This window comes from Staurois parvus, unplaced genomic scaffold, assembly GCF_062004578.1.
Source record: "Staurois parvus isolate SC_StPar_1 unplaced genomic scaffold, SC_StPar_1.0 ptg000104l, whole genome shotgun sequence".
In the NCBI taxonomy this organism is placed as follows: Eukaryota; Metazoa; Chordata; class Amphibia; order Anura; family Ranidae; genus Staurois; species Staurois parvus.
In genome coordinates, this window is record NW_028317900.1 from 7048698 (window position 1) to 7120786 (window position 72089).

A 72089-nucleotide genomic window follows, 5' to 3' on the forward strand; every position below is an offset into this window, starting at 1 on the left:
TATACTTTTCCTTTATTATTAGTGGAGTTGTGCTGATTGCGTTGGATTTCCCTTTATTCATACCTCATTGAGTTTTTTCATCATAGATTTACTTCTGGAATATGAATATTGCTGGTGCACATGTCTATGCAGGATTGCAAAGCTATAGGAGGTTCATTTTAGAGGTTGAAGTTTTGGTAAAGGTAAATGCAAAGATCTGGACTTACAACATATCATAAAGTTTTTCATATAGAAGGTATTTAGAACTTTTATTCAGAGAAATCTCTTTAAGATGGAATGTGCAATACCAATGAATAGTTGAGCCAAGAAGAGGAACAAGTCAAAGTTTAGAGATTGGAATAACATTTATCCGTTAACACAGTACAATAAGACATTTTAATTCACCTCAACTATTACGGGACTTGTTCTGGTCTTTTAGACTTTAAGCACTTTATAAGATGTAATGATATGTAACATATTGGGAAATGCATTCTATGAGTGCCTTTTCCTGTGGCCAACAAGGAGTTAAGAAGGATCTATAGAATAAAGTGAATATGGCTCATGGAAGACTTCAGCATTTGTCATCATGTAAACTTAACACCTAGAGAGAGCTTTGTCAGTTACAAAGAAGAGGAAATGAAGCGAGAGTAAGTCTCATCTTCTTCTCCTTGTTTTATGCTTGGTTGGTGAGACATCATTTACAAGCTGAGAATAATTACTTGCAAAGCAACGCACCACGTTCTGAACCAAATTCATTTTCTATTCTCATCACTTTTTATTCCCTTATTTGTTTGATGGTGCACAAACTAGGTCCTTGCAGTTTTCTAGCCTGTTAAAATCCTGTGCCACTTTGCCACACTTGGAAAACAAGCTCTAGTCTCATGGAATAAAGATTGTTTTGCTCTAAGATTAGAATGTAGAAATATAATTACAAAAGTGTTGGAAGATTCTCCAGGGTGTTAGTTGGTAAACATAGGTTGTGAAAGATATAGAGAACTATGTACTGAAGGGGTTCTTCAGCATAAATAATTTTATGGCTTTTTACCTATCTCTGTAGCAACTTGTAAGCATACCCCCTCCTGTAGCTCCTTATAGGTATCAGTGGAGACCATTTCCCATTGCCAATTAGCATTGAAGTTCTAGTTTCAAATTCAGCCATGTTAGTTTTCCTAGGAATTCATATTATTCATATGTTTCCATGAACTTTTCAGGACAACTAAACACTAGCAAATTAATTGATTTCTGTCCACATAGGTCCAAGGATGTCTATTTATTAAGGATTCATTGTGCAATTCACACAACAAACGTTTGCAATACATTTATCAGTCTGTATTTTATAGAATTCATCCATCATTTTCAGAAGATTCACCCATCATTTTAAAAGAGCATTAACCCTATTTGCCCATCATTTTCAAACAGTGCTCACCCATCACATTTAACAAGATTTTCCATCAGCAATGGAAAAGAACATAATAGAGGGATTCCAAAAGCAAACAAGACCGGCTTATTACTTTTTTATTCAACAAGTTTTCCCACTTAGCAGCCACATACAACATAATATGAAGTTTCCAATAACAAACAGGATTTAACTCAGCTGTCTCAATTTACATGAATCCTCTGGAAATACAGCATGTAGTAGCCAAAATGGGCAAATGTCTCTATTATATTGTAAGAAATGGCTGATAGGTAAACCTTTTTTACATATGCTGGATGAATCTTGTTAAATAAGATGGGTCAAGCTTGTTTAAATATAATGGGCAAATCCCGTAAAATACTGATGGAGAAATGTCCATCACACATTTTCTGTGTAAATTACATTCACTATATCTGGTCTCCCACAGTACACAGAACATGGAAATGCAATTATTTTAGTAAAAATACTTTCTAGCAATACACACCAAATTGAGCATGTGCAGCTTGCCCCCATGGCTCTGTTCTATCAGGAGATGGATTGGGGACAGTAAAAGAAGGGAAGTATCAGAGAAGACAGGATCAAACATCCCTTTTAAACAATGCAGAGGATCAACCCCTTAGGTTCCATAGTGAGTATAACAAGCATGCTTTACTACATACACAGACCTACACAGTTGTAGGTTTAGTCAGGGCAAGCGATACCACTAGGCAAACTAGGCAGCTGCCTAGGGTGCCTTGCCTCCTAGGGCACACCCACAGGTGAAGTTGTCTGTACTGTGCCATGGCCGAATCTAGAGGGGGTGCTAGAGTGGGATAAGCCCGCCAAGATTTCAGTTGTGCTCCCCTCAGGCCAGTTTTTCCATGGACACTGTGCCTGGCTGCTGTGTGCTAAAAGGGAAGGGCGTATTTGGGTAGGGTGGAAGGATTTAATGCCAGGAAGGGTCATTTGGAGGGGTGTTAGCTAGAGGAGGGATTTGGGGGAATTTGTCCTAGGTGGGGTATTGAAGGAAGATGATTGGTGCTCGGAGGGGGGAGTGTGAGGATTTGTGTTAGAAGAGGGGATTTTGGGAATGGGGGAATTTGTTTTAGAAGGGGGGATTTGGGGGGGGATTTGTACTAGGCGGCTGTATTGGGGGGGATTTGTACTAAGAGAGGGGATAGGGAGGGATTTGTGCTAGGAGGGAGGATTGGCGTGGGGGGATTTGTGCTAGGAGGAGGGATTGGAGGGTTGTACTAGGAGGGGGGATTTGGGGGGGGTGTACTAGGAGAGGGGATCGGGGGAATTTGTGCTAGGAGAGGGGATTGGGGGGAATTTGTGCTAGGAGATAGGGATTTGGGGGGGATCTGTGTTGGGGGGGAGGTAATTGTGCTAGGGAGGGAGGCTGGGTGGGGAGGAAGGATTTATGCTGGGAAGGGTAATTTGGAGGGGGTTGTGCTAGTAGAAGGGATTGTGGGGGATTTGTGCTAGGAGGTGGGATTAGGGGGATTTATGCTAGAAGAGGGATTTGGGGGAGAGGATTGGTGCTAGATAGAGCTGTCAGTCAGTATTTCCCTTCTTTGCTCCCCCAAACAGCTACATAAAAGGTTAGGTAGGGAGGTGAGGGGACAGGTTAGGGAGCTGAGCCAGCACAGAGTAATTATACAATCCCAGAAGAGGAGAGAGCTATGATGTGCAGAGAGAGGGGGGCATTGTTAGAGAATTGACTCTTCCTGGAGTAGTCAAATATTTTAAGCAACTTCAAATGCACATTGAATGTGAACAAAGGCAGAGACAATGTTGAAAAAAAAATTGTGGGCACGTTTTCCCACAATCCATATCAGGCCCTTCAGGTCTGGAATGAATTTTAAGGGGGACATACGACCAAAGAAAAAAACAAAAGAAATGGCATAAGGTCCCCCTCCAAATTCCACACCAGACTCTTATACAAACATGCAGCCTGGCAGGCCAGGAAAGATGGGGGTGAGCATGCCCCCCTTCCTCAACCATACCAAGCCACAGGTCCTCAACTTAGTGTGGTACCTTGCCAGGGGGGCATGCCAGGCTGCATGCTCAGATAACGGCCTGGTATGGAATATGAGGGAACTTCTACCCATTTTTCTTATTTTTTTTTGGCATTGTGTCCCCCTTAAAAATCATATTAGACCCAAAGGGGTTTATTTACTAAAGCTGGAGAGTGCAAAATCAGACTCCCTTCTGCATAGAAACCAATCAGCTTCCAGGTTTCATTGCCAAAGCTTCATTGAACAAGCTGAGGTTAGAAGCTGATTGGTTTCTATGCAGAAGGGAGTCTGATTTTGGACTCTCCAGCTTTAGTAAATAAACCCCAAAGGGTCTATTATGGATTGTCAAGGAACCCCTGTGCCTTTTTTTTTACCACTGTCCCAGCGCCTTTGTTTACATTCACCTGTCAGCCGGGAATCTCAAGATGACAGCTGAATGAGCAAGGCAGGGATGAGCCTTTGGCTGCTAGGATGCCAGCACAAGCCGACTCACTGACAACCGCCACCTCTGAGCTGGAATTTAGTAGGAATACAACTCCTAAATGTTTTATTTCCCAGTGCAACTGGAGGACCAGTTTGAGGTAAAATAAAGTGTTAACAAAATGCATTAAATACCACAAAATAAAAACAAATTAATGCATGTGGTACTTAATGCATTATTTAGTTTAGTTTAATTCAAAACGTCATGTGGTATTTATCTCTTGTGTGAATTGACCACAAAGACACCTACTATAAAGTCAGCCATAGATGGTTCAAATCTCAGCCGGTTCAGCAGGGACCATCCGAGATTCAAACCATCTTTGGGCAGATGGATTGTACCCAAGTTGATTGTTGTATGCCTTGGGTACAACCAATATGTCGGATTGTTTATGCAATTATTGCCAGTGGCCCAGTGTGGTTCAGGAGGGCCTGTCAGTCTTCGTGCTCAGATAAGGATTTGGTGTGGATTTTTGGGGGCACCTCACTTATTATTGCTTTATTTTTGTGTGAGATTTCTCCTTAAAAGCTATACCAGCCCAAAAGGATCTGGTATGAAATTAGGGGGTGGGGTCCATGCTGCTTTTTTTTTTAACTATCCTGACCATTTGATTACATGGTCAGGGATTTCTGGAAGAAGGAAGCAGTCAAGAACATCTAATAACCTTTCATCTCTCTGGTTGCTGTCAGCAACAGCATAAATGTTGCTTAAGATTTCTGTGCTTCATTTATTGTAATTCAGCCCCTGTCACCTCTACATCTGTAAAGTAAAAAGCTAAATAATAATCATGTTATATTCTATGTTAAGATTGTCACATGAGCAATAATCCTTATAAACATTAAAACTGAGCAAAATATGAAGTGAATTGTTTATATTTGTTGAACATAGTGGATCTTTTTCTACCACATTTGCAAGTTTTTGCAGTGGGTGTAACATTTTCTTTGTTTTTCTGCTGCATAATTTAAACTTTTTTGTTGTGTTACTGGTTAAGAAAAGAAGAAAATCTTATGATGCAAAAGAAGATCAAAAATGTATTATATATACTGTTAATTGCACAAGAAGCACTCACAATTTGTAAAACTCTCATTCTGGTCCTTATAATATAAAGGGAAATGGTAATGGTTTTGTATCCATTTTCATTTTAATTTAAAAAAAAGTAAGGGATTACCAAAAAAATTTAAACTCTCCTAGTTGGACGCAGCATCCATCCACTGCTGCATCTGTCCCCGATTGATTTTAAGACTGAGAACTGAGGGAACAAAGACCGCTGATTGCTCAGGTTTTCACTCTTCAGTGAGCAGAGATCAGTGAATGTCAGTCACTGGCTCTCCGCTTTACCCATCCAGCATTCAGTGGAGTGCCAGGCCGTTGAGGGGGTGGGATCGGCTGGCTCATACTTTCAGCAGCTAGCTGAGAGACTGAGCCAGCTGCTTGTCCCAGCATCTTGGTGGATCCCGACCATATGGTTAGGATCTTTTCAGAGCCAGGACTGGCACTTGATGTTAGAGGGAACTGCATTTCTGTGATCGGTAGGAGAAGACTAGCCAAAATAAATTAGGCCATTCTTCTGTTTTAAGTTCATATGTTTTTAAATGGATGCTTATTTTTTCAGGAACCAACTTTGGGAGAAAAGGCATCCTTTTGGCTCAGGACCCTTGAAGCTGCTTAAACCAGGAATTCTGCACGTATTCTACCTTCTTAAACTTCTTTCTTTATATCTTTGTTGAGGTATTGCTCTCTGTATTTATATATATATATTGGCTACATTTTTTTTCTGTAAATACTTTTATTGCACCATTTTGACCTTTTTAGTAATAAATCTTATTTTCTGAAAAGTGTTGAACTGTTTCTAAAGCTCTTTAATGCAAACTAAGAATCCCTGTCTCTGAAGAGTGCTACTGTGTGTTTTAAAACCTCTGAATACATCTACCTGCAGTGACAGTGTGTATACAGACGCTGATTCAAACATCATAGTGTTACTGCTAAGATTGGTGAGTTTCCTCTTTCTCTGTAAAAAAGGAGGTGGTGGCAGTGTGAAGGGTTAATTGCGTTATTAACCTGACCCAGTAACAATCACTCTCAGGCTGCGGTACATAGATTGTGGTCCATTTGTGTAGGGTGCAACTGAGCGTGGTATTGTTACGCATTTGACAGCGCGGTTTTAGATTGGCTAGTCCTACGGTCACGAGTTGGTGAGAAGGGCTGGGGTTCTGACGCCACGACCATCACACCATCTCCTGAAGACAAAATGATTTTCAAAAGAAGTTAATCAAATTTATTAAATTAATAAAACCAGTTTTAAAAAGTATGCCCTCTCCCTCTTAATTCTCAGGTCCAAAACAATACATTAGATGTTCTGGATGACATTTGCTTTTACTGTGTGCATGGCAACGTGCAAGAATATTAACAATCTTAAACTCGTGTAAAGTCATACTAATGTTTGACAACACACACGCAGACTGAACTTATTTCATGGTTACCCTAACAATCTGTACAAAAATATACACTATATTGCCAAAATTATTGGGACACCTGCCTTTATACGCACAGGAACTTTAATGGCATCCCAGTCTTAGTCTGTAGGGTTCAATATTGAATTGGCCCACCCTTTGCAGCTATAACAGCTTCAACTCTTCTGGGAAGGCTGTCCACAAGGTTTAGGAGTGTGTCTATAGGAATGTTTGGCCATTCTTGCAGAAACGCATTTGTGAGGTCAGGCACTGATGTCGGACGAGAAGGCCAGGCTCACAGTCTTCACTCTAATTCATTCCAAAGATGTTCTATCAGGTTGAGGTCAGGACTCTCTGCAGGCCAGTCAAGTTCCTCCACCCCAAACTCACTCATCCATGTTTTTATGGACTTTGCTTTGTGCACTGGTGTGCAGTCATGTTGGAACAGGAAGGGGCCATTCTCCAACTGTTCCCACAAAGTTGGGAGCAAGAAATTGCCCAAAAAGCCCTTCCACCAAACTTTACACTTGGCACAATGCAGTCAGGCAATACCGTTCTCCTGGCAACCGACAAACCCAGACATATCCATCAGATTGCCAGAGTATGATTCGTCACTCCAGAGGACACGTCTCCACCGCTCTAGAGTCCAGTGGCAGTGTGCTTTACACCACTGCATACTATGTTTTGCATTGCACTTGGTGATGTAAGGCTTGGATGCAGCTGCTCAGCCATGGAAACCTATTTCATGAAGCTCTCTCTGCAGAGTTGTTATGCTAATCTGAAGGCCACATGAAGTTTGGAGGTCTTTAACTATTGACTGCAGACAGTTGGCGACTTCTGCATGCTGTGAGCTTCAGCATGCGCTGACCCCGCTCTGTCTTTTTTTACGTAGTCTGCCACTTCATGGCTGAGTTGCTGTTGTTCCCAGTTGCTTCCACTTTGTTATAATACCACTAACAGTTGACCTTGGAACATTTAGTAGCAAGGAAATTTCATGGATGGACTTATTGTACAGGGGTAACCTATCACGGTACCACACTTGAATTCACTGAGCTCCTGAGAGCGACCCATTCTTTCACAAATGTTTGTAGAAGCAGTCTGCATGCCTAGTGTAAGGGAATTCCTGTACGGCAACTGGCTAATAGAAATTACCATAGGTCCGCGCATGCGCTCAAAAATGCACGCACATGGGTGCACACATGTGGGAGCGTGTCCACTGTTTCTGGCGCCAGACAGACTATATAAAGGAGGCTCTTACCCTCTATCAGTGCTGACTGGTCTTCAGCTAACTTCCTGTTTCCTGCTGTATCCTGTGTGTATCAGTTACTGACCCAGCTTGCCATTGACCTGCTCTTGGATCCTGTTTATGCTTCTGCTTATCGGTTTCTGATCCTGGCTTCCTCCTGACCTTGTCCCTGTCTGATGTTTCGGTACCTCATCGCCTGCCCGTTGCTTACCCTGGCTATTACTCTGACCTCGCTTCCAGCTCCAGTTTGGCTCTACAGTCCTGCCGAGTGTCTGTCCTGGCTGTCATTTCATCGGCTCCGGTTGTCACTGTGTCTTCCGGTCTCGCGCTGATCAGAAGTTCCGGAAAGCCACATACCCAGATCTTGCAGTTCCAGTGGAGTGCTACTTAACCTCAGCTGGCCGTTCCAACATCTCCTCTGTTCCCCCTGTCTGATTTACTGAGGTTACATCACCAGCCGCAAGTTCCACAATCAATATCCACAGGTACTCGTGTTCCTCCTGTCTCTAGGCACCATCTGTTTCACCTACAGTGGGGCCTAAGTTGGAGATACAAGAGAGGCTGACCTCATCAATTCCGACTTCTATCAGGTATGTTACACCTAGGTTCTTGATTTTATACACCTGTGGCCATGGAGGTGATTGGAACACATGAATCTAATGGTTTGGAGTGGTGTACAAATACTTTTGGCAATATAGTGTGTATTTTTTTGCTGGGGACATCATGATGTAACATTGCAAGGAAAAAAGCTCATATTTTTTTTTTCCCAGAGCACTATGATTTTATTAAAGAATAATCACAGAAGTCACATACATCCCTACTTTAGATTATTCGCTGTGTATGTAAATTTCAGCTTGAGCTATTAAACTTTTTACAACAAAGGAGACAGAGGAAAACACGTGAAAATGAACCTAACACTCCATCTGCTGGCTTAAAAATAGAATACAAAATATTTATATTCAATAGTATTTTTTTATTGCTATTATTAGCTCATGATCATGAATGATAATTAAAGAAAAGATGTACAAAGCCAGCACATATTCTCCGTAGAGAAAAAGACAAACAGTAAAAGCTTTGCTGATTACTGAGGGACACATCTCTTTCTCTGTAGTTTTTTTGCTAGTATTTAAACGTGTGTGATGCAAATATGCAATATGAAATTAAAATTTCCCTTTTGTCGCATAACCAATCAGGGAATAAACTGGAGGAGAGAAATGCAACCTTCTAGAAATGTGTCAGTTTGTTCAAAATAAAGCTGGAATAATTGAAAATTAATATATTATTATTACCATTCTATTAATACTGGCACATTAATAAAAATATGCTATTATGAGGTCCTCTGTACCACCACTGCTCTAAAGGGTGAGCTCACCAAAAAATGCTATTTCAGTCAGATGGGATGTAGAGAGTGGTCAGTACCATGTCTCGAGGGCTGAGTTACCCACTCTTTTTTATGTCTCTTGGAAGACTCTGAGAGTGGGATCAACCCACCATGGTTCCCAGGTTTATTTCTGCTCATCTTAAGAAACTGAGCTGTTTCCACTAACTTTCCGCCGTTCCCAGTTCTCCTGTTGGGTTTTTCAACATCTACCCAAAGCAGAAATATTAGCGCTAGTCTAAATTTATGTGATAATACTTTATCTAGAATTATTATTATTTAAGATGAGGGTGGAGTTGGAACTGCAAGGGGCAAAATATGGAGAACACTTCTACAGATTCAGTGTAATAGTCTCCATACAAGCCTTTGTACAATTCATCATTCAATGGCATCTCATTTCCCATGTATTTCCTATTGTATACTTGAAACTTTCTATAACTTTATCTTCCAAGGATTAATTCTCAGAATCACCTCTCTCCTCTGTCAGTGTTTCTGACACTTTTCAAAGTGATATTTTACTGGTAATTGCACACCTCCGCTTCACATTATCTTTTCTCTCTTCCACTCTCAATTTCCCTGACAAAGGCTAGAGATACTGCCATTCAAATGCGGCCTGCTACACATGGAATAGTGCCATGTCTCAACCAAGGGGCAATAGTACGCACCCAGCATGAAACAACGATTCTGCTAGATTTTAGCCACAAGCTATTTTAACCGTAAGCTATACATATTAGATCCAAGCATTTGTAAATATTTAAAGAAAGCTAGTGAAACTCGAGAGACCAAAAATCATATATACTGGATATATGTAAATCTGTGTATACAAATATAGGAGGAGGGGTGAGAAGAAGAGGAATCTTCAGGACTTAACATTTGCTTCATTCATTTTGGTTATCTGTATATTTTTCTGGCCTTAGAAAAAAAGAGAAGCTAAAATATATGTTTGATGTGTATACATTTTGTTTGGTTCAAAGCCCTACTCCAAAGAATCCATTGGGGGTTATTTACTAAAACAGAAGAGTGCAAAATCTGGTGCAACTCTGCATAGAAACCAATCAGCTTTCAGGTTTTATTGCCAAAGCTTAATTGAAGAAGCTGAAGTTAGATTCTGAAATTTGAAGCTGATTGGCTATCATGCACAACTGCACCAGATTCTGAGTGCTCCAGTTTCAGTAAATCAACCCCATGGGTTCCATACATTGCACTGATGACAGTCAAATATCCTGAAACTATTGTATGCAGTTTTGAATTTACTATATAATGTTAAGTTATATTTGCACCTTGCACCAGTGGTATAGGACGTGCATCTGGCCAGGGGCAAAAAAAAAAGCAATGATTTGCATGGCTCCGCCCACTGTTCTAAAATGAAGACTAATCCTTTACTTTTTTTGATATGTGATAAAATGAGAAATCTTTTTGTTTAAGAAGGCTTCACAGCGCAAATTCATTATGTGAAGCATAATTGGATGCTTGATGCTTGGAATAGTGTAAAATGCTGATAACACCATTGGTTATTAGTTTTCTGTTTTGAAACTTCTTTCCTTTATTTTCACCTGTATGTATAAAGAAAATACTGCTGGGGGGGCAGCATATGTGAAAGGTGTGTTTAAACTAATATTGGGCTCTAAGCAGTAGTTGTAACCAATATAAAAAAAACAGATAAATCAACACATGGGACATATCTTACAGTCAGGATGAGTCCCTTGTACTGATGCCTCTCCTTTTAGGTGAAATGCTCCTCAATCCTTGCACCCCCATCTGTGCCACCATATTCTTCAAGTGTGCCAGTGGTTAATAGAACTAAAGGGCTGTCACAGGCTCTCATCAAGAGAGTCTGACTATGCACAGCCCTTCCACTGAGTTGCTCCAGTCATAAAAGCTGTATTACAGCTTTTAGGAATGTAACAAGATCTATGAATAGAAGGTGGGTGGATGACTGAAAGCTCCACCCTCTCCATTCATTAGGGTGACACTTCTGGAGCCTTGCTATGTGCAGATTTTGGCTCAAATATGCGGCACACATGTTTGGTATTTTCATTAGAAGACTGTTTCTGTATGCCTTAGAAGTTTAAACAGCTTGGAGAAACTGAGCACTCTAATGCACCCATCATGTTCCAAAGTTCAAAGCACTTGGCTCTCTACCTGCTAGCAAGATGTACAAAAATTAGGCAATGTTACTTTAATTAAAGGAGACCCATCAGGGAGTGTAATAACCTGGGAACCCCAATGCAATGATCACAACCAGAGGTTGGAGCTGGGAACTATGGAGAGAGCTTTCCATTGAGAAATAAAGGTGAAATAGAAGTATAATATTGTTAATGTTGCTTTTTTATTGTTTATATTAATAGGTTTGTTTTGAAAATGTACATAAAGTAGAACTTTAGGCTAGGAATAAGAATGGGCAGGCAGGATTTTTGATGCAGAAGAGACTTGCTTTGTCTCTTCTGCACTAAAGCTACTCACCCTCCTGTCCATCCCTGTACAGTAAGCTGTGCAAGCACAACTCACTGTACACATTTGGTGATGCAGAATGTGACGGTTCTCCAGAGCATGCACGGGAGTGACATCATCTCTGCCTGGCCAATGACAGCGGCTGACAGTCGAGACCTGGAAGCTAGCCATCCGAAGATGTTAGCGGCCAGTGAGGAGTTCCGGAGATGGTGCATTGCTGAATTCAAGGTGAGTATAGCTTCGCTTTAAGAATACGAACCATAGGCTGACTACATTTTTATTTATGCTTTAAACTTTTTTAATCATAGTGTAAAAAAATATTATGGGAATTAGAATGATCCCTTTGCAGAATATAGGCCAGGGCTTTAAAGTAAAAAGTCAGCTTTATCGACAGATACCTGTCATTTCCATTTTATACTGTGATTTATTATGTATAATGTTTACTATTTAAAACATTGATGTTAATCATTTTAGATTTGTTTCCAAATTCTAACCTTCTGGTCCTGTATGTATAATACATGTTTGTCTTTTTTAATCTGCAGAACCAGCAATAAGCTTCCAAAACATCTATGAACTTGATATGTTAGTCTGGGCACCTAATCAGGAACTTTCAGAGTACGTTTCAAAATTATCCAAAAGTTTAGTGACAATACAGCAACAAACAGTATCTAACATTTATTTGTGTAGTGCTACCCCCAGTGGAGTCGCTGAATTGTTTTGTGGTGATGACATACCTTCCTGAACCAGCACTTACTGACACACCTTGAGGTATTTCAAAGAATTTATTAGGCCAAGCATAGCCTAGAAGTAGAGAGGATTAGCAAGTGTACTAATACAAACAATCAATAAGACAGTTTACTATGCCTCAGTTATGAATGAACAGAGTCAGTATGGATCACTGACTCTATTCATTAGGACAAGAAGAGGCCGGTAAATGACACACTTACTGGCCCCTTCCCCACTCTCCATCCTGAAAGCATCCCCCACAGTGCTGCAGGGATGAGGGGGGGCTCATGGAGTACACATGAGTCTGACTACAGAAGGTGGATAGGAGAGGTGGTGGGGCAGCATGTAGAGGAACTGATCACTTCCATTTTACTCCTGCAGTGGCTGAAAGGCTGCAGGAGGAAAATGGAGGGGATCGGTTGCTCTATATGCTGCCCTGCCATGTCTCCTATCCAGGTGTACAAGGGGTTGCATGGGCCCCTGGAGCCAGGCCTCAATTGTGACCTGTGCAACCCTTGTACACATACCCCTGCTTTAAATGTACTGTATGTAAACCTTAACAATGGACTTTTCTCTTTGTGCACCCTTTTGATCTGTCAAGTTAGGCATTCTGTTACATCTTTTTCATAAGTTGAAAAAAAAAACCTGTTCACCTTGAAAGAAGTCTTGTGAGCTTTCTGTGCTCTCTACTGCACTGTTATCAGTTAATATTGTTCTCAGCTGTCTGTGGAATACAGTACACCCCTCCTCCCATGTTATAGATATGGATTGGATTTTGGGTAATAACACTACTCTTCCATATACAGCAGCGGTTCTCAACCTGGGGGTCGCGACCCCTTTCGGGGTCGAACGACCATTTCACAGGGGTCGCCTAAGACCATCGGAAAACACATATTTCCGATGGTCTTAGGAACCGAGACACCGCTCCTGTCTCAGGCGATCTGTGGGCGGGATGATATGCTGCCCCTGTAACCTGGCCACACCTCCGGGATCACTCAACAGCTCCGCCTCCTCGCCGCTGATTGGCCACCGGAACTGTAGCTCAGGAGAGGCACACAGGCGGCCAATCACCGGCGAGGAGGTGGAGCTTGGAGAGGAGGAGCCGAGCGGCAGCGCGCGGAGATCGAAGAAGATCGAGGGAGCTGCAGGAGTGAATGAAGAGAGAGGCCAGAGAAGGAAGACAGCTGACAGGTAAGTGCAAATTTTGCTGCTGCAGCCAGGTATGCAGGCTGTAGATGGGAGAGGGAGAGAGTGAGCCCAGGCTGGAGCAAGAGTCATCAAGGTAAGTATCATTGGTGTCAGTGGAAGGGATAGTGCCCCATCATTTGTGTCACTAATACCAACGATGGGGCACTATTCCTCCCCCCACTGACACCAACGATGGGGCACTATTCCTCCCCCCACTGACACCAACGATGGGGCACTATTCCTCCCCCCACTGACACCAACGATGGGGCACTATTCCTCCCCCCACTGACACCAACGATGGGGCACTATTCCTCCCCCCACTGACACCAATGATGGGGCACTATTCCTCCCCCCACTGACACCAATGATGGGGCACTATTCCTCCCACTGATACCAATGATGGGGCACTATTCCTCCCACTGACACCAATGATGGGGCACTATTCCTCCCACTGACACCAATGATGGGGCACTATTCCTCCCACTGACACCAATGATGGGGCACTATTCCTCCCACTGACACCAATGATGAGGCACTATTCCTCCCAATGACACCCACAATGGGGCACTATTCCTCCCACTGACACCCACAATGGGGCACTATTCCTCCCACTGACACCCACAATGGGGCACTATTCCTCCCACTGACACCCACAATGGGGCACTATTCCTCCCACTGATACCAATGATGGGGCACTATTCCTCCCACTGACACCAATGATGGGGCACTATTCCTCCCACTGACACCAATGATGAGGCACTATTCCTCCCAATGACACCCACAATGGGGCACTATTCCTCCCACTGACACCCACAATGGGGCACTATTCCTCCCACTGACACCCACAATGGGGCACTATTCCTCCCACTGACACCCACAATGGGGCACTATTCCTCCCAATGACACCCACAATGGGGCACTTTTCCTCCCACGGACACCCACAATGGGGCACTATTCCTCCCACTGACACCCACAATGGGGCACTATTCCTCCAACTGACACCCACGATGGGGCACTATTCCTCCCACTGACACCCACGATGGGGCACTATTCCTCCCACTGACACCCACGATGGGGCACTATTCCTCCCACTGACACCCACGATGGGGCACTATTCCTCCCACTGACACCCACGATGGGGCACTATTCCTCCCCCTGACACCCACGATGGGGCACTATTCCTCCCACTGACACCCACGATGGGGCACTATTCCTCCCACTGACACCAATGATTGGGCACTATTCCTCCCACTGATGCCAATGATTGTACACTATTCCTCCCACTGACACCAATGATGGGGCACTATTCCTCCCACTGACACCAATGATGGGGCACTATTCCTCCCACTGACGCCAATGATTGTACACTATTCCTCCCACTGATACCAATGATTGTACACTATTCCTCCCACTGACACCAATGATGGGGCACTATTCCTCCCACTGACACCAATGATTGTACACTATTCCTCCCACTGATACCAATGATTGTACACTATTCCTCCCACTGACACCAATGATGGGGCACTATTCCTCCCACTGATACCAATGATGGGGCACTATTCCTCCCACTGATACCAACGATGGGGCACTATTCCTCCCACTGATACCAACGATGGGGCACTATTCCTCCCACTGACACCAACGATGGGACACTATTCCTCCCACTGACACCAACGATGTGACACTATTCCTCCCACTGACACCAATGATGGGACACTATTCATCCCACTGACATCAGTGATGGGGCGCTAGTCCTCCCACTGCAAAATTACAGTTATGAAGTAGCAACGAAAATAATTTTATGGTTGGGGGTCACCACAACATGAGGAACTGTATTAAGGGGTCGCGGCATTAGAAAGGTTGAGAACCACTGATATACAATATACAGTACAGTGAGTGAATGCTTCTGTTCTGCTAGGACAGCAGCTGAAAAATAAAAAGCAATGCAGCCTCCACATCTAAGGACTGGTAAGCTGCAATATATTATCTTTTTGTTCTAGCTTTATGATACACTTTATGCATGTAGCAATATTCCTAAATGTTGCGCTGTTGTTTGGGTTTCCCTATTGTGAGTGCCAATGACCCTCTAGGCAGCACCACATTCTCTGAGACACCAAAGTTGAAAGAAAGGTTGTTTATTTGGGCAACATGCCCACCCGAGCAAATAACAATAATATCAACAAAAAGAGGCAAATTTCACTTGTACCTGTGATACAGCTTGGAAATAAGATATGGTCAAAACCACTTAGAACAGCTACCTGAAACTTGGTTCAAGAGGGGCAACGTCTATTCCTTTTGGCCCTGACTAAAGGGGTGCCCTGGATAATACAGATATAAACACAGGGGGCTATAGAACACATCCCCCACTAATCCTGCCTCTTATTGACTAGTGATATGTCTGTTGGTGGCCAGCATTGAAGTCCAAGACTAAGTTTGAATGCTCTGAACAGAGCTTTTGTAATTCCAACAAGAAAATGAACACTCTTCAGAACAAATCTCTGGGGGTCCCAAAATAGGAATAGAGGCTCTCTCTTATTCCTCTCTTCCCTGGCCCACCACCACCTAGTCCCACTGTGGCTGGGGAGAGATGAGAATGGTCCCTGCATGGGTATAGACCGAGTGTAACGGACCGCCTGACAGCACCTCTATCAGTCCCCCGGTAGAGCCTCCCCAGAGTGCGGAGTCTAAGCACCGGAGCACTTGTTCACCAGGGCCCCTGATGGTGGGGATGGACTTGGAGCGCTCCGGTACCAGGTCGCAACTACCAGGTATCTCCAACAGGGGTAGAGGAGTCTGACAGGGGCTCCAGAGAGCTAGGAGTCTGATGTAAGGGAGCCTAGTGATCCCTGCATGGTGGGTGGATGGATGAGCTAAATCAGAGTCATGCAGGCCGGGTTGGTAACTAGCGGATCGGTAAGGTACAAAACGGTAGGCAAAGGATAGTCGGGTCACACGCAGGGTCAATACCAGGAGGTCAGATCTAAACGGGAACATCCAGGAGCAGAGTCAGGCAAGCCAAGGGGTCAGGACGGGAGAAGGCAACAAGGTCAAAACAATCCAGATCAGAAGTACTCACACACAGGTAACAGGATACAAAGACCATTCGGCAACAAGTGTCTGTGCAGGGCTAGTTTAAATAGCCCGCCCTGCACCTGACAGGCGTAGCCTGGGTCCCAGTGCCTGCCTAGTACTGTCCAGATGACGGGTGCGCCTGGGTCCTAGTGCCCTGCCACCTATACGTCTCGGCAGACACCTACGCATGTGTAGACCCATGCTTCGTGATGGTTCCTGACACCGAGCCTGTGTGGCTACATGCAGTTCAGTTTTGGGCACTAGCTCACAAAAGGATATCAGAGAACTGAAGAAAGTGCAGAGAAGTGCAACCAAACTGATAAGAGGCATAGAGGAGCTCAGCTGTGTGGAAGGATTAGCTGAATTGAATGTATTCTCTCTTGAGAAGAGGAGGATATGGTCACAATTAGACATTATTTAAGATTCGTTCATTGAAGAATTTTTTTTTGTCATATTTTTTATGTTGAACCAATTTGTTTTCGGAATTCATTCAGTTTCTTTGGCATTTGTTTTGTATATCATTGGTCAGGTTGGATTTGAAAAATTTGGCAGTTTTTTTTTTGGAAGATCGCTATATATTTTGGGTGAATGCAATATTTATATATCAAAACTATTTGATATATAAACTATTTTTCTGGTGCAGTGAAATAAATAAACAATTTTTGGAGGAAACAAAAAAAATAATGCACAATTCAGCTGCCCCAAATTTTTCAAATCTAAGAATTGCATTCGACTGTGGAATCCAAATGATCAAACTAATTTAAAAAATGAATTAATTTTCCAATGCGCCTGAACTACTATTGCATTATGTGAAATCATCCAAATGAAACATGTTAAACAAATGCATTTGCTAATTTCGTTATAACTTTTTTCAGATTCGTCGACATTTGTTACTATGTCCATTCAGAGATTTGTATACATCTGAATCTCTGAAAATCAATTCATAATGAAATCAAAGGCAAATGTCTAGTCATCATGCATAAATACATATGTAGCCATGTGCTGGCTAGTCCACCAGCATGTCCGTAGCACTATTTTAACAAAGACTGCTTTGTTGCTTGTTTTTAACCACCTTTGGTTGAAAGGTCCATCCGCTCTGGATATTTACAGCACGCTGCGCAGCCTAGACAGCGTGGAGAGTCTCGAGCGGGTGAGCTACTTACCTGCAGGCAGACCGTTTGTTTCTAGTCCCCCATGCTGATCAAGGGACTGTCCAAGTTCACTCTCATCCCAGCGGAACCTCAGCGTCGCATGCACAGTTCTGGCACTTCTCACTGGACGTGGATTCTCCAGGAGCCTGTTCCAGGACTTCTCCATCCCTTGAGCTTTAGTATCTTCAGGATTGGTGTGCGGGCAGAAGCCCACACCAAGTAAACTCTTCCCAAAGACACTGAATGTGGACACCTTTACTTATTTCTCTTAGACCACAAAGCTTCTAACAGAAAAAAGTTGTACATGCTATTCATTAATGTTGGTCGTCATTTCATAACAATCCCTTTGGACCTTGATTGAGCTAGCTGAAGATTTTGGACACATTGGGGTTTATTTACTAAACCTGGTTGACTCAGAATCTTGGGCACCTGTGCATGGTAGCCAATCAGCTTCTAACCTTAGCATGTTCAGTTAAGCTTCAGCAATAAAACCTGGAAGCTGATTGGTTTTTATGCAGAAGTGGACAAGATTGTGAGTCAACCAGGTTTAGTAAATAAACCCCATTCTGTTGCCGCGACTTTCCTCTCTTGTCTTCACGCTTTCACTTAAAGGATTCTGTGCTTTGCCTCTGTGATTATTAGGGGGGCAATCCAGGCTCAGAAATAGTTTACTGCAATATTCACCTATTGATTTGTTACAAACTGAGTTGATAGTTCTTGGCACATGGCATCAGGACTTTATGGGAGAGGATTGGCACAGGAAAGTATTCCTTCTTCCTTTATACCTGGGGTCATAGGTTCTTTAACCATTTGCCCTCCAGAAGATTTACCCCCCTTCATGACCAGGCCATTTTTTGCTATTCCCTGTTCACACCCAAAAATAGGAATTATTATTTATATTACTTTTATATACTTTTATCAGAAAAGTACAATGTTACCATAGTAACATTGTACTACTGTGGGGCTGTGGGGGGGGGGGGGGGTGATCAGGGACTTTTTTTTTTTTTTTACACTTTGCTTTGCAGGAGAAATAGAGATAATTTTGCCTGCAGTGCAAAGCTTGCTGTCATGAACCAAACTCATTCATGAACTGTCATGAATGAGTTAGGTTTTTGACAGCTCAAGATAGTGATCTGTGATTGGCTGGAACTGGTCACATGGTACAGGGTGCTGTGATTGGCCCCATGTATCATGTGACAGGTGTGGACTAATCACAGCTCACTAGGAAGAGAAGCAGAGCTGTTATGAATCAGATTGATTCATAGCAGCTTTGCTAACATTGTGATCATGTGGTCGCATAGCGATCCATTACTGGGTCCTGTTAACCGGGATCTTCATTCCGCTGCGTCTGCTGAACACAGCAGTCTTGGTTGGGGAGCACTGCATGCCCCTGGGGCACACAACGCCCCCCTGTGTTAGTACAGCCAGAGCGACGTATCCGTACTTTTTTATAACACCGCTAACAGTTGACCATGGAATATTTAGTAGCAAGGAAATTTCACGGATGGATTTATTGCACAGGTGGCAACCTATCACAGTACCACGCTTTAATCCACTGAGCTGAGAGCGACCCATTCTTTCACAAATGTTTGTAGAAGCAGTCTGCATGCCTAGGTGCTTGATTTTCTACATCTGTGGCCATGGAGGTGATTGGAACACCTGAATCCAATGATTTGGAGGGTGGCCCAATACTTTTGGAAATATAGTGTATATGATTTTTTGGCAGAAAAAAGTGAAAGTATAATATTAGAAAAAATGTGGGGAGTAGGCAGGTATTTTGAGATTTACAGTATATATATAATTTTATATAATTTGTTGATAATAACACTATCATTCAATGAGTTTCATGAACACTACTCCATATTATAAATTTGTTAAAGGAGGGAGACTGTTCCAGTGCATGTAAATTTTGGTTGCCTATTTTTGTGAAGTGTCATTCAAGTTCCTGCTCTGTCTAACATGATTATATGCTTCCCTTGCAGGCTCTTGCCTTGCTTTTCTGGCACAAGCACAACGTACATCAAGCCATGGATAAGCTACAGTACTTTGCCCCATTTCCATCTGAATGAGATAATGCAGAGAAGGCCCAATTTGAAGAGGCCTTCTATTTCTATGGCAAGAATTTTAATAAAATTCCAAAGAAGGTGAGCACTGCACACTACTTGAGAGAATTGGTGCATGTATTGGAATACATAATCAGGGCCATAATATGTTGTTCAAGAACTGATGTAGTTTGTAGCCACCTTTAAATCTGACCTCCAGGCAGATATGAAAGACACAAATGATTGCAGCTCTACAGTATATTCTTTAATAAATCATTAGGTGCAACAAGGGTAAGTACCTGAATAAAACTTGATTTAGGGTTCTTGTAATCCCCTGTATAGCAGCAGATGAGAAAAATAGAGACCGCACTGGGAGCCAATCAGGTTTACTGCATGCAAATGTGCTACAAGAAACATGACAACAGGTTGATAACACAGAGGGATCAGACAGATAACCTTTTCAGTGTGCTGCTGCTTTTTCATTGTCCAGTCAGCAGGCTGGGGTGGGGAGAAGACACCATTATATTATTTAGCTGTAAAACAGAAAGTGGCCTCATTTGCCTTGATGTGCTGTGTGGCAGAGCCGTGTAAATTTCAGGACCAGATATACAGAAATACAAATGCTTTGGCAGGTATACTAGCTCCTTTATAAGTATTTTTTGTTGAGTATTTAGATATTTACCCGAGTTCAGCTTTAATATTATTCAGACTTGTATTATGAAGGGCTAAGTTCACCTCCGTGAAAAAAATAATAAATGCACATATTTTTGCAGGAAAAAAAGTGAGACAATGAGGAGAGAGCGGGGGGGGGGGGGGGGGCAGGGACGGCTCTATGTATCTTATGGACGCATAGAGTAGCAGTGCGGGGACGAGCACATGGCGGTACCCCCAGGGAGTGCAGCTTTCCCTGAGGCACTGCTTGAGGGGGAGGAGCCAGGAGCGCCAGCAGGGACCCAAAAAGAAATGGATCAGGTAGATATAAACATGTTTCTTATTTTAGAAAAAAAAGAGAAGCTTTAGTGTGACTTTAAGTTGGTCATATATATTCATGTGAACATTCAAATGAAATTTCTCAGTACAGTAAGTCCCCGACTTACGAACATTCAAGTTGTGAACTTTACACAGATACGAACGGACCTCATATTATAAACATTCGTAGATGCGATCAAATCGCGGAAGTGGCTCACGTGTCTGCCGGACATTGTCACAGCTGTGCTGCTGTGTGCTTACTGTACAGTACAGTGCGATAGTGTACTGTACGGAGCCCAGGATGTCCGGAAGCAAGAGGAAAAGCAGTGGTGATGTGGAGGGGACTGTTAGGAAGCACAAAGCAATAACCATGGAAATAAAGTGAAAATAACTGAGAAATTAAACCGAGGCAAAAAGATGGTAGACATCGCTTGTTCTTATAACATGAATCTGTCAACCATTGGCACAATTCTAGAGAACAAGGACAAGATAATGGAACATGTGAAGTCTGCTCTGCCTATGAAGTCAACAATAATATGTAAAAAGCGTGGTAAAATGAGAGAGTAGATGGAGAAACTTCTCAATGTGTGGATGCAGGATCAGCATCAGCGCCAAGTCCCACTCAGCTTAATGGTTATTCAAGAAAAAGCTAAAAACCTGTTTGAAGACTTGAAGAAAAAACAGGGTGAACAGTGTGCATCTTTACTGCCAGCCATGGATGGTTTAACAGATTCAAGGCTAGAGCCAACCTTCACAAGGTAAAAGTAAGTGGTGAGGCTAATGGCGGCACATGCACTTCCGGTTAACGGCTTGACGTCATCAGCATACCCCACGCCGATGGCAGCACATGCTGAGCCTTTGATCCTGTAGTGTCCCAGGTGGACACTTTTAAATGTGAGTGTATTTTTGATCAGTTTTAATAAAGGCGTAGTTTGACCTGAGTATACGGGTCAAACCTGAAAGTGAGCGCAAAAGTGTGTAAGAGATGGATAAACACTAGGGGGTGACACAGGAGCACCGTATATCTGTATACAATGTGATTACACAGACCCACAGCGGATTTAAAGGGACGGCTCACCTACATTTTGAGACCACAATATTGAGGCACTTGTCGATGGTATATTTGGAACACGATACACAGGAGATATACCGCACAAGCACATGTGAAGATATTGGAGTGTTAAAGGGACAGTTCACTATTTTGTATGGTTCATTTGATATTTGCATACACTATTCATTTAGCACTGGTATATGCATTTTTCATGGATATTCATGTATATGTGTTGATATTTATTGTGATATAGCACATATTAATGTCACATAGCACAATTTTCTGTTTTCACTATTCACATATGCACGTTGGATTTATTTAGCACTGTATTTGTATTTATAGTATTGCGCTGCAATTTTTTTTGATTTATGGTTTACATGTGGGAACACAGTACATATTAGCTGCAATACTTATTTCATAGGATGTTCATTGCGCTGAGGGTCTCTCATATAGACACCATAGCTGCCCTAGAATTTCAAGAAACACTTAGAGAAATTATTGACAAAGGTGCTTATTTACCCCAACAGGTTTTTAATGTCGATGAGACAGGACTGTACTGGAAGAGCATGCCAGAACGAAGTTACATCAGTAAAGAGTAAAAGGTGATGCCAGGCTTCAAATCAGCAAAGGACAGACATAGTCTGTTTGGTGGCAATGCTTCTGGTGATATGAAACTAAAGCCTCTCTTAGTATACCATTCGGATAACGCAAGAGCCCTCAAAAACATAGCCAAGGGCTCTCTGCCTGTTGTGTGGAAGAGTAACTCCAAAGCCTTGGATACACAGGCCAGTTTTCATGACTGTTTTTTTTCACCACTTTATCCCAGATATAGATAAATAATGTTTCGAGTAAGATATCAACATTATTTTGTTGCTTGACAATGCACCAGGCCACCCTCAATTAATGGATGGCTTTTATCCCAACGTCAAAGTACTGCATCTGCCAGCAAATACTACGGCACTCATCCAACCTATGGACCAAGGAGGTTATGCAACTTTCAAGAAATATTATTTACGTCACACTGTTCGTCAGGCAATGAAGGCTACTGATGAAACAGGAACAACCTTGCAACAATTTTGGAAAGACTATAACATCTACAAGGCAATAAAAAACATCAATTTTACTTGGCATGAGGTTTCGGCTGTCACCATGAATGGGGTTTGGAAGAACCTTTGCCTGCAGTTTGTTCATGGACTTGAGAAGATGGGTAAGGAGTCCCAAGAGGTCTTCAACAATTTAGTGACCCTTAGCATGAAGCTGGAGCTAGATCTGCAAGAGGACGACTTCATTGAACTCCTTGCTGTGCAACATGAGGAGCTTACTAATGAGGGCCTGATGGAATTAGAGGCCTAACGAAAAGATGAAGAGAGCCAAGAGGAAGATGTAACTGAAGAACCAAAGAGATTCACAACACAGGAAATGGTAAGGGGATTTTTTTTACTTGAAGAGGCACTCTTAGTTTTTGAGGCACAGGACCCCAACATAGAACGATATAAAAAGGTTGCAGCAGCCATTCAGAATGCCATCCAGTGCTACAGAGTCATATGATGAGAAAAAAAGAGCTACTACTCAAACATCACTGGATCATTTTTTCCAGAGGGTAGACAGAAATCTATAAAAAAAAACCTGTGTCATCAACATCAGGTGTGAGTGTAATTCCTCTTGCCCTTCATCTCCCTTGTTGATGATCCTTCAGCTCCATCAACATCAGGTATGGGCCAGATTCCATCTTGCCCTCCATCTGCTATTGCTGATGATCCTTAAGCTCCAACAACATCAGTTGTTGGGTTAAATTCCATCTTGCCCTCCATCTCCTATTGCTGATGATCCTTAAGCTCCAACAACATCAGGTGTGGGCCAAATTCCATTTTGCCCTCCATCTGCTATTGCTGATGATCCTTCAGCTCCACCATCTCCCACCTACCCTCCCTCCTCCAATTAGTATCTCTCTTCCACTATATTCCAGTTGTGGTACTGTACTGTACCACCATTTTAAGGTAACTGTTAAGGTCAAAATAGTTTATTTACAGTTGTACTATACTGTACCACCATTTTAAGGAAACTGTAAAAGTAAAAATAGTTTATTTACAACTGTAGTGAACTGTACCAACATTTTAACCTCTTTCCCGCCGCCCTATAGCAAATATACTACTACAGGGTGGCAGGGGTGCACAAAATCATGTATATACACGTGATTTTGCACTTCTGGACAGAGGGCGCACGTGAGCCACGTATGCTTTCTACCCACGCCACCATTCACGGTCGTGGCTGTCAATCACCAAGTTCTGGCCGATGATTCCCCGCTGGCGCCCGGTGATTACCGAGGATCTCTGATAGGGAAAGTGGGCTGCTTTGTTTACTAACAGTCCTCTTCCCTGTTGGCTCAGACACACTGCACAGCACAGCCATCCAGAACAGTGTGCTTAGAGTGAAGCACACTGACATGGCCCCCAAGTAAAACACTCCCAGCACACAGTTAACCCTTTGATTGCCCCTCATGCTAGCCCCCTCCTGTCCAGTGCCATTAGTTCAATGTCAGTGCTTTTTTTTAGCACTGATCACTGTATTGGTGTCACTGGTAATGTCATTGACACCAAGTCAGTTCCTCCCAGTGTCAGAATTCCCACCGCAGTCCTGCTATAAGTCACTGATCACCGTCATTACCAGTAAAAAAAAAATTCCAGTATATATACCTCCATTTGTAAATGCTATTACTGTCATGCAAACCAATTAATTTACATGTACTGTGATTTTTGTTTAGCAAAGACATGTAGCAGAATAAATTTTGGCCTAAATTCAGCGTTGCATGACTGAGCAATTGTCAGTTAAAGTAACGCTGCGCCGTAATGCAAAAAAATGGCCTGGTCAGGAAGGGGGGTAAATCCTCAGGAGGGCAAGTGGTTAAGGTAACTGCAAAAGTAAAAATAGTTTGTTTACAGTATTTTTGTGTGTGTGGTTTTTTTATGCTTTACATTGTATATTTGTGTCAAAGGTGTAGAAGACTCTCTTTGTCGGACTTACGAACGAATCCGATTTATGAACGTTCTACCGGAATGGAACCCGTTCGTGAGTCGGGGACTTACTGTACATTCAATGACTAGACAAATGTTGTTCGAAAGTACTTAAACATTTTGTTTGCTTTTAACATTCGATTTTGGAATGAATGGATTTTCCTGAATGAAAACCACATTTGCTGTTTGAAATTTCTTCTGTCAAGAAACATTTTCCATCCTGCTTCTACGAATTTTCCCATCACTGAAGACAAAAACGAATGTTGATTTGACCCCAGTAATAATTAGTAAACCAAACTTACATTCCTAAAGTGAAAATTTTCATACAAAAGTCTGCTAGTGTACTGCCAGATTAAGAGTTGCCTTTGGTCAAGTTGTTGAGTTATATTTACCCAACCTCCCCTGTAAATTCATTTTATACCTGTACATGGATAATTTCTGTTTCAGTGCTTCAACATTTCCACTTCAAGCACTGCTTACTTGTAAATAGTCTTAGAACTGACCTGACATGCCAGCGAGGGACACTTCACAGCAAGATCAAGCCGTCCTGTTCATTTCTGTCAGCGAGCTGCTTTGCTTTCTGTGTCAGCAGACCACATAGAATTTTCAAGTTGAACTGACAACATTTTTATAAGTGCAAATTAGCATGTCCTGTCGGTGAATGTGAGAGAAAGTGGCACTCCAAACACTAAATGAAAACACAATGTATTCCAGACTAACGGACGACATAGGGTTGTAGAGGGTGGAAAAGGCACTTATTCCATCAGAATTCAGCACGCACGCTGAGAAGTCTTCATTTTTGCGACAATCAGTTGAACCAGTTTTGAAAAGTTCTAACTGCAGACGACCTCTGCATTATTTGGTGTGGTGTATGCACTGTCTAGATGTCTATTGTTTTCTATGGAAAACATTTTAACATAATGTAGCTGTATATCAATATATGGTGTCGGCATAGGAAAAAAAAGCGTAACATTTGAATAAATATTTGGGGCTATTAATGTTGTACAGAAAGTACTGAACGTGTGAAAAAGTCTTTAAAATTCAAGCCATTTACCCCAGTCTATGTTTTGTGTAAACCACAATAGCAAGAATTCAGAGAGCACCTCAGAGGGTCACTGGGAGTGCGCTTCCTGAATCCTGGGCAATGTCACTTTCTTTCTCTTAGCTTCCTATATCACAAAATCCAATTCACACTTTCAAGGCTGGTTTAAACACTAAATTCTGGTTTAAAAAATTACTATGTTTAAGTATGTATTCTTAACCCCTTCCTGCTGCCTCATGGCCCTTTAAGAGGTTCTAAATGCTGGGAGGTGCAGGTGGGCATTCTGATCATGTGACCACTATGATTGGCAGTCACAGAGGGCACATGATCAGAAAGCTCCCAATTGAAAGTATGCATTGGGAGCTCTCCAGTACCGGCTGGTAGCTGTGCTGGGAGCGTGCAGGGTGCGAGCTCTCGCACAGAAAAATATTTACATTGGGATGCATATATGCAACCTCTCAGTGTTAAAGCCCACCAGCTGAGAAGCCGCATATGCATATGGCCAATGGGAACTAGTTAACTCAAAGAGTACCTGCCACTGCTCATAGCTTCCCTAAAATCTCCAACTTCTTTTTTTGCTGCTGTGATTCAACTTCCTGTTAGAGGGGTAGCCATGTTTGTCCTCCATGGTTACTCCATGGTAAGAACATAGCCACTCTCTCTTGCTTGCTCCTGAGATGGTCAATGGACTATGGGATTTGTAGTGTGGACAGAGCCGCGTACATGACCACAACTAACATACAGTACACTGCTTGTTCCAAACAAACAGAGAAGTTTGGGAGCTCACTTAGGATGTTCTAAAAAGGCAGAAAACAGTAGGAAACTATTTAATGAAAAATAGATTACAGGGCCATCGAGTAATGAATGCGTATGGATTTTTTGGGGAGAATAAGAATATTGTTTAGTGTCAATTTAGATTTCAACAGCAGTTGAAAGACAAATTAGACATCAGGAACCCACAGTGAGTGTGTTTGGAAATAGCTCTTTTGCTTCACAAACTAGGGTTCTAAGATCACCAGAAAATAGACAAAAGGGACAGAAGTAGGAGTTTTCAGTGTCAGGACTTAAGCTCTATTATCTTTGTTTTTAACTGATCTGAAATGAGATGCATTGTTGTCTATGGGACATTGCACACTGCTGAGTAGAGGTCAGTAATACAGCACTGAGTACAAAACAGTAAAAGAAAAATAGAAAATGGTTCATTTGAATGTAGTAATTTACTCACGTGTTTACTCTTTGACTTGTTTATGAGTGTGTAAATGAATATATTACAATACTGGCAATGAAGAAGAATTTCACTGGTCTATACTCATCTATAAACGTACACACCTTTACTCTCCTATACTCACCTATACTCAAGATTACTCTGGGTTTTTAAGGGAGGGAAAGGGTTAAAAAGAGTGCTCGCGTTAAGGTTAGTATTACGGGGTGTGAGGGTTAGCGTTATGGTTACAGTTAAAATGATGCTAAAGTTATTTTTTTTAAACAATTAACATGTTATACTTCCCTGCTCTGTGCAATGGGTTTGCACAGAGCAGCCCTGATTCTCCTCTTCTGGGGTCCCCCGCCGACGTTCTTGGACCCTCCTCTTTTCTGTGTGCCACCATAGGAAGCCTCTTCCTCTGATGAGACCTATCTAGTAATAGAAGGTCAATCCACTGTGGTGAGTGTAAATCCATGTGGGGTCACCTGGAAGTGGTCACCTGTTTATCTGTTACTAGTGGCACCAGCACCTGTTCACTTACCTTTGGTTTTTTCAGCAATTGCTATTTGAATGGTACTTATTGATATATTAGTTGTATTTTCTGGTGTTTATGTATTTATTTTTTGCACTCTTACATGTGGAAAACTGTTTAGTAATGATGATTCACATTTTTGGTCTATATACACGTTTAAAGGGTTCACAAATGTGGAATTTAGACACATTTTGAAGACTGCAGCAGCCATAATCACATTCATTTGTGGTTTCTTTTTTTTTGTGGTGTAAAGTTTTCATTTTTATTTGGTGGGCTATAGTTGACAATGGGCTGCACAGTGGCTTAGTGGTTAGCATGTTTGCCGTGTAGTAAATGGGTCATGGGTTCGATTCCCAACCATGGCGCCTCCTGCATGGTGTTTTCATGTTCTCCCTGTGCTTGCATGGGTTTCCTCCGGGTACTCCGATTTCCTCCCACACTCCAAAGATATGCTGGTAGGTTAATTGGCTCCTGTCTAAATTGTCCCAGTTTCATCCCTGGCCATGCGGGATCTCCTGGATGGTAGGGGTTGGGGAAAGACCTGGCAACCTACCCTGTAAAATAATTGCTAAGAGAATTCATGGAAAAAGTCGCTTACGAGTAACGGTCCATGCAATCGCCAAGGGTCGGATACGACTAAATGGATAGATAGATAGTTGACAATAAAATGTTTGTATATAAAAAATATTTAGTTGTACCTGCATGTCCCACATAACAAGTAAAACGTAAACATTTTCCTTTGGCTAGATTGGATATTTCAAGAAAACAAGACAACAAATACTCTTTGGGGCTTGATTTAACGGGATTTGGGTTTGTGTTGATGGAATCAGTTTTACATCAGACACTTCTGCGATCATTCAGAATTCATTGATGGGTGCATTTGACCTGCAAGTGACTTCCTTCTGACCTGAATTTGACTTGCTTCAGGTTTTGCATTCCAATAGACTTGTATGGAAATGTAAAACCCATCTAAGTTGAACAATAGCCCATCAACATAGGCCCTTTCAAAGCTGATATCTTTACTGCCCTGAAAAATTTCCTAGGAGGGGGACAAATAAAGTACAGAAAAGATCAACACATGGACGGATAGCTTAGCCTGTATCCTGGCACTGTAAGTAAAGCTAGTTAACTTTTCCCAGTTCTTTGCCATTAGTCATCATGTGATTAAGTGCTCTAATTGGACTTAAGCTTCTATAAAGAGCTGTTTTTACAAGGAATTTCTTAAAATTCTTCTGGCCTTCCAGCCAGCTCCTACTGTCCAAACTAAAACTGCTCTCATTGTCTATGTGGGCGCATTAATTAGGCAGTAGACTAATTGCACCATATGCTTTGCTGCTCTTTAAAACGTGATTTCGAATGAAAAGCGAGGGAGCTGCACAAAGGCATGCTGGCCAGGAGACTTCCCAGAATTCAACAGGGCAATTCTTTCCAATTTATCGTTCCCCTATTGTTTCTACCTTTAATGCACAGTGAAAGTGCACAGCAATTATTCCTGCCACTATTGTCAGCCTGATCTCCCAGGGGACAAAAATGAAGAAATTTTTTGGGCAGTAAACTAAGCTATTTAACAAACATAAATTTTAAGGACGTGTCTCACTTTGGGACAAGGGTGTTATTAACCCTTTGTTGCTGTAGAAAAGAAACTCTAGTCAATAATTAAATTATTACACTGCAATTAGTACACTGCAATGAAGCATAGCCCAAGATGACTAATGCTGAACTCAAGGCAGATATAAAAGACACAAATTAATGCTACTCTGTCTATATATATATATATATATATATATATATATATATAAATATAATGTAGCACCAGAATTTGATTTGTCCTCTGCACTTATGCTGCAGTCCTCATGAGCACAAAGAACATGCTGATAGGAGGAGAGCCACCAGTGAAAGTGAAATAGGACCGTCTGCTTGCTGCTTCTTCTTTCACTGGCCAGTCACTGGCTGGGGGAGGGACAAGATGTGTAGGTATTATTGTACTGCATAAGAGACAAATCAGGTCCCCTGCCCTGTCAGACAGGGCTGTGCTGTATGGCAGAGCTGTGTAATTTCAGGACTGGATGGAGAGAGATACAAATCTTTTGGAATATAAGATGTATTCCATCTGTGTAGCTGTTTGCCTGGAGTTCAGCTTTAATCCAATGTATAACTGATGGAAATTGAAAGTGGAAACACTGCCCAAAGTAACCAATTAAATGTGAGTTTTCATTTGTAATCTGCTGAAGAAAAAAAACAGAAATGCAGGACAATCACACTTTTTTGCTAGCCTGAAGCAATCAACCAGTAGAACTTGAGATAGCTGCTAAGTCCCACTTTTCACAATGACAGTGAATACAATACTATAAGTAACAGTGTAGAGGGACACAAATTATTCATTCCTGCAATGTTTTTCCAGTGTCTACAAAGAAAGAAGGTAGATGAGGAGCCAGAGGGCCACCTTGTGACATCAGTTAAAACAAGATTGTTACTAAGTCACATTACCAGCCCAGTTTTGTATTTCAGACAATGTCAATTTTGAAGTCTATGCTAAGCATATTGCTAAATATACATTCAAAATACCGACAGTATATGTAAACTGTTGTACCCACCAAAGGATTTGTAAGTGTGTGTGTCCAGTTTTGTGATCTAAATATCAGACATGGAGCAAGAGTTTTTGATGCTATGATTTTGTTTCTGAAATGATTTGGCAAGGCATGATATGAATTGGTACAGGATGAGGAGAATATTGGCCTGATAGTTTAGGTTTTAGTTAAGTATGAGTTAATAGTTCAGGTGACAATTCACAGTATTTTCTAGAGCTATGGATTTAAGTTATAGTAAGACTTAGGTTTAGGAGTTATGTGTTTGAAGACAGAGTGGTTCAATGACTGTCCAGGTACAAGGCAGGGGAGGTTCAGAATAGTTAGGGTCAAATACATAGGTAAAAGGCATGCAGAGAGTTCAGAGAATAGTTGATATCCGATCCAAGGTCATCAATGAGGTAATCCAAACTAGCAGGCAGGGCAGACAGCAGGGAGCTTGTAGCATGTGTAACAAATGCAATAACACAAGAATGAGACTGCAGGCTTGGCTGGCTTGAATCAGGTTTGGTCTCCACCCATAGATGTCCACATCAATCACCTTGCAGGTGGACAGACAGAGAATGAATCACAACCAAAACCAGGTTGCTGGAATGAGACCAGCAACTATCAAGTATCAGGAGTGCTACATGCTCCTGACACAGGATCTGTGCTGCTAAACTGCCTGTTTGTAAGCCATAACAATGTATTGTTTTACTCTATCTGCTAGAGTCACTCCCCAAGAACAGGCAAGTGCAAAAAAATGACCTAATCTTAGGGAATTCCAGTAAACGCAGAAAACAATAAAAATCAGCTTAGGCTGGCTACAGCCTAGCTGACCACTAAATTTAGAGGCAGGCCTGTTACATAGTAACAATTAGGGTCCATTCACACTAGAAAGACGTATGTGGCTTCCCGCACCGCATTCCACTCGCAATGCCCTTGCAGTCTGCTGCAGGGATCAGTTAAAAGTTACCGACACCCCAAATTCATGTTGCAAAGGCATTACGTTTGCCCTCACTGGCCTGCATGGTATAAACGTACCATGCAATGCGGTTGCTGTGCATTCCAAAAAGTAGAGCATGCACTACTTTTGGTGCTGTGCAGTGCGATTTCAGTCCATTCAAAATGAATAGGGCTGGAACTGCACCACACAGAACTGCATGTAAATCGCACAAGAACTGCTCAATGTTCCTGTGCAATTCACATGCAGTTACTAGTGTGAATGGTCCCTTAATGCTGTTTTTATTTTTAAATTTGAACTGGGATTTTAAACAAAATGCTCCTGTAGAAAATGTCTTGCTCCAGGCACCTACCCTTTTATGCTTATTGGTTGCTTGTCATAGCTGATATATAGATAGCCACAAAAGAGAGAATCTATACATCTGTAATTGTAATGTAATCATAAAAAGACAGACAGACAGCTATATACAATGTAAAAGTTACATGTTTACAGTAAAAATTGCTTACAGGTAAGCATAACAAGAACAATATATAATGTAGATATCCTGAAAAAAAATGCATAATGGCTTCTACTATACACTGCTTTTGCATCTTGTATCAACTACACCATGTTGTCAGCTCTCAGCTGTGGTAAGTAGCTATTTTCCAGTTAATACAGTGATGGACAATCCCCATTTCACAAAAAATCTTACAGGTTGAAATAATTTTAAATGTAGTAAGTGGACTTTATTTTTTTCTAGATTTTCATAGGAGTCTCATTATACCCCTCCTACTTCTCATTCTGTGGATTAATTGAGTGTCAGGATCTGTCACTTTAATGGATATCTACTGTCCCCTGGAACAAGAATCGTGACAGTTATTATCATTTATCTTAGACTGTAATGGATACAAGTATTAATGAAGTTTCATGCCAAAAAAGAACATACATTTAATTAGCACTTATTAAGGAGCCACTAGGAGCTCTCTTGGGCCAGTTTTTCAACATTTGGCTGAGTGCTGACATTTTAATTATGTAGCATCGCAGAATTAAATCTTGCATTGTTCTAGGAATTAGTGGCCCGTACACTCAGAACTCGCGGAACGGAAACACAAACCTTATTGTCGTATTGTGTCTCGTGTGTATCAGATTTCAGAAGAAATGTGTGGCTTTGATGTCCCCTTCGTGCCTCTTCATTTAAATCAATTTGTACATTTTTTCTCTTTTCAGCAATGACACTTTCATTCCATAGTCACCTAACTTTCATGGTAATCCTGTAATTAAAGTGAGAATTAGGGCAGATCTTTCAATAAGAATAATGGGTATTTAAAGTTCTGCCCATGCTTGCTTAGATCACTGCACTTCCAGAATACATTGAAACCTTTATTCCCAGCTTAGGCATCATTCAGATGTGGTGCACCACCATTGGAGGCCATTTCCTGTAAAAAAAAAAAGAGATGTGTAGGAGCTTGCTGACATCATTCGTCATGGTGTAGATTTACTAAAACTGGTGCACTCAGAATCTGGTGCAGCTGTACATAGTAATCATACAGCTTCTTACTTCAGCTTGTTCAATTAAGCTTTAGCAATAAAACTTAGAAGCTGATTGGTTTTTATGCAGAGTTGCACCAAATTTTGCACTGTCCAATTTTACTAAATAAACCCCCATGTGTCCAGCACACCAGGACATTTGACCTGTTTTATTAGTTTAGCACTCTCACTGGCAAGAGCCCTCTCCTGGTAACTTAGATAGATCGAACTTGTTTGTCTGCCCATTTGTCTTCTCATTTTCTTGGTCTCAATACACACTGTCTTGTACTTTCTCCTAGTCTGATGTGACAGTCATATGCAGTTACAGCAAACAAAGACCAGCACCTCACAGACAGCATATGCCACAGTTGCTTTGAAAGGAGAATCCAATGGCAACTCAGCACTGCAAGAACTGTGTATGGGCAGGAAGGAACATCCGAATATTGGTGGCCTGATAAAAGGCCAGGTAGGGAGGAAATTACAAAGATATATTAGCTAATAATTATCATTTACTGTATGTACACCGACCCTACAAATTTTACTAGAATAAAGAACAGGCATAGACAACAACTAGTAAATGTCCCTTTATTATTAAAATTCAATCAAACCCATACAACTGTCCCTATCTCTAGAACTGAAACACACTTTCCTCAAACCCTGTCTACTTTCCCCACAGCAAAAAATCCATTTATATATACAGTATGACCATGGACCCAATAAACTGACTTCAAAAAAACTTGAAGACACAAATGATATGTGATTCTGTGATTTTAATGCACAATTCCACTTATACCCTGATACTATATATAAAAAACAAAAACACTGGTCAGCCACACAAATCAAAAGGAAACAGTTGTGACAGTTACAAAACCAAAGAAGATAGAAGTAGAAAACATATACAGTATCATAAAATAAGAGTCTCAGCATTGGAAGAAGCTTGAAATTAATCACTTCACATCATCTCAATAGCACCACCATAGTTACCATGTTACCACCACCTTGACTTTATAGAGCCCTTCACCACTGTCTTCATGCTGAGATATCCAGGAGAGAAGTGAAAATGTAGCTACCTCAGCCTGTCATGTGTAGAAAAGCTGTTAGATAAGGCGCTACGAAGAAGAAGCTACATATAATCAAACAGGGAAGCGCTAATTAATATCCTCCAATAATGTGAACAAAAGTAAAAACCTCTAATAATTTCTACTATTGATTGAGAATCATTGCCATATATACATACACATAAACAATGAACACAATGTTACCTATATATATAAAGTATATACACCTACAATTATTTATACAAACTTACAATAAATTATAAAAACAATATTTCAAATATGTGTATTAAATATGTATAATTCAAGTCTGTTCATGTGAATAGAATATTCAAGTTGATAAAGTTGATAAATTCTTCTTCCACGCCTGACAATATTTACTAAAACTGGAGAGGGCAAAATCTGGTGCAGCTCTGCATTATAGCCAATCAGGTTCTAACTTCAGCACCAGATTTTGCATTCTCAATCAACCCCAAGGTGTTAAAAGATCTTATAATATCACCTTGTACCTCACATCCTAAGGACAGGAGCTCACTCTTAATTTTGAGCCTTAAATTGGAAGGTCAAACAGCTCTTCAACATCTATCTGTGGGCCAATGTGTTGTTGGGTCTATTCTGAGGATGGGTCATCACTAGAAATGATAGGACAGGGGTCTGCAACCTTTAAGACATAAAGAGCCACTTGGACCCGTTTCCGAGAGGGAAAAAAAGACTGGGAGCCGCAAAACCATTGCAACATTTAAAACAAATCCGACACTGCATATATTGCAAAAAGCGCTCTGGTCATGAAGGAGGTTTAAGGGCCCAGTAAGCAAAGGGTTAATCAGGGCCACAGTGTATCGTCATAATCACAATCATAGCCTTAGGTCAGTGGTGGGCAACCTTTTTTTTCAACTGAGCCAAATCTCGACAAAACCACGATTGAAATTTATTTTGAGAGCCACATTTTTAAAACTGAAAATACATCCCCCATATAGTAATTCATCCCCCATAGTAATTCATCCCCCATATAGTAATTCATCCCCCATATAGTAATTCATCCCCCATAGTAATTCATCCCCCATATAGTAATTCATCCCCCATATAGTAATTCATCCCCCCTATAGTAATTCATCCCCCATATTAAGTCCCCAAGTCCCCCCTGTGTCAATTCACTTACCTTTGCGGACTGTGAGAGGAGCCTAGCGGGAGCCTAGCTCCGCGGGCCGGATTAAAAGGTCCGCCGGGCCGTAGTTTGCCCATTGCTGCCCTATTGCCTGTCACCTGGTGGGCAGTGTGCTCCGGAGCCGCAGCCAAGGTGAAAAAGAGCCGCATGCGGCTCTGGAGCCGCGGGTTGCCGACACCCGTGATAGGAGAACCCATAGTTTATCAGAAGCTGCTGTGGAGGTAAGTGCCACAATAGCAATAGATTAATTATGTGCCATGTTTTGTTATAAGACACTGTGGATTGACCAGCTCCATACGAATCACCATGTCCCAATGTCAGAGTCCTCAATTTATGGGGATATTGATATAGGCGGGACATTAGTTCTTGGCCAATTGACCCTGGGGGGTGTTCCTGTACCCGCCCACAGGATGTTCTGGGTGCCAAACTGCCCAAGGTCAATCAGACCAAGACCGGCTTGAATCACCAAGTCGGGGATTCGATTTCCGACACAAGCGCATCAATCCGATCGCGACAGTACCATTAACTGTTCGGCTGTCACAATCCAGCGCCACCTAACCATTTCCTGCATTTTCCTGGCATTCTACCTAATACACAAATATGGTTTTTATATGTCGATGTGACCCACAGAGTGCCCCATCAGAAGGAAGTATCTTCATCTCTCTGCAACTAATATTTTAGCTTTTATGAGCGATGAAACATACTCCTTTGATGTATGTATATTCTTTTAGAGCTCTGGTCTCCTGCTGTTATGAAACCAACCTGTCTCCAGCCGTTTCTTCTTTTACTTCAGGAAGGTGGCAAAGTCTGATTATAGACAAATCTTATTAGCACCCAGGTGCCACTTCCAGAGGAAGCTACTCTGTCTCTTTTCAGATGTTAATTGATGACCATCTGTCTTTGAGTACCTTTGACTGAATATTTCTTTAATGACAAGGAATGAACTAGGTTTACATTGTCATATTTTCTACAGGTCACATCTTATCTACTCAGATCTGTACATTTTATGTCACATCTCCCCTCTTCCAGACAATGCATAGCTGAGCCTAAACGGGCATTTCCTTGATTGCTTTCTTTCTTGTGCTGAATTGTGAAGTTGTATTGCTGCAGAACTAGGCTCCAGCGTAACAATTTCCCATTGTCCCCAGCAACTCTATGCAACCAGCTAAGGTGGTTGTGGTCAGTGATCACTGTGAATTCATGACCATAGAGATAGTGCTGCAGCTTTTGTAAGGCCCAAACAATTGCCAAGCACTCCTTCTCTATGGTGGTATTGGCCACCTCTCTGGGCAGCAGCTTCCGGCTGAGGTACAAAACAGGGTGCTCCTCCACAGCTGGATTCACCTGGCTCAGTACAGCGCCTAGGCCATAGGCCGAGGCATCAGTCTGGACAACAAACCTGTGGCGGAAGTCTGGGGCCTGCAGCATGGGAGCACAGGCCAGAGCACTTTTAAGGGATGCAAATACTTGTTCACAGTCTGCTGTCCCGTGAACCTGTTTTGGTAGTTTTTTCTTGGTCAAATCCATCAAGGGTTTGGCCAGGGCACTGTAGTTGGGAACAAACTTCCGATAGTACCCTGCCATCCCCAGGAAGGACATGACCTGCTTCTTGGTCTGGGGAGTGGGCCAGGAGATGATGGCATCTACCTTCCCAGTTTCAGGCTGGACCATGCCTCCCCCCACTACATGTCCCAGGTATTGTACCTTGGCTATGCCGACCTGGCATTTGTTGGGCTTAATTGTCAGGCTGGCTGCTGTGATCTTCTCCAAAACGTGTGTTAGGTGTGCTAAATGTTCCTCCCTGGTTTCACTGAACACTGCAATGTCGTCTAGATAGGCCACAGCGCAGTGTTCCATCCCTTCCAGCAGACCATTCACGACCCTTTGGAAGGTGGCAGGGGCATTCTTCATCCCGAATGGCATAACAATAAACTCAAAGAGGCCAAAGGGGGTGATAAAGGCAGATCTCTCCTGAGCCTCAGCGGTCAGAGGGATCTGCCAGTATCCTTTACTTAGGTCCATGATTGTCAGATAGCGGGCGCTGGCCAGTTTATCTAACAATTCATCGACCCGGGGCATTGGGTATGCGTCAAAGACTGTAAACGCATTGTCTTCAATAGTCCACGCAAAACCTTGTGGTCTGGTCTCCTTTGGGCACCAGCACTACAGGAGATGCCCATGCACTCTGGGACTTCCGTATCACACCTAGTGCCAGCATTTCATTGATCTCCCTTTTAATGTCTACTTGAACCTCAAGGGAGACCCTATACGCTGCCTGTCTAATAGGCCTGTGGCTCCCGGTGTCCACATGGTGGACAGCTAAAAAGGTTAGGCCGGGAGGTGAAGGTATCCTGATGGGGCTCCAGCACCCCAAACAGCCCCGTTTGTTGCCCGGCAGTCAGTTGGGGGTTGATTTGCAACTCCCCAAGGGAGTCTGGCTCCTTGGTGGCAGCCAGGAGATCCACTAGTGGCTCAGCCTCACTCTCTGGTAACAAATTACAGACTGGGAGAGCACAGGCTGATCTGTCACTGGTTCACCCTCACACTACGCCCACAGCGACTAGCTAACCGAGGCGCGCACATACGGCCGTGACTTGGGGTAAGAGGGAATAAAGGGGACTTAACTTTGAAGATATAAAACCGTATATAAGACCAGCCGTGATATACTTTCACAGCCCTCACTACCTCTTGGCCACCACCAGGAGGAGACTCCACTCCAATCCAGATGGCTGACCACACACTGGCAGATACAAATCTTATATACAATCTGGTGCACTGATTAGAGTTGAGGAGCAGCTTAGCAATCACACACCCTTCTAGGATCCCTCCAGCTATCCTACAGCTAGAACCCCGGAGTTAATCACTCTTCCACTGTCCACGGAATATAACTGGAAACTAACATTTATAGGTAAAGTTGATCCAGGGAATATCCGATTGCTTCTTGAGATATCAGAAAGGAATTTTTTCCCTTGCAGGAGCAAATTGGGTCATGGTTTGCTGGGGGGTTTTTTGCCTTCCTCTGGATCAACTGTGGGTATAGGATTATAACTTTTTTTTTAATGGCTGAACTGGATGGAATTTTGTCTTTTTTCAGCCAGACTAACTATGTAACTATGTAAAGAGACAGAGTTCTTTAGTAACAACTCAGTATTAGACTTGTTTAAAAGAGTAGGCTACAAGAATAATGGGTTTGGGAATCACAACTCAAGTTAATGCATAAAAGCAGAGCACTGGTAAAATAGAAACAATTAATTAGCAACATTCAACAGATTACACAGTTATGAATAGTAAGCTTTAACTATTTCATTGCTCACCGGCTGTAAAAAAAGGCTTATTGACTTATCAGCTCCCTCTGGGTCACTGGCGCTACAACAGGGGAAGAAGAGAATTATGTAAATGTATATTCCAGCATAAATAGATATAAGCACCCTAGTTTGAGTAACAATGGCTTTAGAAAGGAAGAGGTCCCTTTAAGTAAAGATTACAACTTGAGTCTTATGATGTTAAAAGTTCCTGATATGGTGGTATCTGCTGTCTTCTGCTAGCAATGGTGGGGCCTATAAACATTAGTGAATACTGGTCATTCAGTAAAGTTAAAAAAAAACAGGCTTTGGTACTGCTCAAAATAAAGGCCTTCAGGTAACTGAGGTGTAAAGATGTCTGCATGCAGTGTCTCTAGGGTGATGACAGAGAGAGGTTGGGCACCCACCCACTAACCAATCCTATGGATAGCATGGCCTCCTAGGAACAAGAGTTCTTGTCCAGGCTCTTGGCTGTTTGCAAGGGTGTGCAGAATTACCACCTGAAGGCCTGTCCGCACAGTGAGCAGAGATGTCTGCCTTAGGACCAGATAGTGACAGTCCTGATGCAGAGAAACTGATGGAATCCCAGTGCAGTGATCGGCATCAACACAGTGCTGAATTGATTTGCAGAGTCCCGAAGCAGTAGGCCAGCAATCTGTCTCTGTGTAAGAATGACAGTCCCACTGTGTCCAGCTCTGAATCCCACGCCAAGAGAGCGAGCCAGTCTCTTGCTGTAGAATATATCTGCTTTCCTAGCATCGTTCTCATTCACCAGCCAGGTGTAGTTCAGTCAGGAATACAGTATGTGCTAGCTATAAGACAGATCCCAAGATCCTCTGCTGCCAGAATTATTGGATGAACTCTGCTAACAGGAAAATGATGCAGTACTGGGCACTAGGGGAAAAAGGATTATTCGTAGTCTCATCTGTAAATGTCCCTGAATGGCATAATGACATAGCAGACACCTGGCTACATGCATACATGATATTCTTCTTCTTTGTTAGTTTTTTGTGCCAGTTATATGAATTATTTAATATATGAGTGAATTAAACCTGAGTTTAATCTAAATAGCAGAATGCACAGATGACATACATATACAATGTTGTATGATAGCTGTTTTACCTACTAAAGAATTAGTATTTTTACCCATTAAGTCCTGAAATTTACATAGCTCTGCCACACAGCACAGCAATGTGTGGCAAGGCAGGACATCTGATTATTCCTGAAGCAGCAGATTTATGAGTTCACTCTGCTCTCTACCCCAACCTGCATGCTCCTTGTTAGCACATGAGTACTGAAATATCAAAGACTGACTCCTTGTGCTGCTTCTTCCTCCCCCAGTCTGAGCTCTGCTGGTCAGAAAACTGCAAGAGATTATCACCAAAACAAATTCATGTACTTACATAGTCTGCATTTAAATAATTTGATGACATATGAATGAATACAGTAATAATGAGCAACAATAGTTATTAGAACATACAGTGTGAATCGAAAGTTTGGGCACCCCAGCTAAAAATTTGTATTAAGGTGCATAAAGAAGCCAAGGAAAGATGGAAAAATCTCCAAAAGGCATCAAATTACAGATTAGACATTCTTATAATATGTCAACAAAAGTTAGATTTTATTTCCATCATTTACACTTTAAAAATAACAGAAAACAAAAAAATGGCGTCTGCAAAAGTTTTGGCACCCTGCAGAATTTATAGCATGCACTGCCCCCTTTGCAAAGCTGAGACCTGCCAGTGTCATGGATTGTTCTCCATCATCGTCTCAGAAGACCAGGTGATGTCAATCTCAAAGGTTTTAAATGCCCAGACTCATCTGACCTTGCCCCAACAATCAGCACCATGGGTTCTTCTAAGCAGTTGTCTAGAAAACTGAAACTGAAAATAGTTGACGCTCACAAAGCTGGAAAAGGCTATAAGAAGATAGCAAAGCGTTTTCAGATGTCAATATCCTCTGTTCGGAATGTAATTAAGAAATGGCAGTCATCAGGAACAGTGGAAGTTAAAGCAAGATCTGGAAGACCAAACAAATATCAGACAGAACAGCTCGCATGATTGTGAGAAAACAATTCAAAACCCACGTTTGACTGCACGATCCCTCCAGAAAGATCTGGCAGACACTGGAGTTGTGGTACACTATTCCACTATAAAGAGATACTAGTACAAATATGGTCTTCATGGAAGAGTCATCAGAAGAAAACCTCTTCTACGTCCTCACCACAAAAATCATCGTTTGAACTTTGCAAATGAACATATAGACAAGCCTGATGCATTTTGGAAACAAGTTCTGTGAACCGATGAGGTTAAAATTGAACTTTTTGGCCACAATGAGCAAAGGTACGTTTGGAGAAGAAGGGGCACATAATTTAATGAAAAGAACCTCTGTCCAACTGTTAAGCATGGGGTTGGATCAATCATGCTTTGGGGTTGTGTTGCAGCCAGTGGCAGAGGGAACATCTCACGAGTAGAAGGAAAACTGGATTCAATAAAATGTCAGCAAATTTTGGATGGTAACTTGATGCCATCTGTGAAAAAGCTGAAGTTAAAGAGAGGATGGCTTCTACAAATGGATAATGATCCTAAACACACCTCGAAATCCACAGGGGATTACGTCAAGAGGCATAAACTGAAGGTTTTGCCATGGCCTTCACAATCTCCTGACCTCAACATAATTGAAAATCTATGGATAGACCTTAAAAGAGCAGTGCGTGACAGACAGCCCAGAAATCTCAAAGAACTGGAAGACTTTTGTAAGGAAGAATGGGCAAAGATACCTCAAACAAGAATTGAACGACTCTTGGCTGGCTACAAAAAGCCTTTACAAGCTGTGATACTTGCCAAAGGGGGTACAAGATATTAACTCTGCAGGGTGCCCAAACTTTTGCAGACATTTTTTTTTTGTTTTCTGTTATTTTGAAAGTGTAAATGATGGAAATAAAATCTAACTTTTGTTGACATATTATAAGAATGTCTAATCTGTAATTTGATGCCTTTTGGAGATTTTTCCATCTTTCCTTGGCTTCTTTATGCACATTAATACAAATTGTTAGCTGGGGTGCCCAAACTTTCCCCACTGTACATCATATTGTTAAATTGTATTTGTAAGTCTGTATGGCCTTTCAGCAGTGTTTTTCTTCTTCTCAGAAAATAAATTATTCCATCTCTTCTTTACATCATAAGCATGGTCGGGTTGTATATGGACCAATAACATGTCTTCCTGTCTAAAAATATTAGTCTGTGCACAATAAACGCAGATAAGGAGCCCATGCAATGTATTTGTACCACAAACTAAAGGTGATTGTTTTCAAAGGTGATTTTGCAGCTCGCACCTTCATGTTATTCCAGAGTCTGCAGTACATGGCCCCATTGTTTCGCTATAAGAAAACCTTTTGAAAAAATATCTGCTTTAGCTCCTTGCACAACCTTATAATATCAAATGAGATCAATATGCTATAAGCAATTATCACCACCCAACACTAACCATACAGTCCGCCAGCTTCAGATGAGACTAGCCTTATTCTACCCAAATTATGCTGTTAATAAATAGCAGATAAAATACAATAAATGCCCAGGAGGATTATGTGAATCTGCAGGAACAGCTGTGCACATTGAAAAGAGCAGAGAAAATGTACAAATCTGCTCCACCCTGAATCACATCAGCTGGACTATTGTCAAATCTTAGTCTGTTGTATTCCAGTCATACTTCCCTCACTATTATAATCTATGAGAAGAGAGAACTACCTTTAACCCCTTGCCGCCGACACCTCCCCGCCCTTTAAGGGGTTTGTGACACCGGGAGGCAGGGTGAGGTTTAGGGTCATGTGACCACCGTAATTGGCTGTCACAACGGTCACATGATCAGAAAGGTCTCGATCGCAAGTAGTGATTGGGAGCTTTCCATGAGGCTCTGATAAATGTGCTGTGAGCATGCAGGGCGTACACTCTCAGCACGTTTGATTACTTTTAGTACGCAAATATGCAGCTGATCAGCATCAAGGCCCAGCCGCCGAGAGGTCGCATGTTTCCTACTGTCAGCACCAACAGATTAAAAAACACTTTTTTATCACAAACCTGTTTCCATCCCAAACCTATTCGTGGAACTGGACTGTTACAGCTCTCTCTCCAATTTCTGAATAAGCTATCAAAAATCTGAGACCCTGCATAAACTGATCCAACCAGAACATTTTGAAACCTGAACACTAGTTTCTTTTCAAGTGGTCAGCATCTATGATCAAATACCTTAGAACTATGACACAGTGGGAGCTCGTTGATTTATTTTTAGTCATCTTTCTTCCCACCCTTCATGAGATTAAACAAGACATTGGCACACAGGACCTTGTAGTTTGGGAGGTGCAATGTTTTGAAAATGGATATATTACCTTACACCTTCTATTTACTACAGGCCCTCTTAATTCAAATCCAATCCTTCCACACAAAAAAATGTAAACAGAACTACCTTGCAGGATATTCCCATATCTCCTCCCAATACTCTGAGTCCAACTTTGACACTTCTCCACGCCATGTGGAGAGACGTTTGTCAAGGCCTTCATGAATAGATGTCCGTAAGGCCACATATATAGAGGAGAGGGGTTGAACCAGGGTGTCATCTCTCAGTAGAGAACATTTCTCCATTTTTAAGGCCCCATAAACCACCAAGACTATGTCTGGCTGTTTTATGGATCTCTAAGGATCAGGTGGCATGGCCTTACCTGAAATCTCATGCTACCAGGTGGTTTATCACCTGACCTAATTGACTGACGCTGACATGGACACTTTAAACAGTGGATAGCCAGCTGCTACAAGCAGCTTTCAACACCCCTTAGGCTGGGTATACACAATTAGTTATTTTTTCAATGAATAGATAGCGAATGGAATCTCCCATCCACATAAGCAAGGTAGATGAAGGAATCTTCCCTGCTGCCACATTCTGTTCTGACAGCTGGACTCCTCCACTGTCAGAATACACTGATCACAAGTACAGGGATATTGAAGACTTTTCACCCATGGAGTATCTGCTCATTGAGGATGCCTGCACTATTTTGACCCCCTGAGAGGAGGTGACTAAATTGATAAGTAGTGATCAGCTGGGGATGAGTTACATCATCCCCATAGTGTTTCTCTTTAAACACACACTGTGTGGCTTGATAGATGGATGCAATGGAGGCACAGCAGTCAGAGAAATCCTGTTATCACCAATAATCTCCGACCAGTCAGAGGAGGAGACTTGAGAGGCTGCAGGGGAAGAGAAAGTAACCTCTTTACCTTTCTGAAACACTAATGATTATTTGTAGATGAGGTGGGAAGCTGGAGGATAACATTCTCCCCAGCGTTGATAGGGACTTTGGATCGTCAGACACTAGGTACTTGTGACATATGGGGTCCTTCATGTTCCAATGCCTATACAAGATCCCACGCATTTGTGTGGTCAAGGAGATGGATTACTGTTGGGTGTCCACCCTTTTGGATTCCTGATCCAGCACTAATGTTACCAAGGTTATTGCTTCTGAGCTATTTTTAGGTAACATTGGACCCAGTTTTTTGATAACATTTTCTGCATGTGTGTGGTTGCTGCCAGAAAGTTTCATTATTAGGTAATGGAGGAGGAAGGTTGGATATCTAGAGGGGAGGAGGGGGGAGGACGAAGGACAGGCTTCCCGGGGACTTTTCAATCCTTCCAAAACCTAACCGTTATACAAAGGTGGGGAGAGCAATTAGAAGACAACATTGTCTTTATTGACATCATGTGTTGCTAAAAAAAACTACCTGAAAACATGCCTTAATTTGTTTTTTAGCCTGAATAAATTAAGAATAGGATTCTGTTCTGTATGTGAGCTACTTTTAAAAGCAAAAAAATAAATTCAGCATTCAAATATACACTGCCAGAGGTAGTCTATGAACACTGTACAGTTCCATAACACCACATACAGCATTAATGCTTCCTCAAAAGTTTGGATTCTTTGAATTTTGAGGACATTTTGAGAAACTGGCAGTGAAATGAACCCCAGCAGATTTTGCTCAATCCTATTTATGACCCATTTACCAAGAATAGTTAAAAATATATGTGCATGGAGGAGACTTCCTATCTAAAACATTCACAGTAGATAATGCAAAGTTCTACCCTAAGTTTTACCCTCCCATCCCTTCAACTTTGTCATATTCGCCCCCTCTTAAACCAAATATTAAACATGTATAGTGACTTGGTTTCTCTTTTACCACAGATTATATTTTCAAAAACATTGTACAGGGCATTAAAGACTTTTAAGACTTGTGTACAGCAAACACCAGATATAGTACATCCAAACAAAAAGCAGAGAATAAGATAGAATATATAGCACAAGAAAAAAAACAAAAGCACAACAGAAACACACTGACAAAGGAAATAACATGGTTGTTTTATAGTTTTCATTAAAGCAATGATTAGTTATTTGGTTATTTGGCATAGCCTGCTGCATCCTGTCTGATTCCATGCCTGCTGTCTGTGCAGCATGGTCACAGAAGGCTATGACAAGGGAGGGGAATGACAGAGTATTTACTTGCCTGTCAACAAGAAACTGATATATGTCAAATACTGAATCAATGAATGAAGCTGAAACAAGCAGTTTTATGAAGTTATACACTCCAACATTAATAAACTGTTAAATGTGTGTTTCAGATGAGTTGTTGCACTATTTTCCAGACGAAGAAATAGGACAAAGTGGTATCAGAAATGACCTCAACTACTGATATCAACTTGTACATATATAATGCAGAAGCAGTAGTAATAAGCATTTTTGTACATGCACATTGACAGTCAGTCTTTTGTATCTTCGTTCTTCCTTCTCTTCTAGGTCTGCTGCACAGATTTGGGACCTACTTTGTGGTCATCTGTGTCATAGTAGGCCATCTGGGGTGTGGTTAAGTGTTCAAGGGCACTCATTGAGGTCAATTTACCAAGGGGGAACAGACTGTTTACTAGGCAAGCAAATGTTCCCCTAGCTTAATGAATGAGGTGAAGCTCTGCTGACTTCCATCATCCAATCATGTGCAAGAAAAATTACATTTTTTTTTACATTTTCGCCATATACTAGGGTATTCGTTACAATGTGAATTCTCTCCAAATTCACTAAGTCAAGGGAACATTATCTTGCAAAATGAATATTCCTATACAAATGACCAATCTATTTGCTTTAAAGCGGAGTTCCACTCAAAAGCGGAAGCTCCGCTTATTTGTTTCCCCCCCCCCTTTACTGCCATATTTGGCACCTTTTGGGGGGGAGCGGATACCTGTTTTTGACAGGTACCCACTCCCACTTCAGGCTTAGTTTGCCGCAGCAAAGTGAGCCGGACGTTCTGCCCCCTCCTCCCTTCCGCAGTCTCCTAGGAACTTTCACAGGCCCCAGAAGACTGCCCAACCAATTAGGAGGTGCATCGTGACTTGTGCTTGCGTAGTGGGCCCCAGGCTGTGAAGCCGCAAGCTGTCATAGCCTGGTGCCCACAGTTGAGATGCTGGTGACCTGGAGGAGAGAAGGGGAGAAGGGACGGCGCGGGTGAGAACATCGCTGGACTCTGGGACAGGTAAGTGTGTGTTTATTAAAAGTCAGCAGCAGCAGTTTTTGTACCTTCTGACTTTTAATAAACACAAAAATGGCTGGCACTCCACTTTAAGTAAATCAACCCCACAGTGACATCCTTTTGATGGTTCTCCCTCTGCTTCTTCTCTGTTGGTTTCCTTTTTGTTTCCTAGTTCTTTCCCTAGATCTTAATGCCCTTCAAATCTACCTATTGAGTGCTACCAACCTCCTAGTTCTCCTTGAGTCAATGTGCATGCACCAGTATTCCTTTGCTTCCCTTAAGTGTACTGTATATGTGAAGAGGCATAGCTAAGCACATTCATGTGTCGGCATTACTGATTGGTTAGACTCTCTGTTAACTTATTCCACTGGCAAGCCTATCCTTACTATCTCCTGGACTGCCCTTCAATGCTGACCTAATTTGTCCAGTCCGCACTTGCATTTCACCTGTCCTGAATTTTCTTAAAAGTCTAACAATTTGCTTGTTCTCAGCAATGGCGATTTCTGCTGTATCAGCCAGAATCAAGATATAAGTGGCCCTGTGGGCACCACCTTGAGTTTTAAAAAAAAATAAAAAGCAACTGAGCCAAGTGGAAAATTATCATCCAAATATTGATGATGCAGTTACATTCGGGTATTCAAACATCTGTAAATGCTGTGGCTGAATACAATAGTTTGCAGTGCAGATTCCCGATCTATGCTATTTAGATTTTTTTCTTGTTCAGCCCACAGGGAAATCTAAATGTGTTTGTCTAGGCACTGGCCTTTGTTTTTATTTACAACTTCAATTATGTTTTAGATTTTGACATAAAGGTTGGGCTTGTTTTGACCGCTACTAGTTTACCAGTTACTCTTTGTTCATCCTGTGACTTAATATTATTTCCCTATCCAGTCTCTAAACTACACCTGTTCCTCCTGCTACCCATAGTTTGACTCTCTAGGGCTAAGACCAACCTGCTCAGTTACCCTGCTGGTAATCCACCACATAATTTCCTGGAAGCACCTGAGTATCACAGCACTGCAAAAATATTTCTCAAAAAGGGGTAAGAGCAGATGTTACCTAAACTGGTGCTCATAACTTTTATCTGTATAAATAAATGTACAGACCAGAATGGTATTATCTATATATTGAGTTGAACAACAACATATGAAAATTCAAACAACACAACTATTATAAAACACGCTTTGTGATATAGACTACTGTTCTTTTGCAAGCTGGGGAATATTTATATTCCTTTTATGCTGTCACTACCTGTCAATGCATGAAAACATGTCTTTGGTTCAAAATAACGTATGGCTATTTTACATGCAGCAAACTAAAACTAAAATATACACCATGTGCTGATTCCCATGCATCATCTCTACTGGTATTAAGATTATTAATCGGTGCCTTAAAGGTTAATTGCACTTGGTCACCACAGCTCTCAGATAGTTCCTCTGGGGGGCAGGAGCACATCTAGATCAACACAAAAAAGAAAAGAAAAGTGAGCACAGGATCGCCCTAGTGCAAAACCATTTGCTTGAGGGAAATTTAAAAGATTCAGTGCACTCGCATGCAGTGATTGAAATGCAGACGCATAAGAATGGTCCAGCCGCCTCTCATGGTCCATGGTCCTGCAGCCCGTAGAGAAGGACCATGCTAGCTGTCAATCCCAAAGCTGTATGAACCCGGAACACTGCCAACACACAACCCGGCAAGCAGGGCCCAATGCACACGTGCCCGGCAGAGCTGGCATCAATCACAGATGGGGAAGGAACCTCTAGCAGGAGGGGAAGAGACACACAGAACATGGTTGCTAGGACAACATGTTACAGAGGTGTGTTCTCCTTTTTCAGGTACAACCCACCCTAGGAAAAGCTAAACATTATATAGAGACCCAGGAACAGCCTCCTCCATGTACCTTAAAGGGAAGAATTGTTGTTGGAGGGTGGTGAGGACTATGAATGTCCTGCTTGCACCCCTTTTTCCAACAACTTCATCCACACTGGCCTTCGTCCAAAATCAGCATTTTGACCTCACCATGTGAAAAGTGATTTTTTTTAAAACTTACTATGCCATGGTGTATACAGACTTCAAAAAGTTGTGTAATTGTCCTAAGGGGAAAGTGTTTAAAGATAACTTCACTAAAATGGAAAAGAATGCCCTAGATTTGCAAAAAATAAACTGTAATGTAGTCATACATATGGCGGATAAAGGTGGTAGAGGAAGAGGAATCATGAACAGATCTGAGAAATAATTTAATTACTTTAAAATTCCTTATTTCTACTATATATCAAAAGTTCACAAGAGCCTAATCTGCCCAGCCGGTAGACCCATAGTAGCAAGCATGAACAGCGATACCAGTAAGATATCACAGTATGTGGATATATATTTCTTCAACCTATTGTTACATCTCTACCTGCATATATCAGGGACTCATGCTACGTTCTGGAGTTTACAACATGACAGGTGGTTGTCGAGTTATTTATGGTTGTACTTAGATGTGTGCTTGCTGTACACTTCAATCTCCCCTCCATGATGGGGGATTGCGAGCTTTGGAGCATCTCTTGATGGAGGCAGATTTCATGCAACCATCTCAGTCAAATTTTATTTGTCAATGCACCAAGTTTGCTTTAGAACACAATAATTTTTTATTCAATGGGTCTTTTTTTAGACAATTCTCTGGCACAGCTATGGGGTGCGTGTTACGCTAATTTGTTCATGGGATTCTGGGAGAGGTTTTACATAAGGACTCATAATCCCTTTGCTCGGCACCTAACTTACTATGGGAGATACATAGATGACGCGCAAATTATTTTGGACAGCCCTTTAGAAACCACCTCAGAATTTGTTCCATATTGCAATTCCAGTGCTTATGGTATTAAATTCACGCACATTGTGGATGTTAGCTCCCTGGTTTTCTTTGATTTGGAATTGTCTTGCACCAACATTGAAGATTATATGGAGCAGGCTGAGGTCTTAATCAATAAATTTAAGTTTTAAATTTAATAATAGGGAGCCTTAAAGCAATGGAGCAATATCGGACAGGGTTGCCATCGGCTAAACAAGATATTTCCCCTGGAGAGCTGAGGCAGACCATGTTTGTTACTAGGTATAATGATCAACATGGGCCCATTAAAAAGGCCATTAAAAAGCATTGACCTATACAGGACCTGTTTCTTAAGAAGGTTCTCCCTGAAGTTCCAAAAATTCAGCTCAGGAAAGTGACCATTGTTAAATCCATTATTGCTCCTAGCCACCTGAAGAATGGACCTGGGATAGTAAAGGACGTGTCCACCTTTCTGAACATGGTAGGGTCCTACAAATGTAAATCTAAGAAATGTAAAGCTTGCCAGTTTTTGGTACATGGTAGAAAGACATTTGTTAGAGGGGATGGTCGAGCCTTTCATATATAACAGTTTATCTGTTGTAGTACACAGTTTGTGGTATATGAGCTGAGGTGTCCCTGTGACCTCTACTATGTCGGGAGAATTGTGCACACTATGCGCAAAAGATTTGGGGAACACCGATGTTTCATACAACAAGGGCGAGATAAGCATAGTGTTTCCTGCCACTTCACTTGTAATGGTGGTAGTACACAAGGGCTTGAATTATTTGACATAGAGGCTATTTCAATGAATGTTGCGGAAGGGGAGAGATTTTCCAGATTATGCTCAAGAGAGACATTCTGGATTTTCACACTTAACACTATGTCTCTCAAACGGTTAAATGAAGAGCTGGAAATTAGCACCATGATATAGTATAATTTTTTAAATCCTCTCTAGTGCTGTCTGCATACATATACTGTATATCCTCTATGGACCTTTTCCCCTTGGAATTCGTTTCTAATGGATCATGGTATGTTTTGATAGTGTCCTCTTTTTAAAAAACTATGGTCAATACTTATAGAGTTATATATATCTGTGTTATACAGTCATGGCCAAAAATATTGACATCTCTGCATTTCACCACATCGCCCAGAAAATTGTTGCAGTTACAAATGTTTTGGCATTCTCATGTTTATTTCTTTTGTTTCACATTCCATAAAAACCCCCAAAAATAGACTGGACAAAATTATTAGCACCTTCAATTTAATATTTGGTAGCACACCCTTTGGAAAAAATAGCTGAATCATTCCTTTCCTGTAACCATTAATGAGTTTCTTATTCCTCTCTACTGCAATTTTGGACCACTCTTCTTTTGCCAACTGCTCCAGGTCTCTCAGATTGGAAGGGTTCCTTTTTCCAAGTGCTGTTTGAGATCTCTCCACAGGTGCTCTATGGGATTTAGATCTGGACTCATTGCTGGCCAGTTCAGTACTCATCAGCACTTTGTCTCTAGCCATTTCTGGGTGCTTTTTGACATGTGTTTAACCTCCCTAGCGGTATGATTCCTTCCGATTTTTTGTGCTGAAAGCGGTACCATTTTTTCGCATGGAAATAGTTTTTTATTGTAGGCTGTAATTTTTAGGAAAATTTCCCCACAAATCATTATCACTCAATTCTGTAAGTGGTTCTGATTTACTATCGCTGTCCTCTAGCCGGTCTAAAACCGCTTTTGACGTAAAGGGACGCTTTTTGGACGCCATGGACTTTTCTAAGTTTCCAGGAAGAAAGAACAGACAAAATGCAGGCAGGGCACAGGACAAAGCACTAGGGACAATATGTATGTGAAATGGGATGAAACAGCAATGTTTTACTATTTAAAATTGAAAAAAAAAATGACATTTTTTAAATTTCCCGCCGCCGGCGGCGCCCGTACGTCCCGACGTCACGGGGACCGGAACACAGAAGCCGGATGCCGGCATCGGCCGGAGGAGATGGCCAGGGACACTGCAGGGTACACATCGTGGGAACGAAGGACAAGGTAAGTGCTGCAGGGACCCCCAGAGCAGCGCCGCATGGTAAGCCCGAGTGTAGCTCGGGGTTACTGCTTGTGGTATAGAAATTCTACCCCGAGCTACACTCGGGAAAACCACCAGGGAGGTTAAGGTCATTGTCCTGCTGTAAGATCCATGACCTCTGACAGAGACCCAACTTTCTGACACTGGGCCTTACATTTCACCCAATAATTTTTTGGTAGTCTTCAGATATCATAATGCCATACACATGGTCAAGACATCCAGGACATGAAGCAGTAAAGCAACCCCAAAACATAAGTTAACCTCCACCATGTTTGATTGCAGGGACTGTATTCTTTTCTTTAAAGGCCTCATTTCTTTGTCTGAAAACAGTAGAATGATGGGCTTTACCAAAAAGATGTAATTTTGTTTTGTCTGTTCACAGCACATTCTCCCAAAAGGATTTTGGCTTCCTTAGGTGAGTTTTGGCAAACTCCAATCTGGCTTTTTTATGTTTTTGCATCAGTAATGGGGTCCTCCTGGGTCTTCTACCATAGTGTCTCTTTTCATTCAGATTTCAACGTATGGTGTGAGCTGACACAGTTGTACCCTGTGCCTGAAAGTCAGTTTGAATTTGCTTGGAAGTTGAATGAGGTTCTTTATCCACCATTCAAATAATCCTTCCTTGTAATCTTTGATCATTTTTTCTGTTTTGTCCACGTTAACGGAGATTAGCTACAGTGTCATGGGCTGTAAACTTCTTGACAATGTTGCACACAGTGGACACAGAAACATTAAGATCTCTGGAAATGGACTTACTTTTCCACAATTTTTGTTCTTAAATTCTCAGTCAATTCTCCGTGCTCCATATGGTACACAGAGACACACAACAGAAAGGTTGAGTTATTTTTTTAGCATTTTAACTTGTTGCCGTTGTTGCTGTGTCAGCACCTGTTAATTGATACAGGTGAGTTTATTTACAAATTGCAGGAGCATCACAAACTTGGAATGCATAATTGTTCTTACAATTTTCAGAAGGTGCCAATAATTTTGTCTAGGCCATTGTTGGGGTATTACGTGGAATGTGTCAGATTTGGCATTTTGTTTCTCCACTTTTTTGTGTTATACCAATACAAACAAAAGAAATAAACATGAGAATGCCTAAACAATTGTAATTACAACATTTTTTTGGGCGAAATGGTACATTATCTGACAAAAATGCAGAGGTGGCAATATTTTTGGCCATGACTGTATATATATGTTTTTAATTATTATATTGAAATTTATTATAGGGTTTTGCCTTTTACATATACATCTGCACTCCAAAGGGTGTGCCATTGTTGTATTATGATTGCTTTACAATTCGGCAAATGGAAGTGGTTTTTATTTAATTTTATCATCATTATTTATCTTTTCATTTTTACTTAAATGTTTTCAATATTAGTTGTCTGGCTTTAAAGAAATGCTTAAAATACTGATTTTTAACTATCAAGTCTGTATTATGTAAATGAGCTTGAGGTTGCTTTAGTACCCACCGTTGGCCCTGTTAAGAAATTGCATCTAGCCTGACTCTCTTGTTTGGGTTGGGTTCCCTTTAACGTGTGTCACAGAGGCGGCTCCTGGGTCTCTATATAATGTTTAGCTTTGCAAAAATGGGGTTGGATTTTAGAAAGGAGATCACATCTCTGAAACATGTTGTCCTAGCAACCATATTCTGTGTGTCTCTTCCACTCCTACTAGATGTTTCTTCCCCATCTGTGATTGACGCCAGCTCTGCCGGGCACGTGTGCATTGGGCCCTGCTTGCCGGGTTGTGTGTTTGCAGTGTTCCGGGTTCATACAGCTTTGGGCTTGACAGCTTGCATGGTCCTCCTCTACGGGCTATGGGACCATGGACCAGGAGAGGCAGCTAGACCATTCTTATATGCCGCTTTTTGATCGCTGCATGTGAGTGCTTTGAATCTTTTAAATTTCCCTCCAATAAATGGTTTTACACTAGGGTGATCCTGCACTCTCCTTTCTTTCTTTTTTTGTGTTGATCTACTGTAGTTTACATGCAAAGTCCTAAAATAGCTTAGATTATACACTACAACATATTGATTAGACCATTAAATCTAACATTCCACACCTTCTAATTGTGTTCCATTTCTATTTTATCACACCATGCCTTATAACACAGATATCTAAAAAAATGCAAGAAAGTCACTACCATTCTCCAGATTGAGCTACTCTTTTGTTGTCTATATATGTATGCACATGCCTCCTTTTTTCCTCAGACTCTAGATATATATGCGCATATTTGCCCCATGCCTGCCCATTGGAGATGGCCTCCGACTTGCTCTAAAATAAGAAAGCCTCTGCATTTAAATAAATATAAGTACAAACCAATTTTCAATGTTTAAATGTATGGCCAAAGCATTTCCAGTTCACCAGCTATTAGTCTACAATTTTGTTCCTGTGTATAGTATGGAAAACACATTCATGTGGCTTGACATTTGCTCACCCCATAAAAGCCATTCCTTGCTCCCTTTGTATTTCAGAAGCAGCAAATTAAATACACATAAAATAAGATTTTGAAGAAAAAAAATTTAGAAGTACAAGCCAATTTTGAGCTGGTTTTTGGAAAAAGCTTTTGCAACTAAATTCATATTATCCCATATTCATATTATCCTGAATACTACAAATGTAAAAGCATTAGATACCTACAAACAGGGGAAATGCTTATTGGTTATTTTCTAAATGTCTCTAAAACTAAAAATCTATTGAGATATAAAAACATAAATGCAGCAGTTTAACAGAGAGCTAAAGTATAACTAAAGTGAAAACTTTTGTTCATTTTAGACAAAGTAGGGGAAGGTTCAAACCACTGTCACTCATTTTTTTTGCCATCTGTGTCTCATTAGGGAGATTCCTTTCACTTCCTGTCTTGTAGACTCAGCAGAAAGTGAGAGGATATCTTTTCAATGTGAGAGAAATCTCCACAGAAACAAAACAAAAAAAATGACAGTAGTCTTAATTCCTCACCACTCATCTAAATCTGAAAAAGTTCTGATTTTGGTTATCCTTAAAAGTGCGATTCTAGCTTTGCCCTAACTAGCCTTACAACTATTCCCTCCATTCTCCTAACACTTAAGCTAACTAACCTGTGTAAAAAACATGTACATACTTAACTATTTTCAGGCCACTCCAGTCCAATCATGCGATCTCCCCTGTGTCAGCCAGCAGTGGCTGCATGGGAGAAGAGGGAGCACAGATGTTGGATGGACATTTGATGGACTGTTGAAGTCTATGGGTGATGTCACCACCTCAGGCTTTACTAGCCATTGGCGGAGTGCTCTCTCCACTCCCTTGCAGCTGCCACTGGCTGACACAGAGGATCATGTGATGGGACTGGAGCAGCCTGGAAAAAGGAAAGTATATATAATAGATCTTTCTTAAAGTAACATTAAGCCTGTGTGTCAGCCAGTGGTGGCTGCAGGGGAGAGGAGGGAGTCCGGACATTGGATAGACATTGTGACTGGACTGGAGCGGCCTGAAAAAAGGGAAGTATATACAGTACATCTTTATTAATGCAACATTAAACCTTCCCTTGTTTTTATTAAAATAACAAACATGGTATACTTACGTGCTCTGTGCAATGGTTTTGCACAGAGCAGCCCCCGATCCTCCTCTTCTGGGGTCCCTCGATAATGCTCCAGGCCCCTCCTCTTTGGCAGGTGCTTCTACGGAAAGCAAATTTCCATGGGGGCACCTGTGCATGCTTGCTCCCGTGTCTTCCTGTCTGTGTCTATTGACACAGGCTGGGCAGCTCAGCCTTGTCCCCACCATGTCATTTGATTGACAGCAGCTGGAGCCAATGGCTCCCATAGCTATCAACCTGCCCAGTGAGGAGAGAGACAGCGGTGAGAGCTGCTGCTCTCATGCACATCGTTGGATTGCATCAGGCTCAGGTAAGAATAAGCAGGGGGCTGGGGGAAGTTGCAGCACAGAAGGTTTTTACCTTAATGCATAGAATGCATTAAGGTAAACAGCCTTAAGGCTTCTGAACCACTTTAAACAGGTTAGTTAGAATAGGTGGGGGGGTTGGAAAGGGACATTTTAAGGCTAGTTAGGCGGAAGCTAGAAGTTCACTTTAAATAACACTTTTGTAAAAATGGTAGATGGTCTATCAAAGTGTCATGACAATTAAATAAATCTTGAATAGGTCATGCAACTCCAAAGGGAAATCTAATGTAATTTTAATGTCTTACAACCCCAAAGCTTATATTTCATACTAAGGGGCATATTTATTGTGGAAAGCAGGAACTGCTATCTGCTGGACACTGCAGTGAATACTCTACACTGCAACTTCATTTAGAGTAATTAAAAAAATGAAATGTACGCCACACTGGAGAAACGGACGTGACCCATGAATTTTCTCTGCATAATGCAGCAGAGCAAACTACTTGGTTGGAGGACAGGTCAGCCACACTGTCACAAGACTTTCGCAGATTATCTAACTGGGTTCTCCAGGATAGTTGAAAATCAAGCAACAGACTGTACGTGCTATATTTTTTTAGTTTTGTTTAAGCAGTAGTAAACTCTGCTTTTTGTCGTGTACCTACAGGTAGGCATGGTGGGAGAGATGTCATTGCGGCTTGGCCATTCAAACGGACAGAGCCCGCAAATCCGGAAGGAAGACCATGGGACGATGGAATCCCTGTCAGTGGTGACTGTGCGCCATTGGAGGGATCAGTTTTTTGGGTATCTGTCATTATGTGCTAGTATGCGACCCATGCTAGTACATTATGGCATGAGCCTGCAGGGGGGGGGGGCAGTTTGTTGGGTTTTTGTAACACAGTTTTCTACCGTTTTAAGCAATAGTTAGGCACTGCTTTATAACTGTACCTTCATGACAGATGACTGGATTAGGTCAGTGGTTCACCATAAACAGTTAAACGTTACCATAGACAGTAGAAGCTACATATTACAGTCAATTGTTGGATATGGTGGGGTAGGCATGATTAGGATTTGTAACCTGCTTAATTGATATTATCCCTAAAATCCTCAGCTGGTCTTTAGGTGTCTCAAAAACTTTAGATAATGCCAGATACTTGAATTTATGTACTTTAGCTGCAACTTTTAAGTTGGTGACAAGGTCTCTTTAATAGTGCATGACGTCCACATTTACAGACAGAAGTATATGTATATTAATTAGTAACAGGTAAAGAGTGTGTGTCACATATAATTTTATTCACTTCTCTGTGAAATTAATATTTTCTTTATATCAGTTAGTAATTATTGCACAGGTATAAGCTCACGACTCTCTATTTCAGCCTTTCTCAACCAGGGTTCCTCCAGAGGTTGCTATTAGTTCCTTGAACCTTCTCTGTCCTTGAGTCTCTGGGATAAGTAACCATACAAATGAACTCTTTGGCATTTTTCCCAATGACCACAAATATAGGAAGAGTTTATGTGAAATTAAATGTTCTCTTACATTGGTCATCAGAGACGAAGAGGCTCCTTAGATTGGTGGGAGAGGGACCCACTTCAATCAATGGTCATTGGGTGAAGGGCCGCATTCTTCTCTCTGCCCATCAGTGTATTGAGGCCCTTCATTCAATAACCATCAATTTAAATGGGTCCTTCTCCCACCAATCTAAGGAACATCCATTTCTCTGACCACCAATATAACTGGCCACCAGTGTAAGAAACATTTCAATGGCCGTTGTGGTGTAAAGAGGCACCACAATGGCCACCACTGAGCATTCATGTTATAAAACACTGCAGTTATCGCTGTATGTTTTTCCTTTCTGGCAATTATTAACAGTTTGTTTCATTTCATTGTTATTACTGAAAAAAATGTATAGTATAGGGTAGCTCTGGGTGTCCAGCATGTTAGGTGCACCACATTGTTTATTCTTTTATTTATTTTTGTTATTTTTTAATCAAATCTATTTTCATTTACAATACGAAAATATCACCACGCACATTTTCATACATTCACATGTAGACATTACACATAAGAGAAGACAACAAACTTAAAAGGTACAAATAAAAATACCCTATAAAGGAGATTACAAACTCTGGTCTATGACTTTTAAGTCATAGATCTTAAAAAAATATTTTCTTTTTCGGTAAGAGGTGAGAACACTGCTTATATGTACAGCAGCCTTGCTTAAACATTTTAACATGAATAAACCCTTAAAAATTAACTTTCAGGTCTCAAGGAATGCCCATTAATAAATACTTACAGTTTATGGTACGTTAATAAGCAGAGATATAACAATTAATAAAAAGATTATAAAATAATAAAACATAAATAATAAATACATTTAAAAATAGTAATAACAAACAATTAAAAGAGTGCAAGTGTGAGGGGATGGTGGTGGTGTGTGGGGGGGGGGGGAGGGGGGAATAGTAGTGGGAGTATGGATAAAGCAATAACAAACGTATACAAAACTAAAGGGGGGTATTGTGTATTTTCTCTATTAGCAACCTTTTAATATAAATGATATTTTTATAACTGATACCCAATAAATATGAAAGTCTTCATTTTTTTTATTTGCCAGGCCTGTAGATGAAATCAGCAAAATATACAAAAACTTTCTAAAAGCAATCGCTTATTAATTTTATATCGATGCTTAATATTCTTCAACTAGCGATAGCTATTTTGTTTCCGGTGTCAGCTATGTTTTCATAGGACTAGTTCTGGCTAATCAATAGCACAATTACACAGACTAAAGTGCATCTTAGCTGTAACCTGCAAGCATTAAGTGTTGTTTAAAGTCATTAGTGGAGGTCCTGTTTACAACTAGTTTCAATAGAAAGGTAATTGAATCAGTACTTTGCTTGTGACTGAAAGTGTCAGCGGGCGCCTGCAGTTACACTGTCACTCACTACTTTTAAGGTAACGTCCCCTGTGTGTCAATTATCCCCTAACCACAGAACCCTCTGCAGGCTTCCTTCATTTATCTCATTGTGCTGCCTTGCATTGTTAGCTGGGAGATGACAATCGGAAGCATGCATTTTGTAGGCAATGTGTAATTAGAGGTGAATATGTTTGCCTTGCCTTATCTTTGTAAAGCAGCTTATCTGCGCTGTCACACATCAAGATATCAGCAGTAAATGAATGGTAATACAAGCTCACTGTGTCACAAAGACCGCATCAGTCTGGCCATTTACTTATTTGTCATACGTAAGCAATGCAGTTGAGATAGTCTGGATATTGACAGCACTCAGTCAGGTAACATAGTTCAGCCTTCCGGCCATTAAAGGTCTGCAGGGCTTTGAAGTTCATACCTGTTCTTCTTGGCTGACGCCATCTTTAATTTCTGCTAAGTGCTCTGTTTACTCTTTTGGATGAAGTATTGCATTACAGGAAGCAGGATGATAATTCTTTAGTGGGGGTCCACATCAACAGCTGTCACTGTGACAAAACCCAAACTTGTTTTGGTTTGGATAGAGTGAAATGTCACGGATTGGCAGACGCCACAACAGAGAAAGGTTAGAATCTCTGCTAGATTGTTTTTGCTATCTGTATCCCCAATAGAGAGATTCGCCATTACTTCCTGTCCTGTGACATCCCTCGCAAACTGACACAAGGTGACGCCAGGGAACAGCATAACAGGAAATTAATAAAAACATGACAGATACTGTAACCCTTTCCAAATTCTGCTAGAAAAGGGATACATAGAGCAAACACTTCTGACTTTCGTACCTTTCCTCTTTGTGCTCAAAATGAAAAATAATTGAGGAAAGTGGAAAGATGGCACTGGACCTGTAAGGTTATCTCATTGTTATTGCTATCTTAAAGTACTGATGTTGATGTAATTGGTTCCCGGGTAATGATTGGTTTCCGGGTAGGCAACGTCTACACCCCCAGAGGATCTCCATTTCTCCTTGGCTTGTAATGTAATAAAAACCGCTGCAAAAAGTCAAACATACAAAGAATACAGCTATTCATGGCTTGGCTCCATGCGTTGGATTTGGCCCAAGAATAGGAGTTTACATTTTCAACTTTTACAGGCCTTAGAAAGCTTAAAGCTGGTCATAGATGGGTCATCAGGTTGAATGATAAAATGGACCTGATTTTCCCATTTACACACTCAATGTGGATGGGGGATTCCTCCATACAGTGACATTGTATTCTGAGAGTGGGGAGACTTCCCTGCTGTCAGAGTGCACAGGTCAGTGTTGCAGTCTATCGTCTATAGTGCTGATTGAGCAAAAATATATCAGTAGGGTGGTTACAGAATTTGATGGTTGAATCAACTGTTGATTAACCACAGGGGCCACACATGGCTTAAAATTCATCTGGTTCTGGATGAATCGGCTGAATTTTGATCAATATATGGCCAGCTTAACACATCATTTATACATTTTTTTTACACATCTGCTATGCCAGGAAGCCTCTGATCTGAGATCACATCACATGATAAGCAATATAAGAATAAAGGCTCCATTCAAATAAGAGATCAAAGCTCAAATCCAAAAGATGGAAGAAGTTTGCAGAGTGCAAGCAGTCTTTCTAACAATGTAGCTTTCTTGGTGTACTGTATATTTATTGAAGCTACATGGGAAGCTCATGCTTTCTGTGTATAAGATAATTTATATACATTTTATTTTTGTCTAAAGCTATATCTATTTATTAGTTTTATTATACAGGATTGAAATAGAGCCAACAGTTTGGGCTATTTAGTTGTATTTCCATTTTTATCTTTTATTATTTCTATAACACTTTAATTAAAACTATTCATTATGGTCCCTGAAAAGCAGTGGACTCTTTAATAAATTATTACAAAGACCACCTTTTCTCTCTTTCTGAATCCCTTCAATTGAATATGGTCTTTGGCTCTGTTATTTGATTGGACCACTCATTCTTATATTCCTTCTCATCCATACATGAGAAGTATCTATATCACATCAGGGGTATTGAATTCAAATTCACCAAGGCCCAAGCAGTAAAATTTGCATGCATCAGAATTCCAAATCTCATGTAGGCCCCTGTGGTGCATTTTCGTGTGCACCAAACCACATGTTGCTGTGGTGCAATTGTGAAAAAAATAAAAAGGGTTGAGGACTTCTTCAGGCTTCTAGCAGGTAGTGCTGACATACCCACAACGTGTGCACCAAATGCACATGTACAGATCTGAACCTGTTCTCACATCAGTGTCCTCTATCCCCACTGCACATCACAGTCCCCTCCTCATCCACAGCAAGATCCCTCTTTATGAGTGTCAGCTCCCCTTTTACCCCCCTCCTCCCCTTTCACAGTAGTGTTTAAAACATAGATAAAATCACACACTCACAAGGAAAGTGCGCTGTCCTGGTGCACAACAGATAGCAGCAATGGTATAACAAATGTTCCATATGAATGCAGCACATCCGATGAAGCCACATAGGAGTAATGCGTAATGGTGTGCAGAGAGTGACACTTTGTACTGCTGACGGAACCCACAGGGGAAAGTCTAACAGGAGTTATTCGGGGGATGAGAGCACTGGAGGGAGGATGCTGACCTCGTTCATGGAATCCCCACTAGGTGCTGCATTCATATGGAAGATTTGTGTTACCATTGCTGCTATCTGTGGTGCACCAGGACAGTGCACTTTCCTTGTGAGTGTGTGATTTTATCTATGTTTTAAATAAATTGTATACACGGGTACACACTATGTTAGCATTTTTTTCCTACATATATACTGATGAATTACCTGCACCAGAGCATCCCAAAATGAAGGAATCCCCATAACCCAGGGATAATAGGGTTAAAGGAGCAACTAGACCAAAATTTAGTAGGTCAATCTATCAAGTCAGAGCCTGATGGTGATGGTATCCCACAAGTGGTGATTTTATTTATTACAACTTTGTGCACATGGACGGTTTGGATTCAATCTGTATGGGAGTTGATAAGGACTTTTATCTATGAGAATTTAATTTAAGGACTAAATCCCAGTAGATGCAGAGGGATCCAGTGTTCCAGTATTTATTGTTTTTTTTATAAATCTTAACATTGTGATATATGCAGCTCTGTCCTGGATGTAGTATTGACACTAATGTATTTAGCCCCTTTAATCCCCCCCCCCATCATACCTTACACAGAAAGTGATTGACAGACAGTGATTGATCGCTAGAACTGCCCTTCATCCTAGCAACCAATCACCTGTTTGTTAACCAGCTCCCACCCTCCATCCAGAACTGTCCTGCCTCCTGCTGTCAGCTCTTTGAGGATGACCACAAGACAGCTGGGGGAAAAAAAGGCTCTTAAATGGTGGGACTGCATGGGTCCGGATGGGACAGTGACTCATTCCGCCATTTAGCGATGCCCAATCTATACCTTCGCATAGTTGACTGAGCATGCCATTTATCTGGATCCCAACACACCCAGCTCCTTGAGATTCTTCACAAAGGTTTATTTTATAGATCTTCCCATACATTATGTTTTTATTGCAGATGTATTGGATTTTTATTATCTGCAGTAATGTACTAATTTCCAAAAATGGGAATAAGCCCGCACAGACATTATGGGGGCGATTTACTAAAACTGGCACACAAAGAATCTGGTACAGGTGCATGGTAGCCAATCAGCTTCCAACTTTAACTTCTTTAATTAAGCTTTGACAATAAAAACTGGAAGCTGATTGGTTTCTATGCAGACCTGCACCAGGTTTTGCACGCTCCATTTTAGTAAATCCCCTCATTTGTCAATAGTGTAGTCTTTTATGGTTCTATAGCATAGCCTGTTTCCAAACAAATATGTGTCCTGAAGCAACTCCTGGCAGAAACATCCAGCCAGGGAAGGGTTGATAACAATATAGATATGGTATGTAATTGATCGCTGGCAGGGGCGGACTGACAACTCATGGAGCCCCCAGGCAATAGGGAATCATGGGGCCCCTGTGTCCTTGGCCAAACTCAAAAAAGCCTATGAAAAAGGTATCGGGGCATCTCATGGGGCCCCCTACTGACCCCGGGCCCTCGGGCAGTGCCCAAGTTTCCAAATGGTCAGTCCGCCCCTGATCGCTGGTATGTAGTTAACTGTATACCTGGTTTTAACAATATCAATTACAATATGGTGGTTCTGCAATACATGCATTGTTTGCAAAGAACATGCACGGTATAGGCTGAAACTGTCCTGTAAAGGATGAACAATTAAGTTTTTTGATGTATTTTATTTAATAGAAGAAAAAACATGAAATAGCATGACTCTGAACAGCAGTTATTGCCATTTTGTGCTGTTCTGAGATTATTAAACTGATATATGCACCAATTAAAGGATATTGTAAAAAATGTAATCAAAGCTTTAACATTTAACATGAACTCAGGTGCATCTTGCTAATTATCGGCCTTGGCTTATGCCACAGATAAGGATGTACGGATCAATATTTCACAAAGATACTGCTTGCAATAGATCCAGTGCTAGGACAGTACTGGGTGCCATAAGCTCAGGAAGAGAAGAGTGGCCATAAGGAAAAGGGAACCATGAGAGGCACTTGGAAAGTTGCCCTAATAACTGCTGGAGGATACTAATGAATGCCTGCCGGTACTGGGGAAGCAGCATTGAAGCTTGCATTTCTCTGTTATCAAGCTTCTCTTCCATGCCAAGTTGATAATTAATGAAGCACAGACCCCTGATGCCTGATGGCATGAACACTTAATTACTCTTGTAAATGAAGATTTGATTCAGAATGACTGGATCTAGTGTGCAGGATGACAAAAAGAGGCTTATGGACAATCACCAATGCGCCAGTTTCCACACTTTCCCATTAAAAGGAGATGTGCGGTTTGTACGGCCTTCTCAGTTTAGCTACTGTACTGTATCTAATAAGCCTGCGAGCAACAGGATTGAAAATGTACCCACATCCCTGCCTGGCACCTTTTATCCGCACAGAGAATCGAGTCAATAATAATGAGGTGTATGTCAGCCTTTTGTTCCTCAGCTTACACGTTAGCCTTTGTGAGTTGGAATATTTCATTCCTAGGAAGAGATCCCTTGAACGTAGGAAGAGAAATTAATAGCATTAAGATATTACAATAGTTAAAGTATTAAAATGCACATAATCCATCACATACATTATAGGGCTTATTTATAATGTTCCTTGCTGCCAGTATATAATAGATCTTACATCAAAGCCAGTTGTAAGAATGTTGTATATTGTTACATACAATCACAGCCACTACAGCTTTTCATTCTTGAATTCCTTTCTGGTATAGAGGAAAAACAGTAAAGGCGGTAGGTTCTCCTGGGTAGAGCTATCTTTTTTGAATCTTCAATGTAAAATAAAGAGCTTTGGAAGATATGGGTACTAAGGTTAAAGCTAGCTATACACTAATAGAATTTTGTTGGATTTTTTTCACTTCAAGAGCTTTTGTGTCAATTTCTAACTGTTACTGAGGTCAAATCAACATACATTTTTGACCATGGTGACAAGAAAATTTGAACGGGCAGGATGGACAATTTTTCTTGAATTAATGAATTTCTAATATTGCATGTGGTTTTCATCTGGGGAACTATACTCATTCCAAATTTGAATGTTAAATGAAAAGATACTTTAGAATGACATTTTTATTATTGTTACAGGTACTTATATAGCGCTGTCAATTTACAAAGCGCTTTACATATACAGTTGTGACCAAAATTATTCAACCCCCACTGAAATTGAGTGTTTTGGCCAGTTTGACATTGCTTTTGATCATTCAGTCATCTTGCTTACATTTACATTAAAGAGGCACTTGTAGGTCAGACAAATATAACATAACAGTTATAATGAAATAACCACAAATGTCTTTTCTGTGCTCACAGCATTATCAGTTTTATTCAACCCCCAAGTGACATTCAATCTTAGTACTTAGTACAGCATCCTTTTACAGTTATAACAGCTTTTAAACGTGAAGCATAGCTTGACACAAGTGTCTTGCAGCGATCTACGGGTATCTTCGCCCATTCTTCATGGGCAAAGGCCTCCAGTTCAGTCACATTCTTAGGCTTGCGCACTGCAACTGCTTTCTTTAAGTCCCACCAGAGGTTCTCAATCGGATTTAAGTCTGGTGACTGCGATGGCCACTCCAAAATGTTCCAGCCTTTCCTCTGCAACCATGCTCTAGTGGACTTGGAGGTATGCTTGGGATCATTGTCCTGTTGAAAGGTCCAACGTCTCCCAAGCCTCAGGTGTGTGACGGACTGCATCACGTTTCCATCCAATATCTCCTGGTACTGAAGAGAATTCATGGTACCTTGCACACGCTGAAGCTTCCCTGTACCTGCAGAAGCAAAACAGCCCCAAAGCATGATTGACCCTCCACCATGCTTCACAGTAGGCAAGGTGTTCTTTTCATCATAGGCCTTGTTCTTCCTCCTCCAAACATAGCGTTGATCCATGGGCCCAAACAGTTCTAATTTTGTTTCATCAGTCCACAGAACACTATCCCACAACTTTTGTGGTTTGTCCACATGGCTTTTGGCATACTGCAGTCGACTCTTCTTATTCTTTGGAGACAGCAAGGGGGTACGCCTGGGAGTTCTGGCACGGAGGCCTTCATTACGCAGTGTGCGTCTTATTGTCTGGGCTGAAACTTCTGTACCCACATCTGACAAATCTTTTCTCAGTTCCTCAGCAGTCACACGGGGACTTCTCTCCACTCTACGCTTCAGGTAGCGCACAGCAGTCGAAGTCAGCATCTTCTTTCTGCCACGACCAGGTAGCGTTTCAACAGTGCCCTTTGCCTTGAATTTGCGAATGATGCTTCCTAAGGTGTCTCTTGGTATGTTTAACATCTTTGCAATCTTCTTATAGCCATTGCCCTTCCTGTGAAGAGAAATCACCTCTTCTCTTGTCTTCCTGGACCATTCTCTTGCCTTCACCATGTTTGTAACCACACCAGTAAATGTCTAGAAGGAGCTGAGTATCACAGTCATTTTAAAGCTGCCTAATTGGTGCTTATTATGCTTGATTGCTGCTCGGTGACATCCACAGGTGTTTTCAATACCTGATGGAAAGCACCTGTATGAACCTCTGTTCTTCAGAGTGGTAGTCTTTAAGGGGTTGAATAATTGTGGCAATGAAGAAACCACATAAGAACCATTTACTACTGTATTACATAAACAATTGATGTCATTTTAGTTGCATTTGGGTAGTTACAACGTCCTTGTAGGATTTGATTCTGAATACAATTCCAAATGTACACTATAGTCCCTAAACCCCTTTACAGCATTGGGGGTTGAATAATTTTGGTCACAACTGTATATTGTACATTCACATCAGTCCCTAACCCTCAAGGGGCGTACAATCTAATTTCCCTAACTTACATTCATACACATACTAGAGCCAATTTAGACAGAAGCCAATTAACCTACCAGCATGTCTTTGGAGAGCGGGAGGAAACCGGAGTACCCAGAGGAAACCCACACAGGCACAACATGCAACCGCTAGGCAGGCGGTGCCGTGGTTGGGATTCAAACCAACAACCCTAGTATTGCAAGACAGAAGGGCTAACAATTTAGCCACTGTGACATTCATCAAGTCATCGAATGTACTGAGAATTTTCATACAAATGTTTGTAAGAATATTGTTACAAATGTTCACTCAAAAATCTATCAGTGTATTGCCAAAATTTATAGACATGAAAAAAATAATTGATCCACTTCAATCAAAGATCCTCCTGTGTATGGACACCAACAGAGCATACCAGCCAGAAAAACATTTTGGTTGGTTGAGAGGGATAAGGCTGATCACTATGGTTTTTTTTATGGTAGGATGGCACTAGAGTGCATTTTTTCTCCAGCCATCATTTAATTAAAGCCTAAGTTTAGCTAATGCTAAAAACAGAAGAATCAGCATAAGGGACATAACTTACAGTAAATATGATGTGTCCCTTTGACGATAGTGACAAGAAAATTAGAAGGAGCAGGATGGACAATTTTCTTGAATGAATGAATTTCTAACATTGCATGTGGTTTTCATTTGGGGAATTATACTTCTTTTGTTTTCAATAAAAATCTTTCTGTGTCCTACCTCCCTCCTGTTTCATACAACTAATTGGCTGTCAGAAGCTCTCATCAAGAGTGTCCAACTATAGCAGCAAGAGATGCGCCACACAATGAAAAAATTTGTTTCATTTTGGATTTACTCATTAACCTCCCTAGAGGTATTCCCGAGTGTAGCTCGGGGTAAAGTTTCAGCACCACAAGCGGTAACCCCGAGCTACACTCATGAATACCTTGCAGAGTTGCTCCGGGATCCCTTCTGTACTTACCTTGTCCTTCTCTCCTGCAGTGTCCCCGGCAATGTCCTCCGGCTGATGCCAGCATCTGTCTTCTGGGTTCCGTTCCCTGCGATGTCAGGACGTACGGGGACGGAACTGGCGGGAAATGTTAAAATGTGAAAAAGTGACATTCACTAAATACACTAAAATCACATAGTAAAACATTACTGTATCAAACCATTTCACATACATTTTGTCCCTAGTGCTTTGTCCTGTGCCCTGCCTGCATTTTTACTGTTTTATGCCTGGAAACTGAGAAATGTCCATGGTGTCCAAAAAGCGTCCCTTTAGGTCAAAAGCGGTTTTAGACCAGCTAGAGAACAGCGATAGTAAATTAGAACCACTTGTAGAATTGAGTGATAATGATTCGTGGGGAAATTCGTCATCAGACACTGAAAACGATTTTGCGAGTTTGCGCAGTGATGTGCGAACTTGGCGCTATATTTCAAATTTCAGTGTTTTTTGTTTGATTATATTATTGAATTAAATTTATTATTATTATATTATTATTATATTATTATTTTTTATGATTATTTATTAAATTATAATTTATGATTTTGTGTTTCAAATTTTAACATATCCGGGATGTTTACTAGACTCTTGTTCGGACAGATTTCAGTGAGTTATTCCTAAAAATTACAGGCCTACAATAAAAAAATACATATTTCTATGCAATAAAATGTACCGCTTTGAGCACAGAAATACTGACATAATCAGACTGCTAGGGAGGCTATAAGGTAAGTTTACCTTTCATTACATGTTACACCCATATTCATAACATGTTATGAATACACCAGTCCACACTCCCCCGCTTTGACAGCTAGCGGGGATCTTCTCTCTCCCCACTAGCTGTCAAAGTTTAAAAAAACGTGGTCATACAGGGCTCCACCAGCCCGGCTACGTCACGCATTCACAGTTCTCTGTGAATGAGTGCCTACAAGTCCCAACAACCTTAGCAGCTGTCGGCTTGTAGTTCTCAATGAACAACCATATTGTGGAGCTCCGTGGTAGTTCATTGATTCTTCCAGTCAGTATATATGCTTCTGATAGCTAATGCAATGGTTTCCAGGCTCCTGCAACCAAAAATAATAAATGTGCATTTTTTATTTCTGGTAAAAAGGTGAATGTTAAGGTGATGGGGATCCTTTAAGTCAATCATTTTGTTTCATCATATTCATTTTGTTAGAATGATTTTTTTTCTGAGTTTGTTTTGTATATTTGGATTTGTTTTGTATGTTCGTTGTTCTGACTTTATTTGTATTTTCGGAAGCTCTTTCAGAAGATTCGGATTAATTCGTTATGTCATTATGTAATTTCAATGACTTGCTTGCGACTTTGATTTGCTTGCAACTTTGATGCGACCTCTATGCAACTTGCTTGCAATTTTAATGTGACTCTGATGTTTTGCTTGACTTTGGCCAATCACAGCAACACAGAGTATAACAATATTATTGACCTTACAAAGCAATCTGAAGTCGCAAACGAATGAAACAAATCAATACATATGAATTCAATGTTTTCATTTGTTAAAATTCATTACTATCGTCATTCAGAGATTCAGATATATCCAAACTTCTGAAAAATAAAAAAAATTTCATCTGAATTTTGGTTTGTAACAAAACGAATCACACATGTCTAATACCTGCCCATTCTGCCCAGATATGCCATTCATACGTGGAAACCATACTACAGCTATTATGAATGGAACATGATCCCTGAACTCTGAATGGGGTACAGACAGATGATTGATAGCTCTGTCCCCTCCATTCACAGATCCTATGTCATTAAGTGTTCTTGCATGGCAAGACCACTTACTGTTATCTCACATATATATTCTTATTATTATAGCCAAATTTACCACCCTAACTCCTCCCACAGTTTTTACACTACATAGACCGTAATATACCGAAACGTGCGGATTGTTCCCGATTGGTGTGCTATTACTTTGTGAAACGTTTCGCCGAATGGTTCACAAAATATTGGCGTTTTTGTGGTGAAATTGGTCCCATAGGAATGAATGGCAGAATGTTCAAAACTAGAGTGGGAGCTGACAAAAGCTAGAGTGTGAGCTGAAAAATCAGGACATGATTTCTAAACTGCCATCACTCCCTCATATTCAAGCCCACCTACATAAATCTTATATAAAAACGTTCAGCTATCCCTGCTGCCACTAAAAATGTCCATGGCTAAGCCATAGTCCTGATAGTTTTCACAATATGACCATTTGTTTGCAACTCACGCCACCCATTGACATTCATTGAAACTCCACTCTTGCCACCTCAAATTTGAAGGGCAATTTCTAAACTGTGACTGTGCCTTCATTTTTAATATTCCAGAGACATACTATGCATCACAATGTAGGTCTGGGTCTTGTGATTCTCACAATATAAAGCTCTTCGGTGCAGGATTTATAATTTTTAAACTACAACCATTTGAAGATGGCAACCGCCAGTGAAGTGAGTAAGTTGGAGCAGTTTGTTTTTAACCGCTCTTCTCTGTCCTTGCTGTAGAGTGAGTTGCCATAGGAACCCAGGTGTGTGAGCAGGCAGCAGAGTGACAAAAGCTAGATTGTGAGTTGTAGACAACTGGTGGAGGCAAGAACACTTCACACAATTTCCCCAGAAATTGTAGCTTTTCTAGTTCATAGAAGCTGTAGTACATATTAGGCAAGAAAGGGCAAGCATAGTTGAGCTCTCTTGACAAACCATATCAAACCAGACAGGGCATATCATACTAACTTTAAGTTATGTACTTTGTGCTGATTCTTCTGGTTTTAGTTTTAGCTAAGCTGAAGCTTTAAAGTGGTACCAAAGCCATTTTTTTTGCCTTAACACATTTCTCTTCATTAAGGTAAAAATGCCCCACTAACTGTCCCCCCCCCCCCCTCTATTTCTAAACACTTACCTGTCTCCTATTACCAATCCAGTGTTGTCCTAGCTGCTGCACCACTCCTCTCTCTTCCTGGTCTTTCTATGTGTAGGAACCCTGTTGGGGTGTTCCTAATTAAATTTAGTCTGAGCTCTGTTTACATTTCCAAGATCCATTTTCAAAGATATGGTTTGAGAAGTTAATAAATGTTTGGGGCACCTTTCCAGACTGTTCTTTTTCTTCTGGGCCTTTGCCTAAAGAGGATGTCAAAATGAGGTAGGCTTTCTATTTGGACTATGCTTCAGTTAAGGGCTTGTTTTTGATGCCAAGGACTTTACCTGCTTTGCTGGATGGTGTTTATCCAGGGGAAGCTGGGCAAGTAGATGACTACCTAGAGGAAACATCTGTAAGGAATCTTCTTAGGTGAATAGTTTTGCAGTGGAGCTGAGTAGAAGCTACTGCTGCACACTGCAAAAGGGTTCATTGTCCACCAATCAGGGTATCTTTGATGACTATCAGAGGGTCAAGGGCCATATTTATTGAAGAGAGATCCACTAAAACTTAGGAAAGACTGCTCCTACAGGGTCATAGATGTGCCTGGCTGCTCTTACAGAGTCAACAATTACCTAGAGTCTGCTATTGAAGGGACTGCTTATTTTAGGAGACCGTGCTATTTCTGTGCTCTTCTTTGGGTATCCTGCACCCCTAAACCCTCTCTCCTAGAATTGAGTTAAGCAATAAATGGTAAAAAGACTTCAGTGACTGGCTCCCAACGTATATTTCTCCCCATTTATGTCCTAGAAAAAAATATCACTAACATTAATAGGATGATAATTACAAGTACATTAATAATCCAAATAGGACGTATTGCTTGCTGTTAGTCACAGTCTTGGGTACAAATGGTGCTGATTCATAGCAGTCCAAAAAATAAGCAGTGCCAAATCCCTCTTGTCCAAACTAAAGATGTTAGCTGTCTGGATCTCTCTGGCTTTTGTTTCAGAACAATCATGCAATTTAAATCAAAACTCCAGATCTGCATACTTACTCCGTAGGTGAAGCTGCAAATTACCTTGAAGCATTTTCAGAAGAATATCAACAATGACTTCAGCATTTAGATAATCCTTAATTTTTCATTCTTTTTTTTTTTTTCATCATTATTCTCATACAAAAACCATTTCCAGATCGTTAATTACATTTCATACTAACTTTATTCCCATTACCGCCCCCCCTATCTTTTCCCTCCTCCCCAAGTAAGACCTCCCTCCCCCCATATAAACCCACCCACTCTGCATTATTCTATTCCCTCTTATCTCAACTAGAATATAGAATATATAAATACTTCCATCTCTCTCACACTACTACTTCATATATTTCCCCATAAATTCTTCCCATTTTCTCCATTTCTTAGAGAATAACCCCATCTTGTCTTCTTGCATATAATACAATTTCTCCATCCTAAATATCTGATTCGTTCTCTCCACCCAATCCTCTATGTTCGGCACCTCTGATCTATGCCAGAACTTAGGTATTAGACCCTTCGCCGCATTCAAATAGCACCATATACCCGAGTCCTTGTATTTATTTACTGATAGCTCTGTACTATGTAGTAGACACACTTCTGGGTCCAGTCCTATCTTTATCTCAGAGATATTCTCAATTAGTTGAACCATTATCTCCCAAAAACCTTGGATCATCGGGCATTCCCACCATATATGATATAGCGTGCTTAACTTTCCACATCCCCTCCAGCACTCTTGTGTATTTTCCCCACATATCTTATACTCAACCTTCGGTGTAATGTGCCATCTCGCTAAACACTTATAGTTTACCTCCACCTCTCTCATACTTATATTCTCGTGTATTAATCTATATATTTTCTTTTGTTTATCCTCATCTATCTCTATTCCCAAATCTCTTTCCCATTTTACTATATACATTGGTTTTGTGTATGTGTCTAACTCAGTGAGGATCTTATAATAATAATAATCCTTAATTTTTCATTCGATCAGAATGATCATTCTTTATCTTTCATTTGATCGGAATGATTTTGGTTAAATTGATTTGCACAAAAATGGGTTTGCCACAACATTACTGATTTTGCTATTGGTGAAATTTTGTAGAAGTGGAAACTCTCAATGTTTATCATCGAGCTGCTTGTTAAATTGTATTTACTGTAGATTTGTTTATTTCATGTAGTGTTTCTGATATTTTTTCCCCCTTGTGTGTATTTGATACTGTCTGTACTGTTGCTTTATTTTTTATTTGACTTTATTCTCCACTGTTTGGTTTTTCTATATGTAAAATACTTTGTAATAGAATGTGGATACCAAGTGGCCATTTTGGCTCAAGAACAGGTTCAGGAACATTTCAAGAGTCATTTAAAGTCTGTTGCACCGTTAAAAACCACCCTAACTTCACTCTTCCAGCCAATTCCAATGCTTTTGCCAAATTTTTCTAAATGCTTGTCAGAGTCCTGTCCACGGCAGAAGTTCTGGAAGATCTGGCATTTCTGAAAGTACCCTGCATGGCCGCAGAAGCACGCATCAGCCTCAGTTTGGTGCCAGACGGCCTTTATAAGGAGGCTCATCACTTCCTCAAGCTGCGGGATTATCTCTAGCTCCCCGTGCCTTGTTCCTGTTTCCTGTTTTCTGTGATTGTGACCTGTGATTTCCTGATACCAACTCGGCTTGCTCCTGGACCTGTCTGCTCTGATTTACACCTGATCTGACCACGGCTTGGCTTACAGATTCTCTCTCTCTCGCTCCTCTGTGTATGACCTCGGCTATCCCATATGACTACGTCTTCTCTGATTCCCATCTTGTACCTGACCTTGGCTTGAACCGACTACCCAGTAAATATCTAAGTCCTGGAAGGGCTTGCATACCACGCACAGGCGCCTCCTGTCTGCAGACCTATCTCCGTGCACCAGCTGTGCTTCTGAGTGGACCACCAACCAGCACTCCTACAGGCGACCTGTGCAACTTTGGGCCTGACTCCCGCTGTCCAACTTTCAGGGGAGTCCGGAACTTAGCTGCAAGGGAAGCCCTCTCTCCATTGGCCTCCATCACCAAGTACGTGATAGTGCTCCTAATTTTTGTCCATAACTTCAGGGAAGTTTTTCTATCCTTATCTCTCCTTGTTTATCTTACATTTATTTCCACTCCATCACCTCCCATTTCACTTAGTAATATATACAATAACAGGTAATTTATTAAACTAATTGTATGGTGATATATTTGATAGCTTCAGTTTTTAGCCTTGGCCCTTGACTGAACTGGTTGACTCTCTAAAAGCTATTTTGTGAAGATATAATTGGGATGGTTTCAAGCAGTTGGGAGATCTATGGTGGAAGATGAGAGTATTTTTTTTTACTTTTCACAGTTTGTCGTATTGTTAACTTAGAAGCATTTCATAAGACTTCAAACTTTTTTAACTTTGTTGGTACAGTGCTAAAACAGTTATTTGTCACCTTCTTGTCTATAAACCCATGTACTCACAGTTAGAGTAGAATTGGAGCTGTCCTTACCCTGGGATGAAAACAAAAAAAGGATACTAGAGCATCAGTGCATAGTCAATGTATTATTTCAATAAGCTTTGTCTTACACAATGGAAATCTTCAAGTTGCCATCTCATTTCTTTAATTGCCTAAATCTAACAGATAAAAAC